The sequence below is a fragment of the Girardinichthys multiradiatus genome, chromosome 20 (assembly GCF_021462225.1).
Source record: "Girardinichthys multiradiatus isolate DD_20200921_A chromosome 20, DD_fGirMul_XY1, whole genome shotgun sequence".
In the NCBI taxonomy this organism is placed as follows: Eukaryota; Metazoa; Chordata; class Actinopteri; order Cyprinodontiformes; family Goodeidae; genus Girardinichthys; species Girardinichthys multiradiatus.
In genome coordinates, this window is record NC_061812.1 from 35,565,684 (window position 1) to 35,637,772 (window position 72,089).

The following is a 72,089-nucleotide window of genomic DNA, read 5'->3' on the forward strand; positions in this document are numbered from 1 at the left end:
TATTAATGGCTCAAGACATGGGTAAACATCAGCTGCGCTTGTGGGAGAGTCAGCTCCAATAAGGAACCTTAGTGCTCTGTCTGCCTTGCCGTGAACTGACCAAACAAAACCAAAATTACTGTGTTCCACGGAGTACCTTTTGCTGATAAACTGAGCACACTGCACAATGTGTTCACAAGGCGCATTGCCGGTTTAGAAGAACACAGTTTTTCACTTCATCCCTGAGACATCCCAAACAGCTCCAAATGACTTTCAAACCCAAACGTCAAAAATTCAATGAACGTCCTGCCATGTAATGATGACAAGAATTAATAAAAGAGCAGAGAAAAATAAATATGTTGTTCTGATTGATTGATTTTTCCCCCGGCAATAAAATATTTAATTCACACAGTAATTCTTATGACTCCAAAGTTATACTCAGCTAAAGAACATTACTTCCATGGTGTAGCTGATTTTCAAGGTTCTGTCCCCTTTTGGGGTGAAGTTTGACACATCTGAAGTGATTCATGCAAAAGGAGTCCCAAACAAGTACTGAGTGCATATACAGGTGCACTCAGTAAACTGGAGTACTATTGAAGAGTTCATTTTAATTACACAGACTGGTGTTTTTAGGCCTCTATTCCTATTAATTATAAAGATTTTTAGTTTTCAGGTGATACAAAATGACATTTCAGATTAGGATATTACAACAGACTACAAACAACTTTTAAAATACAGAAATTATCGCTTATTAAAAAGAATGTTTAAAACCTGCTTAAAGGTTGTTAATTTCAAAAGGCACTTTTCACCTGAGCCTCATCGGTATGCATATTCTAATTTACTAAATATGACTGTACTGTACAGTGTGTAAACATATGTTGGGTTTTCATTAGCTGTTAGATGTATCAAATCTGCAACATTAACAGAAGCAAGTGCTTGAAAACTGTCACTGTTAATGCAATGAATCTACTTGAGTTTACGTTTGAAAAAGATTACTGTAATAAATGAACTTTTCCATGATACAAACCAAAATACTAAATCCACCTTGTTCTCAACAGAGAAACACAACTCACAAATGATGTGTTTCTCCTTTAAGAGTCAAATTCAGACAATAAAGAGAGGTAATTTCTCCAGCTATCATTACCCCCTCCCCTCCTGCCATGTTTGCCTCAAGAATGTCCTTCAATTTGTTCAGACTTTTTTTTGGTCTAATTTAATGCAAATAGCCTCAGCCGAAATGCCAGAGTCAGGAAGTGATGACGATGGGGGTCTGAAATCATTACAGAAGCCTTGTTTATATCAGACAGTGATTAGATTAATACTCATTAGAGAATATTTGTGTCTGCACCCTTACTGTGGCCCAGAGGCAACCAGGCAACAGGATCTATGGCAATTAAAAATAGAAAGCTGTCATCCTCCATCACCCCTTCATTAAAAAAAATCCACACAGACACTTTCTCTCCTCCATAATATACATAATATTACAAAAACCAAATAATCTGATCAAACAGCTTTTAGATTATAGATAAACTCTGTATCTAAAAATACAGTCCTATAAACTAGGTGTCTCACTTTTTCCTGAACAGAAGTCTTACTTCACAATTTAAAAAGCATAACAAATCCTACTGTGTAGTCTAAAAGAGTGCAGCCTCACATTGCCATTTCATCAATCTTCTTCCTGTTCTTCTTTCTGGATTTTCAACAGATACTGAGGTGTCATTCCACAGATGAATAAAAAACACAACATCTTATGTTAATTGTTTGTCTTGGCCTCTATACCTGTCCACAGTGCACCCCCTGTTGTAACCCTTGGCCCCAAATCTTCTGCCACTCTGAAAAGGACAAAAACCTGAAAATAAAGTTTATGTGTAATTTAATCAGTCTGGTGTTGTCCTACACCAATACAGAACTCAGAGTTTGTAGTAGCCATTGAGAATTTTGTAGTAAAGAATATGTCCCAACAATATCTAAATGGTACATGGACATCTAGGCTAAAACAGGTGTATATATGGTCTGAAAGATAATTTTTTAGTGATAAATCAGGTTTTCAGATGTTTATTAAAATACTAAATGCAGACCTGTTGCAGCAGACGATGACATGCATTAAATAAACATTTAGATGAGTTGGGCTCTAAGGACGTACTGATTACTAAGACATCTTTACTAGATGAGTTACACAGTCATACACTTTATGATGCATGAATAAAATCCAACTCCAAGTCTGTTCATGTGTACTAGTCATGGTTTTATTGCTGTTGTTATAACATTAATTACTTTTACAATACAAATTAAACTCCATTCCTTATTTGCTTTAGTGACATTTTGTCAGCACTACATCATCTCTGTATTACAAGCAAATCAGTCACAGTGGTGCTGCTGCTGAATGAGAGAGTAGCAGCACTGGTTGGAAATTGTGATTTATGCAGAATAACTGACATTTTCCTTTTATGAAAACAAAGTGAACTTTTGTGTCTGTAATCACAGACTTGTCATTGCACAGCATGTACAGGTCCTTCTCAAAATATTAGCATATTGTGATAAAGTTCATTATTTTCCATAATGTCATGATGAAAATTTAACATTCATATATTTTAGATTCATTGCACACTAACTGAAATATTTCAGGTCTTTTATTGTCTTAATACGGATGATTGTGGCATACAGCTCATAAAAACGCAAAATTCCTATCTCACAAAATTAGCATAATTCATCCGACCAATAAAAGAAAAGTGTTTTTAATACAAAAAACGTCAACCTTCAAATAATCATGTACAGTTATGCACTCAATACTTGGTCGGGAATCCTTTGGCAGAAATGACTGCTTCAATGCGGCGTGGCATGGAGGCAATCAGCCTGTGGTACTGCTGAGGTCTTATGGAGGCCCAGGATGCTTCGATAGCGGCCTTTAGCTCATCCAGAGTGTTGGGTCTTGATTCTCTCAACGTTCTCTTCACAATATCCCACAGATTCTCTATGGGGTTCAGGTCAGGAGAGTTGACAGGCCAATTGAGCACAGTGATACCATGGTCAGTAAACCATTTACCAGTGGTTTTGGCACTGTGAGCAGGTGCCAGGTCGTGCTGAAAAATGAAATCTTTATCTCCATAAAGCTTTTCAGCAGATGGAAGCATGAAGTGCTCCAAAATCTCCTGATAGCTAGCTGCATTGACCCTGCCCTTGATAAAACACAGTGGACCAACACCAGCAGCTGACACGGCACCCCAGACCATCACTGACTGTGGGTACTTGACACTGGACTTCTGGCATTTTGGCATTTCCTTCTCCCCAGTCTTCCTCCAGACTCTGGCACCTTGATTTCTGAATGACATGCAGAATTTGCTTTCATCTGAAAAAAGTACTTTGGACCACTGAGCAACAGTCCAGTGCTGCTTCTCTGTAGCCCAGGTCAGGCGCTTCTGCCGCTGTTTCTGGTTCAAAAGTGGCTTGACCTGGGGAATGCGGCACCTGTAGCCCATTTCCTGCACACGCCTGTGCACAGTGGCTCTGGATGTTTCTACTCCAGACTCAGTCCACTGCTTCCGTAGGTCCCCCAAGGTCTGGAATCAGCCCTTATCCACAATCTTCCTCAGGGTCCGGTCACCTATTCTCGTTGTGCAGCGTTTTCTGCCACACTTTTTCCTTCCCACAGACTTCTCACTGAGGTGCCTTGATACAGCACTCTGGGAACAGCCTATTCGTTCAGAAATTTCTTTCTGTGTCTTACCCTCTTGCTTGAGGGTGTCATTAGTGGCCTTCTGGACAGCAGTCAGGTCGGCAGTCTTACCCATGATTGGGGTTTTGAGTGATGAACCAGGCTGGGAGTTTTAAAGGCCTCAGGAATCTTTTGCAGGTGTTTAGAGTTAACTCGTTGATTCAGATGATTAGGTTCATAGCTCGTTTAGAGACCCTTTTGAAGATATGCTAATTTTGTGAGATAGGAATTTTGGGTTTTCATGAGCTGTATGCCAAAATCATCCGTATTAAGACAATAAAAGACCTGAAATATTTCAGTTAGTGTGCAATGAATCTAAAATATATGAATGTTAAATTTTCATCATGACATTATGGAAAATAATTAACTTTATCACAATATGCTAATATTTTGAGAAGGACCTGTACATTTGTGTCAATTCTGTCCTGCAGTACAGTACAAACATGCAAATATGCCATCATATTTACCAATTTTCTCTCTATTAAGTTTGCCTATATCTGAAATAAATACACATACTGAGTTGTCCATGCAAACATCCATATAATTTCCACAGTATCATAAATGAAAAAATAGATCCAATTAAATTATAGATCCCAATAAATTATTCTTATTATTATGTTGAATCAAATGAATTTATGTTTAGACTTAACATTAACTTGTGACTAAATGAGGTATTTGTGTACCCTATAATATTAAAATCAGTGTACTCACTGTACAGTGAATACAAATGTGTCTGGATTTATTGTTCCTGGTACTGAACAATTCAGACTGGGAATCCATCAAGTACCCAGTCTAATATGTCATTAAATACAATACAAGCTGAATGCCTGAAAACCGGCCATTATTTTGGCCATGCAGATTGTTGGCTTGATATACATAAAATCACCAGCCCTACTACAACAGCTGGTATCACGGGATAAAAACAGTCAAGATCTCCAATACCAATAATTTAAAAACTCCTTGATTTGGAACCATGATTTAATACTTAGGTAGGACATCTTATGTAGTAAAGCATCAACTTTGCACCAGTTTGTCTTTGCAGGGATTTTCTTCACCTTTCTTATAAACGTAAAACCATATCTCTATATATTTAAGAACAAATTACATGTTAAATCTATATTTAATATGGTTATAAACACTTTCTAGTCAGTTTCATAGTCCTATGGACTTTAACACATTGACCAAAGAAATCTGCTACACTGGGTAAACAAACCCATGTTTATTGCTTTAGCTCCATCAAGAAATGTTTCTATTGCTACTGTTTGAACTGTGTGTTTGTGTGTTTTTGTTAGACAGCAAGGTCAGCTTAAGTGTCACAGAACACAAAAACAGACACTGGGTCATTTTTCAGTGCAGCAAAATGCAAAGTAATTATAAATATACCCAATAATCTCAAATGCAGTTTTGTTACACCTTCATAAGAAAACTGTGAAGCAGTTTCATAATGGTGTCATTAGGAGAAGTAATCAGAGGGAAGAGAGCAGGGCATGAGTTAAAGTGAGGCAAATAGGTTCAGAGGATTTTATGTGTGCCATGAAATGTGGCACCTTGTCACTTTTTCTAATTCTTAAAAGTTTATTTGATGGAGAGGGTTTTGTGAGTATAACTATGGCTAGTTACATCTTTATTCTAAGGGACACTCTTCAGAGTCAGTGAAAGTTGATGGTTCAGTAGATGTGTAAACATTAAAGAGAAATGATAATGATAAGAAAATATTTCCGAATTGCAAATGTAAAATCATTTAATATTTTATGTTTCGAGAAAAAAAAATCTGCTTTGATGCTAAATGTAGATCTCCTAATGTAAGTTAGATCAGTGGAAATGGTCACCTGTTAGCTGGTACTAACCCAGCAACAGCATCTAATACTATGACACAACCTACTGGTAAATCGACCTCAGCAGACTCATTGCTTCCCCTACTTCTTTTGGAGTAATAGTTTACTAATTTCCAATTTTCAGTTATGTATAACATTGCGCTTTGGTGGCCTATCAGGCAGTGCAGATATCTTTACCATGAAAGCTGTCTGAAAGGGTCATGCCCTCAAGTAGTCCGTAATTCAATTTAAGTATAAGGCTAGAAAGAGAAAGAACAAAATGCTGTCCTTAAAGGTTTCAGAAGAAAATGGAAGACAAACTTTCATTAAATTGCAGTCATACAGCCCGACAGGAACACAATCATAACAGTGATTATAGTGATTCACATAAATGATCATGTTGGATGGAGCTGTTGGATGAAGCTTTATGATAGACAGCAGAGAAGAAAGGGGAAGATTGTTTGGGAATAATTGTATTTTCAGTTTATTTTTTGTTTCTATTGTTTTTTTTTCTCCTTAGATATCTGCCTACAGCGGTGTGTTTGTATATTGATTATGAAACAATGACACATTAAAAAAAATCCTGATCTTAAACAACTCATCCCTTGAACATATACAGCACCATCATAAACCAAAACCAGCTCATCTGTTTATTAGCTGTAGGTTTCTTTACGATAAAAGGGGATTGGTTTAAAATGCCCATATTTCAAGGTTTAGCACTAAAGGGCAGAGTTTTACCTTCTCAGACAAAGAGGTATACATCTGAGCAGACTTCATGCCAGACCTAAAGCTCCCACCTTCATTTGATTTTGAGAAGGGCATACTCTGACCATTGAATGCTTATTTCTGGGGCGATGTGAATCAGTTGGTCTCTGCCTATGTCCCTCTCTTCATATCACTGTCCTCTATCTGCCTAATTATTATCTTTGGTTATTGTGAAGTTGTTTGGGGTGACAAGTTTTTTTTCTGTATAGCGAAGTGCTGTCATTAGCTCCTATAGGATCAATACTCTCTTAACACAAACTCCACGGTCACTTAAGAGTTTGAGCTTTGGAGAGAGGTGTTTATATAAAGAGATAGCCAAACAGATACTGCACATCTTCTCAAAAATGTAATAACAGAAGATGATTGATGTGAGGAGAGATAAATTCAAACAATTTTCAGACCAAATGGGGATGGGGATGAAGAAATTTGCTTCTCCTTCATTCTTTGTTAGCTTAAGGCAGTGATTCCTTCTTTCAAAGAGTGAATTAGGTTGAAAGTCAAAGAGGCTCAGGTTGTTGTCAATACTCATTAGAGTTAGCTGCTGGCTTTGGGTGAAGATCTGTCCTGCTCTGCCGACAGGCTCAGTACAATTTGGACATATGGGTCCACATCACTTCTTTCTGCTGCTCAAAAAGTTAAGAAGATTACAAGTTTGTTGCAGTTTCTTATATTACAGTGTTTGGAAATTTCTGCAGAATTATCATTGGTTGGTGAAAAATATATCCTAAAGCTAGGGGTAGTCAGCGGCAAACTGTTGGGCTTTCTTTACTCAATCAACCTAGCATGAGCTGAGTTTTCCGTCTCCATGAATGTTTGCCACCAGGACCAGCTTCATCTTCAAATTTTCTGTATTGTGTTCAACCGTTCTGGCATGTGCTAAAAGTCTTGCTCACGGCTTGAATTGAAAGTAGACATGTCTCAAGTTGTTATAGAAAAGAGTTTTGTTTTGAATAGATTCTTACATTCCGGTGCTTCCTCAAACTTCATAACTGATACTCAAAATAGCTAACTTTTCTAATTCTTCCTGCTGTCACAATTTCTACATCAGGTGTTGTTGTTAAGGCGACCTGGAAGCACTTAGATATGGTGCGCTCAGTGATTGGAAAATAGATAGGATTCCGGTCAACAGCCATTTTCCCAGTGCATTTCTACTCCTCAGACTTACAGAAACCAGACACTGGTACAGATCTTGGTACATACTCTAAGGTTCGTCCTTCAGGCACAACTAGACCTTCATGCTACTTCAGCAGAAATAATTTGATTTGAAGTGGTGATAAACTGACAAATAGTATTGTTTTTATCATTGCTCTTGTTGTGTATTTCCCCCTCTCTCCTTCCTATTCCTTTTCTTGTCTGATTTTTTGCCTCTGAATTGCTGCCAGGTCCTGTTTGTTGTGGTAATTAGGAACCAGAGCAGGCTTTCACGACTCCATTATGAAAACAGCACACGGTCCAGTGGTTTATTGATAAAGCATTACACTCTGCTGCAATACTATATGGAAATGTACATGAAGCCTGCAGCCTTTTCAGGTGGACATAGCACAGTTCAGATGAAATATGATAATGTTGTAATAGCTCTATCACATACTCCATATAAAACAAGACATGTCGGAATACAACACGCCCAGTGTATTAGTGAAATTTAATGTTAAAAAAGGAAGAAAAATGGAAAAAGGACCAAGTGACAACAACATTAGCTGCACCGTGTTCTGTCAAATAGAGAAAAAGGACCAGAGGAAAAAATATAGCCAATCTAATCTGCAGCAGACAGAGACAGTTGAGGAGGTAATTGTGCTCATCAATATGCAAGGACAGCTATTTAAATGTGTTGTTGAAGCTCCAATCAGGTTTCTCAGGGTGCTGTGATATTTAAAAGTGACACAGGTGACCCTCCACATTTGCAAGGTGTCATCATGCATCAATCTTAAAGGTATATATCAAACCTGCCTGTAAGGGTTTGCAGACTGGGATTTATATTTCCAATTAAATCTGCAAATTATATGATTATCCTCTGCACCTTGCCAAGGCCATTTTGGAAAAGAATTGTGCTGGTCATTTTGTTTTTCCACAAAGATAATAGTGCCAGTGGGAAACATGCTTACACAGTGAGAATAATAATGACTGTGGCCTTGTTATACACCTACGTAAGTTCATAGAGACAAAAATATACATAAGCCATCAGACCCCTGCAGAAACACGCTGGAAATCTTCCATGATTAGCAAAGCATTGTGTATTCTTTCAGTTCTAACTGTACAGAAACTTTGTGGCAAATTTCTCAAAGTATTTGCGGGTTCTAAATGTGCGGGACTCAAAGATTCAAACACTGCTCCAAAAATAGCTCTAATGAATAAAAACATCTCTGTGTTGACATAGTTTTCTTACATTTAAATCAGCGATATGCATGCATTTTGGGGAAAGTCCTCTTGCATTTATGTATGTTTAAGTAATTGAAAGGCTGGACAAATACCTTTAAATTCTAAAAGACCAGGGCCCATATTTACATAAATTCTGAGTCGTCTCAGAGAGCTCCTATCTTAGCCTAAAAATTCCTGGCAAAGAACCAGGCTTAAGAGTGATTTAGTTCCCTGCTGAGAGCGACTCTAAGCAAGGAGACAACATAAATTCCTATCTTAGTGAGGAGGTGTGGTTGACCCGTTGTTAGGTGTGACGCTGTCTTCTAAGAGATGTGATTGGTTGTGGCAAATAAACGAAACAAAAATAAAACAAATGCATTCCTAGTAATTAATAGAGAGAAATTGACCGATGATAGAATTTAGACTGAAATCTGTAAGTCATGATGATGAAACTTAGAAAGATTAAAGTAATTGTCACACAGCATCAAAATGTTTGAACGTAACTTATTTACATGCTCGACATAATTTTGATTATTAGTATGTTTACTAACCATGCTGATCGTTTTCATACTGCATCTATTTCATACTAATTAATTTCATATTGATATTAAATTCAGCATTTTACTGTGATTGCCTTCTTGCAAAATAAGGTTTAGTTTGGTAAAATGACCAAAACAAAACAGAGAAAAAAAGGTGGAGAAAACCGTACTGAACAGAGGGGAAGATCCTGCTGGTGGAGGAGAAGAGAGGAGTGTTGAAAAGTAGATTTGGTCCTGGGATCAGAGCACAAACAAACAGGCATTCCTAAGCAGATCAATGCGTTGTTACCACTGCTTTCAGTACGAGCATTGAATGTGAGCAGCTCTGGTACCTGCTGCAGTCAGAAGCTAGAGAGAAGATGGCAGCACACCAGAGAACGTCTCCACAGACGGGGAGCGTTGTAGATGACCATTTAGGCTTAGGCTACCGACATCATATCAATAAAGCAAATACGTATTCACCTCATTTACATCTTCCTTCTATGTTATAATGCATAGATTATTGTACTGTATTGTGTGTAGAGTTTGTATTTATAAATATATCTATCTGTATATCTATATATATAGATAGATATATTTGTATATTATTTAGAGATTTTCCAATTTTTTCCTAATGTAAAGCATTTTACAGCCTGAACATATTACAATAATTATGTACAATAGTGTTTGTAATTTTGTTCACTTTTTATTCATGGTTATTTATTATTGTTTTCAATATTTATTTATCCTTTCTAATATTACCTTACTAGAGGTGCACCTTTAATCTGCCCTGCCACTGAAACTATTTAATTTTGCCCTAGGGGGATGATAAAATTGATCTTATCTCCATATTAATATATTAATAATTCTATGATTGTTATGGAAGTTTATGTGCTCATTTACTCGACTGTTTAGGGGGTGGATCCCTGCATGTTCGAGCCAGTAGCTTCCAAGTACAATTCACTGATGTTCATTGTACAGAGATTATCTCTCCTTTCTCTCTGACTTTCCACCAACTTCTCCAGTTAAGTCACTCTTAGGCTCACTGAAAGTCCTCCTCACTACTCCTAACATTTCCTCACGTTAGGAGCTCTCTGAAGGTCTAAGATGCTTTGTGAATAACTTTTATCTTACTGAGGGAAAATTCTAAGAAACATTTGAGAATTTGAGAAATTCTCAGATTTTTCTTAAAAATACAATCTGCTGAAAACTGGTAGAATATTAGGGTAACTTAAAAAATTGGGAATACAGAGTCCTGCTGATTTTATTGTTAAGGATGCAACAGAAGATGAATTTGTCCTCTCATCTGGTGAAGTCTGTCTGATATGTTTGTTCATAACTTTTCTAAATAAATAAATGGTCCAAATTGTGTTTAAAATCACGTGGTCAATTTTTAAAATACAGAATGAGAAACGGATTGTTTTAAAAAGTTCCAAAAGATGCTTCAGATCCAGAGGGTAATAGTAGAGGTGAATGGTGGCACTACACAGATTATAAAATAATTATAAGTTAATACAGTATATTTGTATAAAGTACATGTAATAGCGTATTATCTAATTGATTATCTAATACATTTTTAATTTTAGTCTGTGCTTTTTATGTCGGAATGAATCAGTCAAAATAATACATCATTCAAATGTACTTTACAATCTGCAGCATCACTTATCCTGTTTTGAGGGATACCTTGTAGGTCAGGACCTGTTAATTAGAATGATAAAAAGAAATGTAAAAATGATTCTCTCTTCGATCACTTCAGCACCTGTTGTGTTTGTGGCTGAAGAACTGTCCAGATGCAAAAATAGGTTAAAAGTGCTCTCATTGTTTGCATCTGCATGTATTTACTACAATCTGCTTTGTAAATTCAACGCAGAAATAAAGAAAATAGAGGATGAAAAAATGCAGCAAAAAAAGGAGGACATTACACTGCTTTGTTAAATTCCCCATCTTAATGTAAGTCCTGGTTAGCCATGACTGCACAGCTGAAGTAGCTGTTAAAAGAATACCACAATTAAGTTCTTGATTGTTGACACACAGCCAAACATACAGTCTGTTTGTCTACTGGTCGATGCTTGTTTAAACACATTCACATGCATGTGAACGCACTCCCACTACACATAGATGCAAACCAGAACAATAGGAGGGAACTGATGTGAGTTTTTACATCAACATTCACACAATTTCTTAAAATACAAGAATGTATTAGCAAAAATAAGTCAAACACTCTTTACTATGCTAAAACAACCCATCTAAACTACCAAGCAAAATCAAAGAATAAGGAAGACTATTGGGCTATGTACAATATAAACAAGGGAATCAAAGATGGTTGAAAACCATGACCAAAAGGGTGATGCAACAGAACCATGCAATGTTATTTATGTTTTAGAACAAAGGATAGTTTTTAAGAATCTGGAAATTAACTTAATTTAGTCTTGGAACAAACTTTGACAATAATTGGCTTACCTTCAAACAGCCATTCATTTAATAAATAACATTTTAAAGAATGATATGCTGAATAAAACCAACCTTCTGGATGAATAATTCGCAATGGCGTTTAATTAGCTGCTTTTTTTATTAAAATAATATTGAAGCAAATATTTGGAAATATTAAAATAATAATTATGGAAATATTATTTTGAATAAGAACCAAACCTTTTGGATAAATGGGTCTTAATGGTGTTTAATTAGTTATCACATTTAGTAAAATAATATTTAGGGTAATATTATATCCTAGATTGGAAACTAACAACATTTCTGGGTAAATGATCTTCAGCTGACTCATAAAGTGTTCTTAGCCGTTAGTGGTTGGAGCTAACAAAAGAAGCTTATAGCTGGTTACCAGAATCAAACACATACCTTTTAAAATACCACTAATAAAAGGCTTGAAATGCATAAGCGTGGACAGCGCGTTATGGTTCATCTTCTGTGTTTAAAACCCACCCTTTAAATAAGGTTGCCTTAACTTTAAAAACACAACACAAACAAAAACCAAACGTCATGAAAAGAACATTATTTAGATTATTTAACTCTAAACTGATCTTCTCTACGCAAACACTACCTCTTACGTGAACCGTGCTCAGGAGAAGTTGTCCTGGGCGTTGAGGAAAAACATCCACTTGTGGGTAAACAAAGGGTTAACCTTTAGCTAACCTTCGTAGATGTGGGGAAGGGCTTTTAGCTGGCCTGGCCGAACCGTACAATAAAGGCACGTCCGGCTCCTTAAGTTGCCACAGGGTAGCAGGGTAGCTCTCGGTACTTGGACGTATACGCAAAAAGGCGTGTGATGCGGTCCTGGCCTTCTTTTCCAGGCCATGGGGGAAATTCGCTTCGATTAGGGCTGCTTCTGGAGGCCTCAGAAGAAAGTCACACTTGTCTCATTCCCCCCTTATATGAATAAATGCTGGATACTCAACCAGCAAATCATTACTTAACTTCGGCGCATGTGATTGTAGTTACTTTTGGATCCAAGAGTCATGTCTGTTTGCCAGCAATAAGACGTTTTCCTTCTGTTCCTGGTTGTGCTGGAAGTATGTTAATGCGATTTATTTTGAAAGATCCTGAAAACTTCATACTGGCTTTTAATGTTGTAACCCATGGCTGGGGTCCCAACATATACTAATTAAAATGCAGAGGTAATATTGACTGAGTTGTCACTGCTCTCACTTCCTTTGTTACTTCTTGACACCAAAAGAACAAAAATAAAAACAAAACATGGCCTTAATTTTTGAAATCCTGTTAAACAATGTCCCTGTACGTTCTTTCTGAATTCATTGTTCCTTTGGAAAAAAAAAAAAAACATCAGATCTTAACAACTGGAATGACAGTCGAAAAATATGAATAGCAACCAATCTGCCAAATAAAAAAGCCCTGTTCTAATGGAATACAAATTAGGAATTGTATTTACTAGACACTGACCACAGTTTAAGACATCTCCTATTGTTTAATTTAAATTTAACACAAACCAGAGTTTGCTTTAGATTATGGATTCAACTGAACATGTCATGGAATCAAATATAATAAATCAATATGGATGAAAAAGGATGGTGCTCTTGATTAAATTATTCTTGGGGATGTAGGTTTAGCAGCAATCACTGCCAACAAATGATCTCTGTACTTTACAATGAGGTGTCTGCATTTGCCACCAGGTTGTTTAGACAACTCTTTCTGAGCAAACTGCTCAGGGTGCTTCAGATTTTTAGGGTAACATCATAGATGTTCCGGGCCATATTAAGTGTTCCCCCACCCCAGATGAATTTGTTCACTCGCATACTAAAATCATGGAAGTACTCATTAGATATTTGCTTTTTGAATCATATTTCAGGGGAAATGAAGTAATATGAAGTAATGTAATAAATAGCAGCCAGGTTGTGACATGATAAAACACATAACTCCTGCACAGAAAGCCAGCCAATTTTACTTATATACTTAACTGAGTTTTTTTGCAGCACCTCTCCAAAAAGCAACAAACTGTAACTTAAAGTGGCATCTTGTTATTTATAAAAACAGAATACAAAAAAAATTGCAATTTCTCTAAAGTCTCTAAGTCACAAACATGATAATGCATTGCGCTTGTGTATATTGCATTTGTCCATCAGGTGTATGCATGCATTATCATTTCAGAAATGAGTCCCCAGCCCCTGGGACTGTTTGTTCTGTTTTATTTGGCTCTTGTTCTGCCTGATAGGAAGGAGCTGAACAGGGAGCATGAGGTCTAAGGTGTCCCCAAAGATGTTTAAAGCCCGCTGATGGGGATGTCTCAGGTTGATGTCACTCAAGTGTGATAGCAGAAACCTGACAATCCACTGAGCTGTTTTTAACCACCTGCTTTAAGCTCCCTCCTTTCTGCTGCACTGCAACAGGAGTACCATCCTGTGGATCCATAAGTTAAGATCCTCTCTGTGGTACAACAGTGGAAATTAATGAGCAGACTTTGTGGGAGTCTGGTGCTTTTTGGGCCTTCTTGCATAAGGTATTAATGCTTCAGATGAGTTTCTCATCTATATAGACTCCTAGGAATTTGAAACTGGAGACTCTCTTAATCTCTCCTCCTAGCAAGTGCATTGCTCAGTATAGGTGCATTTTCTTGTTTTTCCAGAGGCCTATGATTCTTTCATTCCTTGATTTGCATTTAATTTTTTATAATTTACCATTGCATCAAACAGTGACTGTCCTCAACCTTTCCATATAGGCTGCCTCATTATCAGTGATTTTCCAGATTTGTAATAATTGTGAGTTGTGCCAATTCAATCATTATGCTTAAAATATCTTTGAAATCTATAGAGAAAAGAACAGTGTATTACTGGATGCTATGCAGAGCCTGTTGGACTTGGAAAGGCTGTAGAAATTTGGTCAAACAGTCCTAAGGGTGATATGGCTAAGTTATTCATCCACAACAAAGAGTTCTTGCTTCATCTAGCTGGGTTGGCACTAGTAATAAAAAACTACAATGAAACTCACTAATATGCATTTGATAATTAAAGACACTAGTTTTGATTAATGTTTCTTGACAAAATCACTGTCACTGAGACAGCTGTTCTGCATAATGCATATTTCACACTTTATATCTGCCTTGCGTATCCTTAGGGTGTGAAGGCAATCAACGTTAAATAAATGGCAATAATGTAATTTGATCTCAAGCAGATCCTTCAACAACGTTTTTGCGTGCAGTAATTTTCTGAACATTGTAAAATGATGTGAAATGCCACACAAATGTAGCATTGCGCTGATAATTATGTTACTTGATCTTTAGCCATGCTATGCAGGTGGTCTGTCTGCAATGATGAAGTTCCACTCACCTCTGCATTCTGAAAGCTTGAGGTGGTTGCCACAGCAGTGGAATTTACCTTGTTTTCCAATTAATAATAATAATTATGTGACTGCTTGGACTTCACATTCAAGAATTGTGTTCGCTGAAGCTGCAGCCCAAGAAAGTTATTAAGTTCAAAGACAATAAAAAAAAACAAGAATAGTTATATCATGGCATTGCATAACTTTCTTTGTCATTATGCAGCTTCATTCTAATATACATGAAAATAGTCCTAAGGTTAGTTAATCATAAATGCTATACAGTGGTGGTCAATACTGTACACGGCCCTGTTAAAACTACAGGCTGTTGAAAGTGGAAGTATTAGTTTAAGGGTATAAATAAACCAATGTAGATTTTCCAAGTTGATGACAGGACTTAATGTTTTACTAAATGTGCTTCATTTCTTCATATCTGTGTAAGAATTATGATTATTGATTAATTAATATTTATCAAGAATTATATTTTAAAATCATAATTTGAAAGAAATTAATTTCTTAACCAAAAATCATTACTTACGAATAGAAATCAGAAATGTCCTCTGGTGTTGTGATTATGGGCTCAAAGCTCTTTAATAATTACAATTAGCTATTCATCATTAATAATTGATAAATTATTACCAAAACCAGTAAATGTCACTGTTTATTCAACCGCTTCACCAAAGGTGGGGGGAACTTCGACCTTGTTTTGACAGATAAATCACTCTTGCACAAAATAAACACAAATGCTTCTCTTAATTATATATATGAAGATTTATTGAAGCCGAATAATCCTGATATACCATTATTCTGGTCCAAAAACCTTCACCTAACTAACAAGCACTATTCTACACAAAGGGGATAAAAATGACTACCTAACAATAATAATAAAAGAAAAATATATGTGCATTTAGTGTCTATGAAGATCAAACCAGCAGTTTTATGGACAAAATGTGCAATTTGGGTTAAATGGAAAGAAAAGCCCACCTGGTGTGCTGATGTCTCCATTGCAGCGATCAGCTGTTAAAACGGTGGGGCCACGCCCCTTTAGCCTCTAGCATCTGATTGCCCCAAATCTCGAACAAAGAGTCATAAAACTCTGAGGCGGGAACTTAGTGAAAAAACTCCAGAAATAAAACTGGAACAAAGGAGTGGTCTGGCGAGGCCCAGACTGCAGTTGCTTTGAATGAAAAACGTTTAAGAGTCCAACTTCTAACTCCTGGCTGATTTGGGATCAGCCGGACAAAACATGAACACACACAATTCAAACATTCTGGCCAGACCTTTAAATGCACCTATCCGGTTTAATATGAAAAGAATGAAATTACTTTGATGTTGATTTCTTCTCTTCTCTGGTTGACGACGGGTCAGGTCTGAAGAAAAATGAGGGGGGATCACGCGCCCGTGATCACCTCAAGGAAAAACGGTAAACTTCTCATGTATCCAGGAGGGGAAAATATGAAGAACCGTTAGTCGACTGAATCAACAAGGGGGAAACTCATCTCCTTGGAAATAAAACCTCTGTGGGTTTTCACCTGCGCCGGGTGTCGGCGTGGTCTTCGATCAGTATATGAATCTTCTGACCTTCTTGTATCAGACAGATTTCCAGCTTTCAAGCTCTTCCGGAAATGGCCTTGTGGAGCAAAAGTTCGCCTGCGAGCTTTTGTCTTTCCAGATATGCGCCTCCGTTGCGTCGTCCCGTGAGACACGCGGAAAATGGCAACAAAACTTTTTTTTTTGGCTGATTTATATTCCTGATGATGTCAGAACTGCGATGTCTGTTGAGCTGCACATGTCAAACTGTGCGACCAAAATAGATGACTCCAACATCTGCATCCATATAAAAAGTGTTTTTAGATATTCCAGCATATGTGGCAATATATGTTACACTGAAAAAGCAGCTTAACAAAAAGTATTTCTTCACAACAGTCAATCTGTTCAGATGCATGCTCTTTACATTTGTCCTTGTTATGCTACAACCTGAGTTTAGCAAAATAAATGATTTTTCTGCTGCATATTGAGAAAATCCAGCTTGCTTGTAACAATTTGAGAGCACTTCTTTTTTCTGTTGGTAAAAAAAGCTAATTTGTTGAGCTTTATTTGATCAACCTCTCAAAACCTAACAGGGGAGTTCATCTTTATGCAGTCTAGTCACGTCAGTAGGACCATAGAAAAACATCACTTTGGACAGAATCCAAAGAGTGCAAGTTTAAGTCTCTAAAGAGGCAATGAAGTGGAAAGCCTCATTCTAAACTTTTTCTGCAGAACCTCTCAACACATCTCTTGTTTATGAAACAGAGGTGATTTGTCAAGTGGAAGATTTTGAATATACAAGTGACTAAATCACAAACTTGTCGAGAAAAACATCTTGCCATCCTTCATGATGATAATCTCTTCTGTGCTAATGCACATCTCAGCATCCTCAGCAACACATGTCATAGTGTTGTTTATGACAAGTATGGATTGCACTATAGCAGCCTGCTAATCCTCACCCTAAAGGAACACAAGCATATCTCCCATCTAATCAGATTTATTTGATGCCTTCATGGGATTCATTTTTACCATTACCATTAGGTTTTCTAAATGAAACATGTCATGAAAATTCTCTCCAAAGCTTAGTAGAGTTCTATATATTGCCTATTAACCCAAATGAAAAATGCATGAGATGGAGGCTGGAGGTAGAGGAGGAGAGAGGTGGAGGAAAGTGGCATGTTGTTATGACTAAACACGGCACCTGTCAGTTACAACTGGTAATGGAGTACAAAAAAAAAGCTTTCTTGCTTTTGAATATGTGTGACATCAGTGTTAGGAAATCCAGATTTTTGAATAAAATAGGGTTGTAGCCCAGATAACCTGTCACTTAAAGACGTCAGAATGGTTGCAAGAAAAGCAGCTGAAGACATCAAGTATTTGTTACATACAGTGCTGTATCTTCTAGCCTACTTCATGTAGTTATAACATTTCTGGCAGTAATCAGGCTTGGGTGTGGCCCGAACTCAGCTGTCCTTCAAAAAAGTGGTTAATCACTGTTAATTTAGAATTTAAGAAAGGAGGCCAGTCCTTTTTCACGCAAGGTCCGGTTGGTTTGAATAGGTTTACCCCAGTTATGAAGAAATTATCGTTTAAGACCTGCAATTTGTATTTACTATGGGTAAGTGTGGTAAAAGAGTGACTGAAGAAATATGAAAATGAGCAAAAACTTTTATAGCACTGTATGCCATATTTTCAGATTAGTTAGTTATAAATTTAATATAGACATGGTTATTTAAAAAATAGACTCTATATAGAGGAAGATCAAACAACTGCTCTGTTTGTTATAAAGCATCACAAAGACACGCAGTGCCATGTTGTAAATGCAACTGAGCATGTCATTAACCTGTCAGTACCGTGGTGATTTTATCTTCCAAGTTTTTGAGGTGGCCATATTGACTCCACAGCAGTAGCATCCATGTAATACTTGCACAACAGGATGTAGTCATGAAAACATGCTTTGCAAAATAGCTCAAGCTCAGATTAGATACTAACTTTTGTGAACATAATTTTTCATGTCCGATTTCTAATTTCATTTAAATCTGGACTTTGACGTGGCCATTCCAGCTCATTAATAAACTATTTTAGCTTTGGCTGCTAACAGGTTAACCTTCGACCCAGTTTAAAGTCCCAGTTTAAAAGCTATTGCAGCCTGCAATGGGGTTTTTATTGCCCAGCAATACTGCAATACATCACATACATTTTACCCAGCTTCCTTGTCCCTGGTGAAGAAAAGCATCCCCACCATGTCTCCCCATGGGGTGTGTTCAGGGTGGTGTTAATGTAAGTATTACAGGGGTTGGACAATGAAACTGAAACACCTGTCATTTTAGTGTGGGAGGTTTCATAGCTAAATTGGACCAGCCTGGTAGCCAGTCTTCATTGATTGCACATTGCACCAGTAAGAGCAGAGTATGAAGGTTCAATTAGCAGGGTAAGAGCACAATTTTGCTCAAAATATTGAAATGCACACAACATTATAGGTGACATACCAGAGTTCAAAAGAGGAAAAATTGTTGATGCACGTCTTGCTGGCGCATCTGTGACCAAGACTGCAAGTCTTTGTGAAGTATCAAGAGCCACGGTATCCAGGGTAATGTCAGCATACCACCAAGAAGAACGAACCAAATCCAACAGAATTAACTGTGGACGCAAGAGGAAGCTGTCTGAAAGGGATGTTTGGGTGCTAACCCGGATTGTATCCAAAAAACATAAAACCACGGCTGCCCAAATCACTGCAGAATTAAATGTGCACCTCAACTGTCCTGTTTCCACCAGAACTGTCCGTCGGGAGCTCCACAGGGTCAATATACACGGCCGGGCTGCTATAGCCAAACCTTTGGTCACTCATGCCAATGCCAAACGTTGGTTTCAATGGTGCAAGGAGCGCAAATCTTGGGCTGTGGACAATGTGAAATATGTATTGTTCTCTGATGAGTCCACCTTTACTGTTTTCCCCACATCCGGGAGAGTTACGGTGTGGAGAAGCTCCAAAGAAGCGTACCACCCAGACTGTTGCATGCCCAGAGTGAAGCATGGGGGTGGATCAGTGATGGTTTGGGCTGCCATATCATGGCATTCCCTTGGCCCAATACTTGTGCTAGATGGGAGCATCACTGCCAAGGACTACCGAACCATTCTTGAGGACCATGTGCATCCAATGGTTCAAACATTGTCTCCTGAAGGCGGTACCGTGTATCAGGATGGCAATGCACCAATACACACAGCAAGACTGGTGAAAGATTGGTTTGATGAACATGAAAGTGAAGTTGAACATCTCCCATGGCCTGCACAGTCACCAGATCTAAATATTGAGCCACTTTGGGGTGTTTTGGAGGAGCGAGTCAGGAAACGTTTTCCTCCACCAGTATTACGTAGTGACCTGGCCACTATCCTGCAAGAAGAATGGCTTAAAATCCCTCTGACCACTGTGCAGGACTTGTGTATGTCATTTCCAAGACGAATCGACGCTGTATTGGCCGCAAAAGGAGGCCCTATACCATACTACTAAATTATTGTGGTCTAAAACCAGGTGTTTCAGTTTCATTGTCCAACCCCTGTATGCCACACACAGAATATTGCACATGGGCAAAAAAGTTGAATTTTGGCCTTATCTGACCAGAGCTCTTTTTAGAGGCATCAGAGGAGTGGGGCCTGAGTATATGATATGAAACCTTTTCCGAGGCACTGTATTTGTAATGTGTGTGACAAAGAGGCATTTATTAACTCATTAATGCATTTCTTCTCCAAAGTAAATACATTGAAGTGAATGATTCAGTTAATGAATTTCTCATCATTCACAGGAAAATAATATAATTTTAAAAGCCTGAAAAAAATTAATCACAGGTGCCAGTTTGGCATGTACGATTACCATGAAATGTTATATCTTAAGCTTTAGCTTTCTATTGCTCTAAAATGATTTCAATGCTAAGAACAGATAAATCACTTCACACCATTCAAACTCGCACCTTTCAATAACTTCAATGCAGCATCTTCTGAAAGTGTTCGGGAAGAAATATGGAGTTGTGGACCTTGTAATTAGAGCTAACCCTGGTAAGTTTTGCTCCGCCATGCTATGAGTGAAAGGCAGTTTTAGCCTTGAATAAAGCTTTCAACCTAAAGCAGGGATTAGACTTCATGGAGTCTGGGTAGATGTAAGATAGAAATGTCACAACAGGGCATCTCTATCTTATGTTTCAGATAGTACATCTGTGCAATGTGCTGTTTGTGCATCAATACTCTTCGTTTGTTTTGAATTTGTAAAATTGGAAAGTAAGGTAGTAATATCTAAGGTCATTTTAGCTCAAGCTAAAGTCATTTTTTTTTCTTTATCTAAATCTCCCCCATCGATAATAATGCTGCCCGACCTTAAGGCTGTGCGGCGGGACTAAGATTGAGAAAACGATAAAGCTCAAGGGAAAAAGGGAGGTTTGGAAAAAGTAATGTAGGGGGCATGTGGTGCACTAGAGATTTGATAGATTCAATTTTATAGCTAAGCAGAATTTGAAAAATCATCACATGTAAGATAGAGATCACAGCAACTCTGCATGCTGCTCATTTTTCTCTTGATGCGATCAAGTTGCAGAGAAAAAAAGAATGGAGAAATGAGACAATCCCTCCACTTGCTGAATGCCTAAAGAACACAGACAAAAAAAGTAATGCAAGCGCATTTGCTGCAATACATTTTACACATTTGGCTGTGGTTAAAAAAAAAGGATTAGTATCTGCAGATGAACTAACTGACTGGATTAGTGCTTAGAAAAAATAGGGCAAGGCTTTCATGCCTCAGATCCCATCACAGTGCGTTGGTACCAAAATTATTTTCTATGATTAAGCAGTCAACAAGCATACTAGTTGTTTTCCCCAACACCCTGCCAGGAAAAAATAGACCAGCGGAGCTACAGTCCTTTCTGCCAAAGCATGTTAGGAAAAAGGCAGCAGGAGCTCATATGTATCTAAGGCCAGCTACTATCACAGCCCGAACAACACAATTCTGTGCTCAATCTGATCCCAGCGGATAACTTTTGTGTGTGTCTCAGCATGTGTGATCGTGTGTGAAACATGATTGTACACCCAAGTGCAAATATCAATTCAGCAGAAAGAAACAGATGAGAATGCTTCCTTTGCTTGTTTTCCTTCATCTCCATCTCAGCCTTTTGGTTCAACTCCTGGTCTCCCGCTCCACGTAACCATGGAGACATGGTGAGTAATTAAATATCCTCCCTCCCCTGGCTTTTTCTCATAGTACAACCAATTAGCACTTGCTGGATCTGTATGGATCTGATGTTTGTTCTCGAAACAATGCAACACATGTTTGCTTTTTAGCATGTGTGAATTTTCAGATGAACGTGACAATGTGTGCAAATCTGGGAATAGTAAACAGACAAAGTAGTGAACTGTATGCATATTGCATGTATCTGTCCATGCATCTGATGTTGTGATTAAATTACTGCATGAGTATGTCTTTCATTAAAAGAGTAGGTTAATTTGTTTGAGTGTTTGCTTGTAGCATTTTATGTGTAGCATTTAGCATATTTAGACAGTGGGCTAACATTTCCTGTTATCTATCTGGAAGGAGCTGTGTATTATACTCTCTTAATACCACTGTCACACTATTGCACATCTGCATTTCATTTCAATACTATAGAAAGACTTATTGTCACACAATGACACAGCGGTAAATGGAGGGGAAGAAATAAAATGAAAACATATTTGAAATGTGAAATGTTTCAAAAACTAGATATGTTGGTGAAAACGCTTATCCCTTCCGTGTGAGTACACACAAACCAAACAATATATATTTCATATCTCCTGATGCCAAAGCAGCACTCCTGGCTTTATCTCAGAGATGCACCACAAATCCAAGTTACGCAGACATTCATGCTGCCAGCATATATGCAGTTGATGCCTAGTATCCTCGGAACAAACGTTAAGTAGGAGGGGTTGAAGGGCTGAATTGACAATTGAAGAAAAAAGCAGTGTTGAAGTTGCTCTAAGCTACACCATGCTATGGCTGCGTAATCCAGTAGGTTGTTTACAATCACTTCTTAAAGCTTAATGTAAAACAAGATTTTCTGTCCAACACCTAAAAAAATGGTAATTTCACATACACACCAAAATGTCAGCAAATGACTCAGAACATACCAATCTGCCTAGTCAGCTCATCTTTCCGTAATTGTGGCTTATACATGTTCTGCAGCACATCGTCATGTGTCATGACATTTTTTATGTTCTCTTAAGCATTTCAGGTCTGTCTCCATGTAAATCCTTATTGTATTCTGATTTACTGCATCTGTATGTCTTGTCTTCGCTATTTTGACCACAGGAAGCCATTTTGCAGCTGTGGTGACCTCTTGGGCTGTAGTATCCTCTGCCCCTTCCATGATGAACTTCGATGTGTGTTCAGATAGTTCCTGTCCCAGTTTTTGTATTTTCAAAACCAGAACCCTAACTATTTGACAGCTGTCAAAATTGGATTGCAAGGTCAAAACTACACAAAACACTGGAAAGAGGTGCAGAGTTGCAATATAAGGCTTTTAAAACCAAATTTCCAGTTGTTTCATAATCTTGGAGAAAAACGTGTTTTTGGTGAGTGAGAAGGAATCAAACCAGTCACGTTTCCTGCATAGATGATCTTTGTTCTCAAATTCTTCACTGTTAACTAAGCACTCTGACATATTCTTGTTTTTGTCAATAAACAGCACAAATATTGGGACTGCTCCAGACAGTGACAATGTGGTAACAAATGCCACATCCCCATCAACATATTTTATTGTTTTCCTTTTTAGAAGATGAGTCTCGAAAGGCACTGTAGTATAGTAGTGTGGTATAGACATGTTTATTTCTGTACAACTAAGTTCTGGTAAGAACTTCCGGTTGACTCAAGTGGATGTGGTATAAAAGAAGCCGCCCACACCTCTGAGACGCATGACTCCTGTGCGTTTCCACTGAGTGGCTCGCGTCCTGTTGGACTTGGCTGCAGACGGGTGACAGATCGCAAAGTGTGGTATATGCGTCATTGATCTCCTTGTGGTGAATGCCACAATGCTGCTTCTCCTTCTCTTCTTCCTCCTGTGCGTGCGTGTGCGCAGCTGTGTGGATCGGCAGGTCTCTCCTGATAACTGGATCACTGCTGTTTTGTCTCCGGACTGCTGTGAACTGTTGCGCCGACGAATTTCAGCACGCTCGGCTGTTTCCTACGTCTGGATCCCGGTGGCTTGAATTGTTTGGGGTGTGGCATCGGAGCGCCCAGCTCACATTACGCTGTGGCGTGGCTATTGGGCCACATTTGGTCCCAATCCTCTTTTAACTTAGTTTGGGGGAAGTTACTGAGTTTATTTTGCTTTATTTGTTAATTACTTCGTTTTTTTTATTATACTGGGGTGTTCATGATATTTATTAATTGTTGTTTCTTTTGCAGCTGTGGCCCGGTGGTCGTGCTGGTGACGGTGTCTTCCTCCTCAATAGAAAGGCCAACTGTGATTTATTTATGCTGCTGTACTTCAAACTAGCTAAATTCTTAGGTTTATTGTCTTTTAAGTATGGTGATTGGCCTGATTTGGCCTTTGAGACCTTGCCTTGACTATCTTTTCTCTTTAAATAACTTAACCCTGAAGCTTTCCAAATCATCATTAACCCTATTTTGTGGTGAGTATTCCATCCCATATTTTCTCCAAACCACTAAAAAAACAGTACACAGCAGTCAATCAGGAACTTATTCGAAGAGAAGGTTTCTCAGGGTAAAATGTTTCAGTGTGTGCTAATCACTCTAAGGGTCTCATGCATCATTTGCAGCACCTCAGATGCTATTGTTGGTGTGTCAAATTAACACTCTTGTGTGGTATTAAAGTTAAACCCTACCTGTGCTAAGCCTATCCTGTGAAAACCTTATAATATATGACATTTCATGAGGAACGTAGTTTTTATATTAAAAAAATGCAGATGCTCAGCATATGTCTTGCGTGTGTTAAGACGAGAGGCAGCAAGTGTTTCGGGGGAGACTCAGCAGGTATGACATGCTCATGCCCAGGGGTGATGCTCACACTGATGGGTGCACATGCATAATACTACACAGAAACAGATGGATCAGAACATGACAACGTCTGGCGGGTGTAGAAATGAAAGGTCTGTCTGCAGTTTAATGTATATTCTATTAAAAAAAGTTTCCCTCCGTCTGCTGAAAGAAAATAATGATGTTTTCTTGCCAGCATGCTTTTCAGTAGATGATGATGGTAAATTTGCATTTATACTTTACAGCAAAATGTATCACACTTATCGAGCTGCTGTTAAAATCCAAGTGTACAGTTAGGATCTATGTAAAATATGTGTGTGTATTTTAATAAATATATATCTGCATACTGTATGTATCTCAATGTGCCACCACATGCACTTCTATACAGTACCTTGCAAATGTATTAACGCAAAAATGTATTAACAATTTATCATGCAACAGCTACAATGTCTTATGTAGCAACCTGAAACTTTAGTGTATTTTATTGGGATTTTATGTGATAGACCAAAAAAGCAGTTTGGAATTAAGAAGTGGAGGAGAAACGATGAATGGTTTGCAAAGACGTTTTCACAAATAAACGTCTTAAACATATGGCATGTAATTGTATTCAGCCCCCCTCATTCAATACTTTGTGTTGCCACTTTCTAGAGGTATGTCTGTACCAGCTTTGCACATCTAAAGTCTTAAATGTTTACCCTTTCTGCTTCACAAAACAGCTCAAGCTCTGTCACATTAGATGGGGAGTGTGTGTGGACATATGTTTTCAAGTGTCAGCACAGATTTTCACTTGGATTTAGGTCTGTACTTTGAAGACTCTAACACACGAACATGCTTTGATCTAAACCAGCCTATTGTGGCTCTGGCGTTATGTTTAGGGGTGTTGTTCTGCTGGAAGCTGAATCTGCGCCCCATTCTCAAGTTTCTTACAGCCTTTATTTAACTCCATCCATCTTTCCAGCAACCCTGACTAAATTCCCTGCCCGCTGAAGAACAGCATTCCCACATGTAGCATGGTGCTGTCACCACAAAGTTTCACAGTGAGGATTATTTGTTCAGGGTTGTGTTGGCTTCCTTCCACCTGTTTGCATCAACTCTTGCGTGACTTGTGGATAACAGAGGGGCAGTATATGGCTTTATTTTGTTAATTAATGTTTTCTAACAAATCTCCAATGTTTTCTACAAAACAATTGTACTTATACTAAATTTAAATTGCCCTTAAGTGGACTTTATTTACAAATTAGACGTCTTCCGATGGAAATTGTTTGCCCTGGATTTTATTTAGGAGTATTTGAGTCAAGAGATCACATGTTTAGTACTCCATTGTACTTTTTACCTGTCAAACCTTTTTCTTTAACTTAACAATTATGCTTATCCCACAGAAGACGAATATAATACTGTAGTGTTTGTGGTTGTACTGTGACATAATGTAAAAAATTCAAAGGGTATGAATACTTTTGCAAGGCACTATATATTTTTCAACACATATACAGTCTTAATATTTCTAGATACATTTTGATTATATTTTAGTTTGTGTTATGAAGTAAATCAACATTTCTTTTAAAAGAAAGGTTTGAAAGAAATCTAGCAAACAATTATTATATGTGTGGGTATATCTATTGAAAGTGTCGCTTTCATAGTTCTGACTGTGCAGAGGTAAAACCTGAAGAATTTTCAGTGTGTAAAAAACCCCCACAGAGTTTTCATCTCAAAATGTTTGGCTTCACCAGTGCTTCCTGGAGCCAAACAGGCTTAAAGAATTGCAAAGAGCTTAAAGACTATTTTCCTGCAAATGAAATATTTTTGTGTTCGTTCACTCACTAGAGCATTTATGACACAGATTAAGTTTGTTTTTCTTTTTGTCAGTAAAGCAACAGTAAATTTGACAACTAACATTTGAAAACTTTTCTTATGTTATCAAGTGATATCTTACATCATTTTGCTGATTACATTTTCTATAGTGTTTTCGATGGAATTATACATTACTCAGTCTTAACATTACTGAAAAGCATGGATGCACCAGTCACAGATGTCTCATCTTTAGTATTGTAAACTTCAACCTGCCAGTACAGATTTAGACTAAATTCATTTTACACCTCAGAACTATGATTAACACCACCACCACAACCCGGTGGTGGACACCGGCAGTAAGGGATGCTGTCAAGCTGAAGAAGGAGTCCTATCGGCTGTGGTTGGCTTGTGGGACTCCTGAGGCAGCTGACGGGTACCGTGGGGCCAAGCGTGCCGCGGCCCGGGCGGTGGCAGAGGCAAAAACTCGGACCTGGGAGGAGTTCGGTGAGGCCATGGAGAAGGACTACCGGTTGGCCCCGAAGCGATTCTGGCAAACCGTCCGGCGCCTCAGGAGGGGGAAGCAGTGCTTCACCAACACTGTTTACAGTGGGGGTGGGGAGCTGCTGACCTCAACTGGGGACATTATCGGCCGGTAGAAGGAATACTTCGAGGATCTCCTCAATCCTGCCATCACATCACGCATTCCCTGGTGGAAACAGAGGCTGGGGACTCGGGGTTGGACTCTTTCATCACCCAGGCTGAAGTCACCGAGGTGGTTAAAAAGCTCCGCGGTGGCAGGGCTTTCGGGTTGGATGAGATCTGCCCCGAGTACCTCAAGTCTTTGGATGTTGTGGGACTGTCATGGTTGACATGCCTCTTCAACATTGCGTGGCGGACAGGGACAATGCCTTTGGATTGGCAGACTGGGGTGGTGGTCCCCCTACATAAGAAGGGTGACCGGAGGGTGTGTTCCAACTACAGGGAGATCACACTCCTCAGCCTCCCTGGTAAGGCCTACGCCAGGGTATTGGAGAGGAGAGTCCGGCCGATAGTCAAACCCCGGCTTCAGGAGGAGCAGTGTGGTTTTCGTCCTGGCCGTGGAACACTGGACCAGCTCTATACCCTCTACAGGGTACTCGAGGGTTCATGGGAGTTTGCCCAACCGGTCCACATGTGTTTTGTGGACTTGGAGAAAGTATTTGACTGTGTCCCTCGTGATGCCCTGTGGGGGGTGCTCCGGGAGTATGGAATCGGGGGCCCTTTACTAGGGGCCATCCAATCTCTGTACAAGCGGAGCAGGAGTTTGGTTCGCATTGCCGGCACTAAGTCGGACCTGTTCCCGGTGCATGTTGGACTCCGGCAGGGCTGCCCTTTGTCACCGGTCCTGTTCATAACTTTTATGGACAGGATTTCTAGGCGCAGCCAAGGGCCGGAGGGGGTCTGGTTTGGGGACCAGAGGATTTCGTCTCTTCTTTTTGCAGATGACGTGGTCCTGCTTGCCCCCTCTAGCCAAGACCTACAGCACACACTGGGCCGGTTCGCAGCCAAGTGTGAAGCGGCAGGGATGAAAATCAGCTCCTCCAAGTCCGAGGCCATGGTTCTCGACCGGAAAAGGGTGGCTTGTCCTCTTCAGGTTGAAGGGGAGTTCCTGCCTTAAGTGGAGGAGTTGAAGTATCTCGGGGTCTTGTTCACGAGTGAGGGAAGAATGGAGCAGGAGATCGACAGATGGATCGGTGCGGCTGCCACAGTAATGGGGGCGCTGTGCCGGTCCGTTGTGGTGAAGAGAGAGCTGAGCCGAAAAGCGAAGCTCTTGATTTACCGGTCGGTCTACGTTCCTACCCTAACCTATGGCCATGAACTTTGGGTCATGACCGAAAGAACGAGATCCCGGATACAAGCGGCGGAAATGAGCTTCCTCCATTGGGTGGCCGGGCACTGCCTTAGAGATGGGGTGAGGAGCTCGGCCATCCGGGAGGGGCTCGGAGTAGAGCCGCTGCTCCTCCACATCGAGAGGAGTCAGTTGAGGTGGCTCGGGCATCTATACCAGATGCCTCCTGGACGCCTTTCTCGGGAGGTGTTCCAGGCACGTCCCACCGGGAGGAGGCCCAGGGGACGGCCCAGGACACGCTGGAGGGACTATGTCTCTCGGCTGGCCTGCTCCCCCCGGAGGAGCTGGAGGAGGTGTCTGGGGAGAGGGACGTCTGGGCGTCTCTGCTGAATCTGCTGCCCCCGCGACCCAGTCCCGGATAAAGCAGAAGACGACGAGTATGAGTACGAGTACAATGATTAACATCATTTAACATATTATATTCTAGCTTTTTTGCCATGGCAGGAAGTTATTTATCTGTATTAGGAGCAAATATGTCCCACTGTGTGAGATTTTTGGCAATGTTGGCAATTTAAAAAAAGACAATTATTTGGTATTGATGATCTAAACTGTCATTATATTCTTATTTTAGTGATCAGCATGGTTAGCATTACTAGCTGTTAACATCTGTCTGTTTGTATATTCTCTAGAGAATGTAAAACCGTACCTTACCTCTGGGATTTCGAAATAGCTTCCACCATTTTCAATTCCAGCACATTCCATGACAGATAGAAGTTGAAAGCTCCAAAGAATAAAAGACCTTCATTTTATCTACCAAAGTTCACTCTGAGTCAATTGGCCATTCCGTCAATTGGACAAAACACTTTCAAGGGGATATGAACTGACGTACTGCAGCAGACTACTCAAAAAGACCAAAACTGCAGATACAGAAAATGAAGGAAATGTGTTGTACCCTTCTACATTTGGCTCTCTGTTGTAGTAGTCTGAATTAACATTCATAACTGGAGAAAGTACCTTCATATATCTTCTTGTAGCTTATTTTCAGAATCCTAACTGATACTGAAAATAGAATCAGAATCAGAATCAGCTTTATTGCCAAGTTCGTACATACAAACAAGGAATTTGCCTCCGGTAAACTTTGCTCTTTTGTTCTGTTTTTGCATTACAGAATATACAAATTTACAATTTAAAATTGACATTGTACAATATACAATGTACAATGCAATATTCTGCATTACAGAATATACAAATTTACAATTTACAATGTACAATATACACATATCTAATAAAAAAGGTGCATTTGCAACATCTGTATGCTGTTGTTCTGTACTCTATTAAATGTTCATCAGAGAAACAGCCTGGGGGAAGAAACTGTCTCTGTGGTGGCTGGTTTTAGTAAACAGTGCTCTGTAGCGACGGCCTGAAGGTAAAACTCTAAACAGTTTATGTGCAGGGTGTGTGGGGTCGGCAGAGATTTTGGCAGCTCTTTTCTTGACCCTAGACCTGTATAAGTCCTGGATGGAGGGAAGGTCAGCTCTGATTATTCTCTCTGCAGTCCTGATTATTCTTTGCAGTCTGGACCTGTTTTGTGGATGAGCCAAACCACACTGAGATGGATGAAGACAGGACAGACTGAATGATGGCAGTGTAGAAGATGACCAGCAGCTCCCGTGGAAGGTTGAACTTCTTGAGTTGCCTCGGGAAGTACAGTCTCTGCTGGGCCTTCTTTTGAACAGTGTTTATGTGTGAAGACCATCTCAGGTCCTCAGAGATGGTGGTTCCTAAGAACCTGAAGTGGTCCACGGCCGATACAGTGTTGTTGAGGATGGTGAGGGGGGTGTATGGGGGGGGATGTTCTCCGAAGGTCCACCACCATCTCCACAGTCTTGAGTGGGTTCAGTTCAAGGTAGTTCTGACCGCACTAGTGTATCAGCCGATCCACCTCCTGTCTGTATGCAGACTCATCACCTTCCTGGATCAGTCCAATGACAGTGGTGTCGTCTGCAAACTTAAGGAGTTTCACGGACGAGTCCGATGAGGTGCAGTCATTTGTGTACAGGGAGAAGAGGAGTGGGGATAGAACACACCCCTGGGGGGCACCAGTACTTATTGATCTGGATCGGGAGAAGATGCTCCCCAGTCTCACCTGCTGCTGTCGGTCTGTCAGGAAGCTGTTGATCCACTGACAGGTGGAGGCTGTGACGTTGAGCTGTGTGAGCTTCTGGTGGAGGATGTCTGGTATGATAGTGTTGAAGGCCGAGCTAAAGTCTACAAACAGGATCCTGGCATACGTCCCTGGACGGTCGAGGTGTTGCAGGATGAAGTGTAGACCTAAGTTAACAGCATCATCTGCCGACCTGTTTGCTCGGCAAGCAAACTGTAGGGGGTCCAGCAGGGGGCCTGTGATGTCTTTCAGGTGCTTCAACACCAGCCGCTCAAAGGATTTCATGATCACAGACGTCAGGGCTACAGGCCTGTAGTCATTTAATCCTATGATGGTGGGTTTCTTGGGAACCGGGATGATGGTAGATCGTTTGAGGCAGGAGGGGACCTTACATTTCTCCAGTGACTTGTTGAAGATCCTTGTGAAGATCGGAGCGAGTTGATGTGCGCAGGCTTTCAGGCATGATGGGGAGACGTCATCAGGTCCTCCAGCTTTCTTTGTTTTCATGCGCTGAAAGAGCCTGTTTACCTCTTCCTCGGAGATCTTTAGTGCAGGCAGAGGATCTGATGGTGGGGGGTTGGTTGCTTTATGGGAGGAATTTGTTCCTGAATGGGATGTAGAGGGGATGGTTTGAGGTGTGAATGGCTTCTTGTCATGTCTGCAGTAGAAGCCATTCAGACGGTTGGCCAGGAGACAACTCTGTTCGGGATGGGTGGAGGGGCTCTTGTAGGCAATCAGGTTTCTCAGACCAGTCCATACAGCTGAAGTGTCACCAGTAGAAAGGCTGTTCTTAAGCTTCTCACTGTAGCTTCTCTTAGCTGCTTTGATCTCTTTTGTTAGTTTGTTCCTGGCCTGCCTGTACCGCGCCCAATCTCCACTGCTGTGAGCTTCTTCCTTTTCCCTGTGCAGATTCCTGAGGTGTGGAGTAAACCATGGCTTATTGTTCCCAAAGGTGCAGAAGGTCTTGGTCTGCACACACATGTCCTCACAGAAACTGATGTATGATGTCACCACATCAGTTAGTTGGTTGAGGTCAGTGGCTGAGGTTTCAAAAACAGTCCAGTCTGTGCATTCAAAGCAGGCCTGTAGCATCTGCTTTGATTGGGATGAGGTGGATTAGATAATGATCCGAAAAACCCAAAGCAGCCCTGGTTTTTTAGATACATTATGTTGCCAAAAGTATTAGTTCACCCATTCAACTAATTGAATTCAGGTGTTCTAATTACTTAAATGGTCTCAGGTGTATAAAATTAAGCACCTAGGCATGCAGACTACTTTCACAAACACGTATGAAAGAATGGGTCACTCTTACGAGCTCAGTGAATTCAAACATGGTACCACAGTAGTATACTACCTGTATAATAAGCCCAGTTGGGAAATGTCCTTACTACTAAATGTTTCATAGTCAACTCATAGGTATATTATGGCAAGATGGAAACAATTTGGGCTGCACGGATGGCAGGGGTTAGTAGTGTTGCCTTGCAGCAAGAAGGTTCTGGGTTTGAAACCTGTCCTGCGTGTGAAGGTTCTCTGTAGGTAATCAGCTTCCTCCAATGGTCCAGATGGATGGATAGATGGATGGATGGAAACAAATTGGAACAACAGCAAAGAATTGTTGGGCCGTGTAAAATCACATCCGGTTTAGTGAATGCTGAGGCGTATAGTGCACAGTAGTAGCCAACTTTCTGCAGAGTATATAGCGGCAGACATCCAACTTCATGTAGACTAGAAGGGCATCAGATGCAGTAGGGGTAAAGCACACCATCACTGGACTCCAGAATAGTGGATATGTGTTTTCTTGAGTGATGATTCATTCCTAAGGCCGGCAATCCAATGGAAGAGTCTAGGTTTGGCAGTTATCAAGTAAACCGCAGTTCCCTGACTACACTGTGTCAAATGTAGTTTTTGGTGTAGGGCAGTTTTTCATGTGCTGAGCTTGGCCTGTAGTTCAAGTAAAATAAACTCTTAATGCTTCTGCATATAAGGACAGTTTGAGTCATTTCATTCTGACAACTTTGTGCAAACAGTTTGGGTATGGCCCCTTTCTGTTCCAACATGACATAAAGCCAGGTCTATAGTGTGGGTTTAGTGTGGAATAACTTGAATGGTCTACACAGAGTCCTTACCTCAACCCAGCAGAATGTCTTTGGAAGGAGAGCACAGACTCAAAAATGCATTTCCAGAAGAATGGTCCACCCCTAAATCTAGTGGAAAGCTTTCACATAGGAGTTGAAGTTGTTATAGCTGTAAAGGGTGGATCAAGATCATTTTAAACCCTATGAGTTAAGACTGTAAAGTAACTCAAGTTCATATGTGTGAAGAGGAAAAAGGGAATACTTTTGATGATATAGCATATATAAGGCCTTGAGTATTGCATATCTCACCACACTTTTGGTGCATGGTCTGTCTACAGTAACATTTTTGTATGTTTTCTCTTTTGTATGTGTTTTCTGTTTAAGGCTTGATACTTTAGTATTAGTTTATGACATCCGATCTTTCTGTAATTCCTAAATTATCTACTGCTTTATTTAGTTTGAGCCGCTGTATGGTTTGAAATATCCGACACACATAGCATTCAGCCGCTCCTCATGAATGCTCCATGCAGTCAGGATTTAAAAGGCCCTGACTAGGGTTTTTAAAGTCATGCCAGGTATTTAAGGTTCAAAGATATCTAGCTGGCTACAGATGGTGCATTTATGGAAATTTTGGTTCATACACAGGGATTAAAGGGATAACGTCTAGTGATTTTCTACAATTTTATTTTTGTGTATATAATCCACAGAAAGTCCAATCTGAACATGTTTTAGTCTGCCTTTCAGTAAAATTCTCACTTCCTCAGCTTGTCTGCAGAGACAAACATTACTCAAAACGCAGTAAATAGTATATTTGTCATTAGGCTATTTTCAGCTGATGATGTGATACACTAATGAGGAGTTTTGGCACAAGGATAATCTGTTTGGAATTCACTTAAAATATACTACACTGTCTGTGTCAATTATAATGAAAGGAACGGAATGTCAGGCACTGCCACGATCTGGTTTAACAATGTGCTTTTAGCTTTGCTCGAAGAGGTATTCAAGCTGCAGGCTATGATCTCAATGTCAGTGTCAATGTCAGTGAGAAGTGAGCAACCAAAATGTTTTAAGTTCATTCTCTCACACCTTACATTATTAAAAAAACATGTTTTTTATCCTGATCAAACTATACTCATATGTCCATTAGTAAATGCACACTTATATAAAATTTTCTATATATAATATTAATTTTGTAAAAACTATTTTCTATAGTGATATACTGTATAGTGTTAGTCTATTAGTGTGATTATTTTCCACAACCCAACTACATGTTCTGAGTTCCTGCACCTAATAAATGTAAACTGAGTCTCTGCAATACGACTCAAACTTATACAGTGCTTTAAAAAAGTACTTACACTCTTTGAATTTGACACATTTGATCACTTTACAACCACAGACTTCAGTTTATTTTGTTGTGATTTCAGAGAATATAATTGTGAAGTAAAAGGAAAAGGACACATGGTTTTCCATATTTTTTTCTGAAATCTGAAAAGTGGATCATTATTAAGTATTTAGTTTTCATTACTCTGATATCCTAACGTCAAATCAATTGTAACCAGTTGTCATCAGAAGTCAATTTAGTAAACAGAGTCCTCCTATTTGCAGAAATTATTCAAAGAAGCAAAAATGAAACCAATTGTAACTTTGGAGGAGCTGCAGAAATCTTCAAGTCAGTTGGGACAAACAGGGCACCTTTTAGCTGTTTAAAGGTCCTTCTCAAAATATTAGCATATTGTGATAAAGTTCATTATTTTCCATAATGTCATGATGAAAATTTAACATTCATATATTTTAGATTCATTGCACACTAACTGAAATATTTCAGGTCTTTTATTGTCTTAATACGGATGATTTTGGCATACAGCTCATGAAAACCCAAAATTCCTATCTCACAAAATTAGCATATTTCATCCGACCAATAAAATAAAAGTGTTTTTAATACAAAAAACGTCAACCTTCAAATAATCATGTACAGGTCCTTCTCAAAATATTAGCATATTGTGATAAAGCTCATTATTTTCCATAATGTAATGATGAAAATTTAACATTCATATATTTTAGATTCATTGCACACTAACTGAAATATTTCAGGTTTTGTATTGTTTTAAAACGGATGATTTTGGCATACAGCTCATGAAAACCCAAAATTCCTATCTCACAAAATTAGCATATTTCATCCGACCAATAAAATAAAAGTGTTTTTAATACAAAAAACGTCAACCTTCAAATAATCATGTACAGTTATGCACTCAATACTTGGTCGGGAATCCTTTGGCAGAAATGACTGCTTCAATGCGGCGTGGCATGGAGGCAATCAGCCTGTGGCACTGCTGAGGTCTTATGGAGGCCCAGGATGCTTCGATAGCGGCCTTTAGCTCATCCAGAGTGTTGGGTCTTGAGTCTCTCAACGTTCTGTTCACAATATCCCACAGATTCTCTATGGGGTTCAGGTCAAGAGAGTTGGCAGGCCAATTGAGCACAGTGATACCATGGTCAGTAAACCATTTACCAGTGGTTTTGGCACTGTGAGCAGGTGCCAGGTCGTGCTGAAAAATGAAATCTTCATCTCCATAAAGCTTTTCAGCAGATGGAAGCATGAAGTGCTTCAAAATCTCCTGATAGCTAGCTGCATTGACCCTGCCCTTGATAAAACACAGTGGACCAACACCAGCAGCTGACACGGCACCCCAGACCATCACTGACTGTGGGTACTTGACACTGGACTTCTGGCATTTTGGCATTTCCTTCTTCCCAGTCTTCCTCCAGACTCTGGCACCTTGATTTCCGAATGACATGCAGAATTTGCTTTCATCTGAAAAAAGTACTTTGGACCACTGAGCAACAGTCCAGTGCTGCTTCTCTGTAGCCCAGGTCAGGCGCTTCTGCCACTGTTTCTGGTTCAAAAGTGGCTTGACCTGGGGAATGCGGCACCTGTAGCCCATTTCCTGCACACGCCTGTGCACGGTGGCTCTGGATGTTTCTACTCCAGACTCAGTCCACTGCTTCCGCAGGTCCCCCAAGGTCTGGAATCGGCCCTTCTCCACAATCTTCCTCAGGGTCCGGTCACCTCTTCTCGTTGTGCAGCGTTTTCTGCCACACTTTTTCCTTCCCACAGACTTCCCACTGAGGTGCCTTGATACAGCACTCTGGGAACAGCCTATTCGTTCAGAAATTTCTTTCTGTGTCTTACCCTCTTGCTTGAGGGTGTCAATAGTGACCTTCTGGACAGCAGTCAGGTCGGCAGTCTTACCCATGATTGGGGTTTTGAGTAATGAACCAGGCTGGGAGTTTTAAAGGCCTCAGAAATCTTTTGCAGGTGTTTAGAGTTAACTCGTTGATTCAGATGATTAGGTTCATAGCTCGTTTAGAGACCCTTTTAATGATATGCTAATTTTGTGAGATAGGAATTTTGGGTTTTCATGAGCTGTATACCAAAATCATCCGTTTTAAGACAATAAAAGACCTGAAATATTTCAGTTAGTGTGCAATGAATCTAAAATATATGAATGTTAAATTTTTATCATTACATTATGGAAAATAATGAGCTTTATCACAATATGCTAATATTTTGAGAAGCACCTGTACAGTTATGCACTCAATACTTGGTCGGGAATCCTTTGGCAGAAATGACTGCTTCAATGCGGCGTGGCATGGAGGCAATCAGCCTGTGGCACTGCTGAGGTCTTATGGAGGCCCAGGATGCTTCGATAGCGGCCTTTAGCTCATCCAGAGTGTTGGGTCTTGAGTCTCTCAACGTTCTCTTCACAATATCCCACAGATTCTCTATGGGGTTCAGGTCAGGAGAGTTGGCAGGCCAATTGAGCACAGTGATACCATGGTCAGTAAACCATTTACCAGTGGTTTTGGCACTGTGAGCAGGTGCCAGGTCGTGCTGAAAAATGAAATCTTCATCTCCATAAAGCTTTTCAGCAGATGGAAGCATGAAGTGCTCCAAAATCTCCTGATAGCTAGCTGCATTGACCCTGCCCTTGATACAACACAGTGGACCAACACCAGCAGCTGACACGGCACCCCAGACCATCACTGACTGTGGGTACTTGACACTGGACTTCTGGCATTTTGGCATTTCCTTCACCCCAGTCTTCCTCCAGACTCTGGCACCTTGATTTCTGAATGACATGCAGAATTTGCTTTCATCCGAAAAAAGTACTTTGGACCACTGAGCAACAGTCCAGTGCTGCTTCTCTGTAGCCCAGGTCTGGGGAATGCGGCACCTGTAGCCCATTTCCTGCACACGCCTGTGCACGGTAGCTCTGGATGTTTCTACTCCAGACTCAGTCCACTGCTTCCGCAGGTCCCCCAAGGTCTGGAATCGGCCCTTCTCCACAATCTTCCTCAGGGTTCGGTCACCTCTTCTCGTTGTGCAGCGTTTTCTGCCACACTTTTTCCTTCCCACAGACTTCCCACTGAGGTGCCTTGATACAGCACTCTGGGAACAGCGTATTCATTCAGAAATGTCTTTCTGTGTCTTACCCTCTTGCTTGAGGGTGTCAATAGTGGCCTTCTGGACAGCAGTCAGGTCGGCAGTCTTACCCATGATTGGGGTTTTGAGTAATGAACCAGGCTGGGAGTTTTAAAGGTCTCAGGAATCTTTTGCAGGTGTTTAGAGTTAACTTGTCGTTTAGAGACCCTTTTAATGATATGCTAATTTTGTGAGATAGGAATTTTGGGTTTTCATGAGCTGTATGCCAAAATCATCCGTATTAAGACAATAAAAGACCTGAAATATTTCAGTTAGTGTGCAATGTATCTAAAATATATGAATGTTAAATTTTCATCATGACATTATGGAAAATAATGAACTTTATCACAATATGCTAATATTTTGAGAAGGACCAGTACTCCACAAATCTGAAGGTCTGTTTGCAGTTTCCCACAAGCCGGACACAGTAAACATGTGGAAGAAGGTGATTTGGTCAAATGAGACCAAAATAAAAAATGTTGTCTCGCATGTGAAATTTGTGTGACAGAGAACTAAAACTCCACATTTCTCCAAACATTGGTGGTGGTGGTCTGTCTTGTTTGTCATTACAGATGGCTTAGAAATGAACCTGTCCTCACTCTTACACAACATGTGTAACATCAATATTGGTAACACTCTTGTATGTGCTATTGAGATGGCACTTTTGTGTTTTGGAACAAATGTAAAATCTTTTTTGTAACTGAGCCTAATTTTTTGGTTCATTAACCTAACCAAGTAGCTCCAAGCAAAGTAAAATAGAAGCAAAATAATGGTGACTGAATGATAATAAGAAATTGAAAATACTGCTTTCAAAATCCATTTTTAAACATCAAAGAATATCGGAGACACCGTGAGCTCTTTTCATTGGAAAGGCAAAAATGAGTAAATAAAACATAGCCAGACAGAGAACTGTTGCCCACACCAATCAAGCAAATGTAAGGTTTCTCTTTTTGTGTGACCTGTGTTGCGACCCATGTGGTGGGAATTTTAAATAGACAGTTGACCAGCCCAACACTGCAACCTTCTACACTAGATTGGAGTGTTAAACTGCAGACTGACAAGCTGAAAGCAGGGGGCAGCAAAAGTAAGAATGAACTGTGGCACGTTCACATTGCCATCATCCTGATGGGTTTGTTCATGAATGCATAAAGACATGAATGCTTTGGAGAAGAAGCATTACGCAGATGACTCTTCATATCTCACCACATGCCTGAGGCAACTTACACAGGGAGAGACTTCAAAGTCTTCAGATAAGGAGATAATCACCTCATGCTGAACCTAAGGGACATTGACAATTTTAATAACAGAAAGGCATCCTGTGTATTGAAAGCTTGTTTGGCCCTAGTTTAAGCTTACTTTGGTCAACAAGTGAATGATTATGATGTAAATAGATAAATATCAATCAACATTTTTTTTGGAAAAGGATCTGTATGTTTTCTTGTCTCCTTGGAGCTCTTTGAAGTTTTCCTTTTCACCATAAGTTGTCCTTGTTTGTGTGTTTTTAATAAAAGGTGGGAGGAGATGCTGTGCTGCGTTTTTCCGCTGCATGGGAAGAAAGATTGCAAGATGGGATGGCATGGTGAAGGGGAGGGGTAAGGGGCTTTAGTCTGTTTATATGAGTGCATGGCTGGAGCTATATGTGTGTGTATGTGTGTGTGTGTGTGTCGGTGTCTGCTTGGGTGGTTGCTGCTGGGGGAGGGGCAGGTTGGTTGCTGTGGGACCTGCCTCTCAGAGTAATTGAAAAATGTGACCTGGAAAATGTTTGCCCAGCGGAGCATGAAAGTTACCTCCACAGCGATGGTGGAATGCTCAGCTGCAGCTCACCTGGCCCCTGACAGGGAGAGCTCTGTATTGGGTGCGAGCGAAAGTTAAAAGCCACTTTATCCTTCCCCCAAAAGCAGGTGCATGCATTATTTAGGAGTGCTAAAGAATCAGAGATTGGCTAAGATAAAAAGGCCAAAGATTCAAATGAAATCTCCACTTAATATATGTGAAAAACTGATTTTATAAAGGGCAGACAGTGTGCCAAAATAAATGTTTCACAAAAAAACATTTTTTGCATTGGTAGATATGTGACATTGTCCTGTCTTCATAGTTAATGTTCGTATAAAGAGTAACACTGCAAGGAATGGTCTTTAGTGCCCGACAGTTATTGATGTAGTGATAATATGCATTTAAAATCTCCACTATCAATTATTGGCAAAAAACACAGACTACTGTTAATTTTGTCAAGTTAAAACCACAAATTTCAACATATTTTTGTGGGATTTATGTCAAGTGAATGGAAAATTAGACATGGGTTGACAAATAAAGACTGAAAAGTATCTTATGAATTTGTTTATCTGCATTTATTCTAACATCAGACGTTTGTTGGGACCCACAGCCATGGAAACAACATTAAAACTCCGGTACAAACTTTTCTGGAATTCTCAAAATACATTGCATTTAACCGACTTCCAGCAACTGAGGAAGGGGGGTGGGGGGGGATCTCTTCCACCCGGACTCTGTGCGAGGCTGGCCGGCTGGAAGTGCGCTAATGTCTCTTTGCTGGCAAAAAGACATAAACTATTCAACTGGATCCAAGGGTGTCATACAATCATCGATCATATGCACAAGTTTAGTACTGAGGAATTACTGTTGAAAGAATCCGGTATTCATTCATAGAAAGGGGTAATTAAGGTATAAGCCTGGCTTGACTTTCTCTCTGAGGCCTGCAGAAGCAAACTGTGTTCCAGAGAAGTCCCCAGTAGAGACACTGTCTCTACAAAGAGTGGAGCAGTTTTTACCCGTCTGAAAGAACGACAACAGGAGCTGCATCCCGTGGTAACGTGCAGTGTGGTCAGCGGACACAACGGGCCGCCCAGCCACTGCTACGGAGGTTAGCTGGAAGCTAACCCTTTGTTCACAAAGCTTTCTTCAAACTTCGTCGTCGCCCGGACAACTCCTCAGCATGGTTCAGAGGTTAGGTTTGGGCAGAGTAATGGCGAGATATTTAGGATGAAATGATCTAAACGTTTTTCATTTTATGAAGTTTGGTTTGTTTGTGTTGAACACAGCTATCTTGGTGCTAGCAGGCTATTGCAGCACACGTGCTCAGCTTTGTGTTCTGTGTTTGTGTGTTTTGAAAGTTAAGACAAACTTTATTTAAAGGGTGATTTTAAACACAGAAGATCGGCCATAACGCGTCGTCCGCGCTTATGCATTTTAACCCTTTTATTGACGGTATTTTTAAAGGTGTGTGTTTGATTCTGGTGCTAAGCTATCAGCTTCTTTGTTAGCTTTAACTGCTAACACGTGCTTGCCTGCTAAAGAATATTTACAAGGTTGTTAGTTTTCAAGCTAGTAAATAATAGTTCCCTAAACATTATTTTACTAAATCTGATAATTAAGTAAACACAATTAAGCCCCATTTCTCCAGAAAGATTTGTCTCTTTTCCAAAATACTTCCTTAAATGTTTTACCATTTCCTTAATATTTCTTTAAATATTTTAATAAATAAAGGCAGCTAATGAGACACCGTTGAGAATAAGTTAAGTCATCCAGAAGGTTGGTTTTATTCAGCACATCATTCTTGGAAACATTATTTTATTAAAATAATATTTTATCTGATCTTCCATTGTGAATGGTTGTCTAAAGGTATGCTGATTATTGTCTAAGTTGGTTCTAAGACTAACTTAACTTCACTTCCAGATTCTTCAAGATAATCCTTGGTACTCAAACAAAAACATTGCATGGCAATGCTGCATCACTCTTTCGGTCATGGTTTTCAATCATCTTTTTAATCAACTTGTTTATATTGTACATAGCCCATTAGTCTTCCTTATTCTTTCATTCTGCTTGGTAGTTTAGTTGGATTGTTTTAGCATAGTAAAGAGTTTGTTGATTGAAATATGTTTGACTTTGAGTTGACTTATTTTTGTTAATAAATTCTTGTATTTTAAGAAATTGTGTGAATTCATTCCATGTGTGTGCAGAGTTTATGCTGTTCAATAATGTCAGAGCTTGGCTCATCCCTTTCTATTTTGTCCTAATACCATCGCCTTACTAGGCTTGTATTCACAGGATAACCCTTAACAGACCGAAATATTATTTGATAAAATATTAAAATATTAATATTAAATATTAAATAATATTCTCAGATTCATAATCACAACAAGTTGATTTCAAGGAGTCGATCTCAGTGGTAAAAGTTGTTAGTGAAAACACAGCTGTTCTGTAAGGATGTCAGAAGTTTGTTAGAGAACCTTAGAGATCAAACAGCATCATTAAGACCAAAGAAAATAGCAGACAAGTCAAGCATTAAAATTGTGGAGAGGTTTAAGCAGAATTAGATTATTAAACAATTCCCAAGTGCTGTCCCAAACAGGTCAAAGTGCCCTGTTTTATCAATCACCCAAAGGGTGAGCATTAATCAGGTAAGCTGCCATGAGATTCACTGTAACTCTGGATGAGCTGCAGGGATTTACAGCTCAGGTGGGAGAATCTGTCAACAGGACAACTATTAGTCATGCACTCTAAAAATCTGACCTTTGTGGAATAGTAGCAAGAAGAAAGCCAAAGCATACAATCTCCTGTTTGCTGTTTTCCATAAGCCATGTGGGGGACACAACACATATTCAGAGGAAGGTATTCTGATCAGATGAGACCAAAATTAGACTTTGTGGCCTCTAAGTACAACTGCTGCAGAAAAGTAACACTACACATCACCCAAAAAACAACATTCCCACCATTAACACATGGAGGCAGCCTCATGCTGTGGGGGATGCTTTTCCTCACTAGGGTCAAGGAAGATGATCAGAGTTGATGGGAAGATGGATGGAAATAAATACAGCAAAATCCTGGAACAAAATCCGTTAGAAAAGACTTCAGACTGGGCTGGGTTCACCAGCCAGAGCTACAACTGAATGGTTTAGATTAAATCCTATATATGTGTTAGAATTCCTAAATCCAATAAAGAATCTGTGACAAAATCTGGGAATTGCTGTTCACAGATGCTCTCTATCCAATCTGACTGAGCTTGGGCTAATTTGCAAAGACGAACAGGCAAGAATTTCAGTCTCTAGACTTCAAAAGCATTTCGGGACACACTGCCAAAAACACAATCCAGTGAAATGTGGTTTTACTAAGCATAGACTCTGAGGTCTAAATACAAATGCACACCACACTTTCAGGTATTTATCTGTAAACCATGTTAAAAAACACATAATTTCTCCCCCACTTCACAATTATGCACTACTTTGTGTAGATGTGTTATTGGGACAAAAAGTCCCAATAAAATCCCCCAAAGTTTTTTGATGCAGCAAGAAAAAAAGTTAAAAACTTTGAAATTGATTAACCAATAGGACTATAGAGCTACTGTAGGGTGGGCATATCATGCAATAGAAGAATAGTGTTCATGTAGTGGCTGACAGCTAAGTGAAGGTTTACATTAGAAATCTAATATGCGTTTTAAGTGGCATGGGAAACTGAAGTGGTGCAATGAAATGGTGGAGGTACAAGGATATTGTCAGTAAGAGGTCTGAAGTGTCTTACTATTATAGATTGCCCCAATCACAAAACAACCTGAGGGGATACATACTAAATGGGGGAGCCTGCAATGCAGATATAATCAGTGTCAATAACAGAGGCATGTGAATAGCCTTAAAAGACCCCATAAATCCAAGCCTGCTTTACATCATGCTTTTTTTAAAGTTTTTTTTTTAAAGTTTTATTACAAGGATATAGATCAAAAATGCGACTGCTTATCTGATACTACTTATCTATGTAGAAAGATATACATATTCATGATTGCCTCTTGACAGGCAATCATAGTTTAACCATTTTGTTCATATGTAGATATAATGTGATCAACCAGTTACTCGTGATACGTCACTTAGGAGCTAGTCTAATAGGAAATCTTTTTAAGTGTTTTAGTATTTTGCACAAATGACATATACTTTCTTCAGGCAGCTCTTCAACATAACATATGTGGGGTAAAATTAGCCATTCACATCTGCATATCTGAAAGGACAGACAACTGTTTCTAATCTTACGACAGAATTTTAGATTTAAATTGTATTAAAAAAAAGCTTTTAACCTAAGACTGATTCACAGCAACAATTACTTCCTTATAATCGTTGCTGATGTGTTTTCTTTATGGCACCAGGAAAACAACCCACAGTACATTTCAGGAGTTTATGTGGATCTCCCAGCAGACTATAACTGAATCAGCAGCAGCTTCAAGCTGAACAATACAAAAGAGAGCTGGATCTCGCTTATCAATTTTCAACTTCTTTTTTACTCTGAAGAAGACACAGGTGATGTTAAAACATTAGTCTATTTCAAGGTTGCCCATTAAAAGCTAAAAATGTAATGCCAGCACTTGTTTCTATCATCCTTTTGGTAGTTTATTTAATACTAAATGCCAGTAAATAAATACTGGCACAGTCATTTGATGTGTTATTTATTCTGATGTTGTGTTGATCAGAGGATTTCCTGGTTTTATTGGCTTATATACAGGTCCTCCTCAAATTAGCATATTGTGATAAAGTTCATTATTTTCCATAATGTCATGATGAAAATTTAACATTCATATATTTTAGATTCATTGCACACTAACTGAAATATTTCAGGTCTTTTATTGTCATAATACGGATGATTTTGGCATACAGCTCATGAAAACCCAAAATTCCTATCTCACAAAATTAGCATATCATTAAAAGGGTCTCTAAACGAGCTATGGACCTAATCATTTGAATCAACGAGTTAACTCTAAACACCTGCAAAAGATTCCTGAGGCCTTTAAAACTCCCAGCCTGGTTCATCACTCAAAACCCCAATCATGGGTAAGACTGCCGACCTGACTGCTGTCCAGAAGGCCACTATTGACACCCTCAAGCAAGAGGGTAAGACACAGAAAGATATTTCTGAACGAATAGGCTGTTCCCAGAGTGCTGTATCAAGGCACCTCAGTGGGAAGTCTGTGGGAAGGAAAAAGTGTGGCAGAAAACGCTGCACAACGAGAAGAGGTGACCGGACCCTGAGGAAGATTGTGGAGAAGGGCCGATTCCAGACCTTGGGGGACCTGCGGAAACAGTGGACTGAGTCTGGAGTAGAAACATCCAGAGCCACCGTGCACAGGCGTGTGCAGGAAATGGGCTACAGGTGCCGCATTCCCCAGTCCTGGGCTACAGAGAAGCAGCACTGGACTGTTGCTCAGTGGTCCAAAGTACTTTTTTCGGATGAAAGCAAATTCTGCATGTCATTCAGAAATCAAGGTGCCAGAGTCTGGAGGAAGACTGGGGAGAAGGAAATGCCAAAATGCCAGAAGTCCAGTGTCAAGTACCCACAGTCAGTGATGGTCTGGGGTGCCGTGTCAGCTGCTGGTGTTGGTCCACTGTGTTTTATCAAGGGCAGGGTCAATGCAGCTAGCTATCAGGAGATTTTGGAGCACTTCATGCTTCCATCTGCTGAAAAGCTTTATGGAGATGAAGATTTCATTTTTCAGCACTACCTGGCACCTGCTCACAGTGCCAAAACCACTGGTAAATGGTTTACTGACCATGGTATCACTGTGCTCAATTGGCCTGCCAACTCTCCTGACCTGAACCCCATAGAGAATCTGTGGGATATTGTGAAGAGAACGTTGAGAGACTCAAGACCCAACACTCTGGATGAGCTAAAGGCCGCTATCGAAGCATCCTGGGCCTCCATAAGACCTCAGCAGTGCCACAGGCTGATTGCCTCCATGCCACGCCGCATTGAAGCAGTCATTTCTGCAAAAGGATTTCTGACCAAGTATTGAGTGCATAACTGTACATGATTATTTGAAGGTTGACGTTTTTTGTATTAAAAACACTTTTCTTTTATTGGTCGGATGAAATATGCTAATTTTGTGAGATAGGAATTTTGGGTTTTCATGAGCTGTATGCCAAAATCATCCATATTAAGACAATAAAAGACCTGAAATATTTCAGTTAGTGTGCAATGAATCTAAAATATATGAATGTTAAATTTTCATCATTACATTATAGAAAATAATGAACTTTATCACAATATGCTAATTGTTTGAGAAGGACCTGTACATCAGGCACCCACTCCCTTTCAAACATTGTTTCTAGGTTTCACTCTGGAAGAAAACCTCAAGAAACAGATCTTATCTGCTTTTTTTTTTTCAGTCAGTCATTTTCTACCCTTTACCCATAGTGTGTCACGGGGAAGCTGGTGCCTATCGCCAGTAGTCTATGGGCGAGAGGCAGGGTACACCCTAGACAGGTCACCAGTCCATTGCAGGGCAACACACGTTGTGTTTTTTTTTCTTTGTTGTAAAATTCAATGCTAATGCATGTTCGAAATGAATAAATAAATATGTAAACCTTCACTCTAATATTAAAATGACGTATAATTGAACTAGTTGTTGTGGGAGGGAATAAGAATTTCTTGATGACATTAAGTATGATGAAGTTTGATAACACTTACAAACCTGGAGAAAACATGCAAACTCCACAAATACAGATGTGGGATTTGTGATTGAATGGTGCTAACCACTGGTTCGTTTTCCTACCTCTTTGGATCACAGAGAAGATTTAATCCAAAATTTATTTGACCAATTGCTTACATAGTTAAACATGTAATTAGATGGATATTTTTGCTTCAGTACATTTAAATTTTTTAAATTTTTTTTAGTTAACATTGTATCCCAGCACTGACACAAATTTGGAAATGAGATTTTCTTTTCTGTCCAATGAAACACTACTTTAATTTGCCAGATACTATTGCTGGAAGCGTAACTATATACCCAACTTTGGATTATTGTACAAGCACTGAGTCAATCTAACTGTGCTTGTTGGCCTGAGACAGTATTATTGTAAATGCTTCAGGGCCAGTGCAGCGAACAAGCTAATTATGGATCGGCTCTGTGTAAAAGGGACTTGTCCTTCCGTCTTTAATGAGGACATTTGCATCTTCCATTAAACTGATGTATGAGTGCATACATCACATTATTGAATGTAACAAATGAGCTGGAGGAGTAAAACTTGTGAAATTCTAGCTACAGCTGGAAAGATCAACCGGTCAGCCTTTGGTCTTCTCCAGTATTTAATTTTTTTGATCGTTAAGTTAAAAATCACTCAAGTTTTGCTAATGTTTATATTTACCTGCTATTTAAAACGGTAGCAAGTCATGTGAAAGTTTCAGTTTTGTTAGAGAAATATAGCATGTGCATTGCCTCCTCACGCTTCTGTACACTCCGTCACCACCAGCGCCGCTATCATCATCGGCTTCTTCAACCCCGACACCAGATAAAGAAAAGCCATATCAGGTAATGTATAAATGAGAGTACAAACAAGCTAGTAAATAGTGTGAATCTAATTAAAAGATAATGTCAGCTATTTTGTCTCAAATGTTTCTGCTGCTGTGGGGCCTATCTTCCCGGCCCAGGGCTCACTATCTGTTGAGTGCTGTTACTCTCTACATGCATGCTGTATCTTTAGTTACGCTGCTATCTCTACTTCCTCACATTGGACTATATCTTACTGACTCGGTGGTATTTCTGCTGGCCGTCACGCTTGATTGTGTACACCCTATTTCTCTCACTTGAAGATCAAATATTCTGTTTAGTTTCTTGCAGCCCATAGGCTTCTGAATATATATGAGAGTGGAACTCAGAAAACAGACATAGGATTGCATACTGTACATTTGATGGGCTTTGGTTTAATGCTTTCCCATGTGTAGGCAAAATAGTGACATTTTGTGATTTTTCTTCCTTCTGGTAACAGTAACAGAAATAGAGTGCTTTGAAACTCAGCATACACAAAACAGCCATGTGTTTTGCACCTCGCTGAATATGCCTTTCTTTCTCTTTGAGGATGGCTGAATGCCAAGCAAACATGTGTAGGTGGAAGGACAATATTTCTGACAAGAAGATTGACCATCCCTATCTCCAGAGCAGCAACTGCCCATTCAAAATGAACATTGCCCCGCAAACTGGCCGCTGGAGGGGAACTTGAAAGAACAGGAGAGAGAGCGCCTCTGACGACGGTTTAGCATCGACCACTGACAACTGACTTCAAAGAGCCAGTTATGAACATGACAGGCAGCCGACGCAACAGCCTTTGAATCCAGTTCACATTTTATCAAGAATTTATGCTTTATTTTTGAGATATTTCTCTTTTTTTCTTTCTGCTGCATTACCAAGAATTTGATTTAACTACATACTTCACCGCTGATATGTAACTCTCACAGGTTTCTTCTCACTGTTGATGTTTGTGGGACTTGTATTTTTATGAGTGCGTGATGTTATTACATATGACAGCCGCTGATATTAGCGCCTTTCATTCCTGAAAGGTTCTAAAGAAATGCTGCCAAGAAAGCACCCTAAAGGCACTAGTTGTTTATTTGCCTAAATATGTATTAATCTAATCAATTTGCCTCAACTCAAAACCTTGTGGTGAATTGTAATGGAGCTGATGTAAGAGTAAATTAGAGTAAAACAAATTCTTCGAGACAGATTTTTAGAGAGTCTAATAGGGGCTTAATTTGCTATTTATGCATTCAGCAGTCTACCTGTGGTTTTCTGATGTGATGCTCATTTGCTTTTTTAATGCTGGCATCAAGAAGATGCAAAGAAAGTGACTGTTGCACTAAACTGTTCCTCGCCATTTGCTGTAATGACTGAAATAGTAACCTCTGACCGTCTCTCAATGAACCTCTGGGAAGTTCTTTCAAGACTCTTTGGAAAACTATTTCAGGTGACCACCTCATAAAGCTCATGGAGAGAATACCAAGAGAGCAAAGCAGTAATCAGAGCAAAGGGTGGCTATTTTGTAAAAATCTGAAATCTAAAAATGTTAAGAGTATTTCACACTTTTTGTTTACTATATAATTCCACTTGGGTTCATTCATAGTTTTGTTACCTTTGGTGAGAATATACAATTTCAATAGTCATGAAAATAAAGAGACCCATTAAGTGAGAAAAGCGTTCTAAAACGTTTGATCGGTATATAGATATATCTATATCTTAATAAATATATATATATATATATATATTTCAACCCACTGAATCATCAACCATGAAAACATGGTCACACCATCTCTTGTTCCTATGGTGGGGGAAGGGAGGTGTTGATAAAACTGAGCATAAGGCCATGTGTGACTGCCTTTGTGTACCCTAGCATGTTTATTTGGTTATACTGCGGTGTCCCAACCCTGGAAAAGGACTTATTAAAATGAAATTAGACAGTGCCTTGACCCATAGAAAATGGTACGAGCTGCAATTTGTCTAGCAGTTGAGCTGTGAATAAAATCTGATTGGCAATAATTTGACTATGCTATTGATACCAGCGTCCCATCCGTAACATCTTTTCATTCTCTCATCCAGCCCACCCCCAACCCCTGCCTCACATGCCTTATCATGGATGTGTTAATAGAAGTGGGAAAAGTACTGGCTTGGTGATCTGAGGTTAGTGAGTGCAGCAGTGTCATTTCGCAGCATGGTTTGTTGTGAGGTATGAATGGGTTATGAGCAGTAAGAATGGATGATGCTGATGCTGACCGTCAAAACTGTTTACTTATAAAAGGCAGAATGCCTTGGGAGTGTGTCTTTGTGTGCACAAGCTAACAAGACTGCAGAGGGCTGTTTAAGCAGATGTCTTATACTCTTGTTTTATGTCACATCAGTGCATGTGTTTAGGAGTGCATTTGCAAGTGCGCGCAAAACCGTCATGTCTGCTCATCATTATGAGGGCTGGCTCATTTGTTTTATAAAGGCCATTTGCTTTGGTCATCTTTAAATAGAAAACAATTACAAGCAGTTCTTTCCAATTTATCTCATTTGTCCAGTTTAATAAATGACTTTTTCCTCAACACACACAGAAAAAAAAAACTGAGCCTCTGTGATAGAAGGAATGATAGAGGTGGGTAATGGAGGCAGAGTGTTAAAGACCGTGGTGCAGTGGCAGCCTTGGACAGGTTGATGTAGTTCCAGCAATGAGCAGCTCATAAAAAGTGCTATCCGTGGGCCTTAGGAAGATATTCTGTCTCTCTGCTGCCAACAGCGCAGCCTAAAATCACCTGCTCCATCAAAGTCAGGTCCCCCTCTATAACATAAAACGCACAAGGAAAACAGCAGGGGAAACAATAAGATGGTGTGTGCTTTATTATTTGTGGGTAGACATTAGCTTTATTTAGCTGCAGGATTGGGTGGCTCAGCACAAAGCAGGTGGTTATGAAATTGCACTTTTTTGGAGGAATATATTCAAATGCTTGTCACTTTGTTTTATGAAACAGCTTTTGCTCCACATTCTTGTTTTTTTGGTCCTACAAACTCAATTTCTTAAATTTTGAACTTAAATCAGTAAATATGTATTTACACATTTTTTTTTTCTTCTGAGTTCATATGTACAGAGTTATGAAAAAATATTTGCCTGATTACAGAGGGCTTATCTTTTTGCTTTTGTGTCACACTTAGATGTTTCAGATTATCAAACAACTTTTAATAAATTTAAATTAAATGCAAAACACTGTTTTCAAATAATGATTTCATTGATTCATTGAAACTATTATCCAAAACAATTTGGCCCTATGTGAAAAGTAATTGTCTCCCTTTTTTTTTATCATGAATTACCTGTAATTTAAAACATATTTTGGCTCAGTTTCATTAGCTACGCTCAGACTTGATTACTGCACATACAATCTAAAAATCACTTAAATAGAACCTGTCTGATATCATGAAGTAGACTGTTGTGCAACGATAGGTTTTGTTTGACTACGAATAACTATTAATAAGTGTCAAAGGCAATTATTAACAAAGTTAGTAATTTGAATCAAAATGGCCAAACCAGGGCAGCACCTGATTATCAGGAATGAATAGCCAAGCAGTTCTTAGTCTCTGTCAGGTATTTTTGTATGAAAATCTGGCTGGTTGGATGTGGTACTACAGAATAATAGATTGAGTGAATTTGTGCCCTGGCTTTCTCCAGCAAGTCCTACACACAGATAAAATAAACACAAACAACTTCACTCCAAAATGCAAGTATCTATCAACAAAATAATTCAACTTACAGTCAAAATACTTTAGTCAACAAACTATTTAACTAGGCTAGTAACATTCACATAATCTACTAAGTAAAATGAAAAAAATTAGAAATCCAATAAACTACAGAAAAAAGTAAAAAGGAACAAATAAGAATAAAACTGAAAGCAACCATTAAAACAAATATTAATGTTTGTTTCAGCACTGGCGGCGTGCTGTTGCCGCTGCATGAACAAAAGTGTAGTAAACACAGCGGAACTACTGGGGGTTACTGTTGCATTAGCAGAGCTTTAGCAGCTGAGATAATGGAGACACAAGCACCCTTATAAGGACTATGCAGACGTTATTTTTGCTGGTTATTGAGTGGAAATGAAGAGAAAACACTGATGAAAGGAATAAGATCATGGTGCAGGAGTAAAGTGGCTCTTTACCAGTCGTCAACATTGCAAATAAATATATAGCCTCAGGCTCAGTTGCTGGTTAGCCCTCAAGCATTTAAACCCCATGAACAATGCAAAACAAATTGAAATAAACTATATTTAAAATCTTTTATCCTAAACCATTTTTCTCTGTCAAGACACAACCTCTGACATGAACCGTTCTGAGGAACAGGAGGAAGTCCAATTCAATTCAATTCAATTCAATTCAGTTCAGTTTCCTTATATAGCGCCAATTCACAACACACGTCATCTCAAGGCACTTCACAAAGGGTTTGGAATGGTATAGAGTTGTTGGGGAGGTTAGATTAAACTACTGAGTGTCAGAGTTTGGCCATTTTAGAATGGGCTATGTGTAGGGGTACTAAGTAAAATAATTCACTGATAAAGTGTGTCCATGTAGAGCCCACTGGTGGCCATTGTTATACTAAAAACCACAAGGATTGAGGGTACCTCTCTCTGTCAGACTGATTATAACCATTGGAAAAGAGAAGGGGTCGCACAGGTTTCAGAAATGGAGGGTGTGTTTGCAACTCAACCATAACTGAGCTGGTTTAGGCTAAACCTGACTCCCCCTTACTCCATCCAACAGGGAGGGAGGAAGACAGAGGGAAAAATAATTGGAGAGTGTTGTTTCCTGTTGCATTATGTGAAAGGTGGGTAACTTTAAAATGGGCTAAGTCAATTCAATCGAATCATATAGATTTCAAGTCAGGCACATGCATTCCAGTTAATAACTAACCAATGAACAGAACAGTCAGATTCAGTTATTTATTCAAATTGGATAAAAAGTTTTTTCTGTCTAAGGACACCAGCAGATTGCATCGAGTCAGTGACTTGTAGCAGTCACTCCTCCTGGGTGACCATGTAGAGACAGTGGACAGTCAATGGCGTTGACTTTGCAGCCATCCCACATACTGAGCATGCATGTAGTGACAGTGGAGAGGAAAACCTCCCTTTTAACAGGAAGAAACCTCCAGCAGAACCAGAACCAGGCTCAGTGTGAGCAGCCATCTGCCATGACCGACTGGGGTTTGAGAGAAAAGAGCAGAGACTCAAAGAGAACAAAGAAGCACTGATCCAGGAGTCCTTTCTATGGGAAGGAAAAGTAAATGTTAATGGATGTAGCTCCTTTAGTCGTTTCATCAAGAAAGAAAGAACAGATAAACTCTGAGCCAGTTTTCAAGGTTAGAGTCTGAAAGAGAGTACATAGAGTTAGTCACAGTAAAAGCTCAGTCAATTGCCATGTCTAGGAGAGAGAAAGGGTTAAACACTGAAAGACAGGGCCATGTGGATCAGCCGTAGAGGGTGAGCATTATGTTGTTGCCAGCAGAAGCTTGGACGATGCCCCTCTCCAGAAAGGTGTCACAGGTAGACAGAGAGTCAGGCCAGGTGTAGCTTCTAGGAAGAGAAAAGAGGGAGAACATAAAGTTAAAAACTGAAATAACAGCAAATAATGCAGAATTAGAGAGTAGTGTGAGAATGATATGCTCACACATTTGATTAGCAACTATTTTCTCAAGACTTTTAAATAAGAATGGAAGATTGGATATAGGTCTGTTTTTTCTCAATCAAGTGAAGGTTTCTTAAGTAAAGGTTTAATTACAGCTACCTTAAAAGCTTGTGGTACATATCCATTTACTAAGGATAGATTAATCATATCTAAAATGGGGCTGGTAATCAGAGGGAAGACTTCCTTAAATAATTTGGTTGGGATTGGGTCTAACATACAAGTTGAAGGTTTAGATGAAGCTAATATTTTTGATAACTCAGGACGTTCCACAGGATCAACACAGTCCAAACACAAATCAAGTTCTACAGTTACTTCCAATGTTGTCTCACTTGCTGAGGATGAAGTAATCATCTTCAGGAGTATGTCAAAGATTTTATTTTTAATAGAATCAATTTTAGTTAAGAAGAATCCCATAAAGTCATGACTGCTGAAAGCTAAGGGAATGGATGGCTCAACAGAGCTATGACTGTGTAAGTTTAGCAACTGTACTAAAGAGACACATAGGGTTATTCTTGTTCTCTTCTATTAATGATGAGAAATAAGCTGTTCTGTCTTGGCGAAGTGTCTTTTTATACAACAATAGGCTGTTTTTCCAGATTAAGTAGGAATCTTCTAGGTGTGTAGAGCGCCATTTTCTCTCCAATTTTCTAACATTGTGCTTTAAAGTATGCATCTCTGAATTAAACCAGGGAGCCAGCCTCCTATGAATAATTACCTTCTTTTTCAAGGGGGCTGCATTGTCTAATGCACCACGCAATGATGAAGTAACATTATGAAAAAGAGAATTGATTTGTGAAGGGGAAGAAACAAAATTATTGCCCTCCACTGTATTTTTCTGTGATAATGAGGAAATTAAAAGTGGAACAGATTCTTTAAAGGTTGTTACAGCATTGTCTGATAATGATCTACTATAATGAAATTTTCTTTCAGGTGTGGAGCACTCGGTTAAATTAAACTCAAAGGTTATCAAAAAATGGTCAGACAGGACAGGGTTATGAGAAAATATTGTTATGTCTTTACACTCAATGCCATATGTCAGCACAAGGTCCAGAGAATGAAGACAAAGGTAGGTAGGTTTGTTAATGTTTTGAGCAAAGCCAATTGAGTCTAAGATAGCATTAAACGCTACATTTAGGCTATCACTTTCAGTGTCAACATGAATGTTAAAATCCCCCACTATAATAACCTTAGGGCCTGGTGGACAGTACAAAACAACAAACACAAGTGGTTTTAGTGCTTTGCAATTTGGATGAGAAAAACTAAGGATTAAAAATTCAAAATAGTTGTAGTTATTAATTGGTCTGGGACTAATCAATAATCAATAATCATCAATAAATCAGACTTATGTTCACTAAGCCACATTTAATTGTTTTGTTTTTTCTTTTTAGTCTGAGTTGTGTTTATTTTTATGTGATTTCCTCCTTTTAGATTATTTTTTAATCTATTCAATTTTGGCCGTGGGCGAGACACTGTCTTAATAGGGTAATGGGTGGGTAGCAGTACAGAAGCTGCAGAGAGGAGTGTTAAACTACGACCCTGCTTCCTGGTCTGAACCCTGGGTTGTCACAGTTTTGGAGAACTAATAAATTCTGCCAGATTCCTAGACAGAATAGCTGCTCCATCCAAAGTGGGATGGATGCCGTCTCTCCGGATCAGACCAGGTTTTCCCCAAAATGTTCACCAATTATTATTGTAGCCCACATCGTTTTCTGGACACCACCTAGACAGCCAGCGGTTGAATGACAGCATGCGGCTAAACATGTTGTCACTGGTCAGATCGGGGAGGGGACCAGAGAAAATTACGGAGTCTGACATTGTTTTGGCAAACTTACACACAGAAGTAACACTAACTTTGGTGACCTTCCATTGACGTCACCGGGTGTCATTGCCGCCAGAGTGAATAACATTCTTACTGTATTTATGCTTATCTTTAGCCAGCAGTTTCAGGTAGGATTTGATGTCGCCCGTTCTGGCCCCTGGCAGACATTTGACTATGATCGCTGGTGTCTCTAGTGCCACGTTTCTGACTATGGAGCTGCCAATTACCAGAGTTGGCTTCTCAGCGGGTGTGTCGCTGAGCGGGGAAAATCTGTTAGAAACGCAGATGGGTTGGTGGTGACCTGTGGGCTGGGATTTGTTTTCTACGTACTGTCAACCAGCCGACCAGAGGCCCCGGCAGCGCAGGCTCTGCCGAAGGACTGCTACAGGGAGCTACCCTCGGTGGCTCCACGCTGGCTAAGGGGCCTCGGCTATCTGCTGGTTTTTCAACAGCACAGAGCCGGACCTCCAATTCCGAAACCCTCCCATCCAAAGCTACAAAAATGCTACATTTATTACATGTAGCATTATCACTAAAGGAGGCAGAGGAATAACTGAACATCTGACACAAAGAGCAGGAGAGAGGAGGAGACTCAGAGAGAGAAACAGCAGAACGGGTAGTCACGGAGGAGTTAAAGCTAACGCTAAGCTAGCGACCCCTTACCACTACTAGAAAAACTGTGTAAGACACGGAGAGTCCCCAAACGTTAAATGCAGCAACAGAAAGTATGTGTTTTAACGTGCTTATGTATTAGAAACAAGCAAGAGATATCACAGTAGAGAGAAATCAGATCAAACGAGAGAGCCTTCACATACCAAACAATCCACTGAGTGCAACAGTGAAAACAGGAAGTGGCGAATACGCCTTACCACACTAGGAGCTGAACTATAGATCGATAGATCTATATAGTGCCCAATAGGGCAAGTGAGTTGAATGGCGAACACTCTCAGTCTAGCGGCTGAGATCAGCATCAACTCTGACTGGCGGACACGTCAGGCTTGCGAAGCTGCAGTTTCAATGACATCTTCTTCAGGCAGTGGGAAAAAACTGCTTTGTTGACATAATTAGGTACACATTCTCTCCTTGGGGAATCTATAATTCTCTCAGAAAGCCAGGTATAGATCTTATTTTTAAGTCGCAAAAAGCAACACATCATATCCTTATCTAAAGAAATTAAAGCACAAATGAGAAACGGCATCAATGAAATTAATCAGTCTGGAAACGTTTGCAAAGGCTTTTCTACAGCTTTGGGATTCTGGCAGATTCACAGTTAGAGGCATTATCAACAAATTGGAAACACATGGAGCAGTGGCGTACCTTCCCAATTTTCCGACTTACTAAGATTTCTTCTGGAGCTCCATGTCACTTCACATTCCTTGGTAAAAATTGGCATTCATGATTCAACAATAAGAAAGAAACTGTGCAAAGTACTATTTGCAATGACAGCATGATTAAACAAGGCAATTACAAACATAGTCTGATGAACCATTTTTTATTCAGAATTTCACTCATTCCATGTTATGAGCCATTAACTACTGGTGATTCTAAATCACCTTAACTATGCCACATCCTGCCCAGACCTCTAAATGCACCTATCCATTTTAAAATAAAAAAAGAATGAAATTACTTTGATGTTGAGTTATTATCTCCACTGGTTGAGGATGGGTGAGGTATGAAGAAAACCAAGGGGGGGGGGGGATAACACGTCCATGATCAACTAAAAAAAACAAACTTCTCATCTGCTCAAAACGGTGAAAATATGAAGAACCGTTTAGTCGACTGCACCAACAAGGGGTCTCCTTGGAAATAAAACCTCTGTGGGTTTCGACCTGCGCCGGAGTGTCGGTGGGGTCTTTGATCGGTTATGAATCTTCTGACCTTCTTGTATCAGACAGAATTCCAACTATCAAGCTCTTCCGGGAATGGCTGTGTGGAGAAAAAGTTCGCCTGCGAGCTTTTGTCTCTCCAGATATACGCCACCATTGCGTCATCCCATGAGACACGCTGGAAATAGCAACGAAGGTTTATTTTCCGCGGGTTACGTCAGAGCTGCGCATGTCAAACTGCGCTGCCTAGTCCGTCTGTCCGACCAAAACAGATGACCCCAACAAGCGGCAACATTTTGATGTTGTTTTTCTTCTTTGAATAACCACAGATGCCAGTTTGAATACTAATGACTGAGGTCTAAAGTGAGTTTAGGTGGCTCTCACTGTCTATTAGTGCAAAATGTTTTATTCACCTAAAAATCACTTACCTCTTCACTTTAAGCATGTTACATTGCTTAATTGTTATTTAAAGTAGGCTCTTATCAGACAAGCTCCTGTGATTACAATATTTTGATGTTGCCAGACGTTTGTACTAATTCCAGGATATCCTGCTTTACTTACTGTGGAACTTAAAAAAAAACATTATTGACACATTATTACCCTTAATACAATCTTGGGTTCTGACCCCTACTTTTAATTTTAAATGCTGTAATTGTTCTTTATTAGTTTCATTAATGATGAAAAAAAAAATCTTTCATTGCATTTCCTTATTATTTTACGTTATTTCTATTTGTGACCATGTATTCCTATATGTAAATCTGACAGGCAGAGTACATTATCTTGCAAGGCAATTTGCCCACTGTTCCAATTACATAAATCAAAATAGGCTTTTCTTAAATGCCTTGCATTGGATGAAAGAAGCTACTGATTTATTAAATCCAGGATCAGCTCACTGTTTTGTGTAGCTTAGATATTTGAGACCATAAACAAACAAGAGATTCTCTTTAGTCTACAGTTCTTCTGAGACACCAGCACAAGTAATTATTTTTAAAGAAGACACCAAAAAAAAAGCTTTCCTCTCTTTTAAACAATTGACAAAGTGCTTTAAATTTTTTATAAAAGAAGGGTGTGTCAGTTATTGTCAAGCCAAATTGAGGAATACCAATTAAAAAGGTGATTGAAGGTTAATCAGTTTTTTAAGTATGACTGGATACAAAACGAGCAAAACACCCAGCTGAAACAGACACATGAGCTAAGTTATGCATAAATAGATTCATTTATTTTGGCCTATGTGTTCCTTACATATGGCACATGTTCTTTCCTACAAATTATGTATTCAGTACATTAAAATTAAAAATAAAAGATAACAAATGCACTGGAAACTAGCACAGGGTCCAATGGACATCAATATAGTCAGTTTAGCTGAGCTGCATATAAATATGTAAATATCTACATTTTGCATTAATTAATAATAACACATACACAGTCTATTAACTCAGCTGTGCATGCTTATTTTAAAGCACCACACAGTGTTCTACACCAATATAGTTTTTGGCATCTTATGGAACTTCTTTTTTAAGTCAAGTTGTTTTATCTTTTTTGGGAATGCCTTTGGGTAAAGCAAGGGCGGGGGGCAAAGGAGATGCATGGGGTACACCATCAACAACAATAAAATCTCCATAAATAGTTTCCTTCCACTGCTGCATGCTGTTATGGTGACAAAGCGCGATAACCAGATTACAGTAAATGTGACGCACTGGCAAACCACAAATGCCTGAGATAAATGTTTAAATTTTGCATCAAAAAACAAAATATGTTCACTCCTCCAGATGATCTGAACACAGGGTATCTTTGGTTTGAATTCAGTGGGAGATAAACTGTGCTGAAATTTTTTTGATAAAATCTTGTGAAAATGGTTGAGAAATTTACCTGACCCATGTTTTTGGAGGGGCTGATCAGATTTACAGTCTAATGATGAGAATGCTTCAAACTGCAAGCTGCAAAACCATAAGCTGGAAAAGTGAGAGAATAATTACAGTGATTATTACGATAAACACAATCATCACCAATCCTGCTATCAGGTGTTGGTTGCCCTTAGGAACTACATTTTCCATCGGCAGATAATATCCTTGCTGGCCTATGTCCACAAATGGCCTGGTCTAAAGCTCTGAAAGCTCACTGCTGTATATTAACACATCATGATCCTAAATGTCTCCTTCCTACTTTAAACCATTTTCACTGACATAACTATTTAGTGGTGAACCTCCTGACTCATTTCAAGGTCGTGCTGTTCTCATCTGTCACATGACAATGGGGGCACTTTGTGTCTGCACTTGAGTCCTCCTCTGGAGACAGCGGACTTAAATTTCCCCTCAGAGCTAATAGAAATTTAACTCTCCCCATAACTCCGCAGAGTCCTCAAGGCTCGACATCAGCCAGGGCCCTGGAGGAAATAGCTTCAGATGTCATTTACTTTACTGTTCTCTTCTTATCTCTTTCATTTCTTCCCCCTTTCCTGCTCCCATATCTTTTCATGATGCCTGCTGTCATTGACAGTAGTGAGAGCAGCCATGTTGTGGAAATATTGATTTCTCCCCTCCCTTTTTACCAGCCTCCCCCACTATCCCTCTGTTCCCTTCGTTTTGCCCGTGCAGCATTAGAGGATTTGGGTTGAACCATGACCAACCTACTTTACTGGCAGCTCATCCTGCAACAGTTCATAGCTTTTTCTTTAGTTTGTTTGTTTGTGTGTGTGTGTGTGTGTGTGTGTGTGTTTGTGTGTGTGTTTGCTTGTCTTTTCTTATTGTTTTGCCCCTGAGACCCAAGTCTGACATGCTGGTCTGGCGTCACATTCTCTGAAAGCACTTTCCATTATGGAGTAGCTGTGAGTTGGAAATGTAGTGGCGTGGGGAGAGATTCTCTCCACCATCACTTCACTGTATTCTTCCCTACATCCATCAAAGCAGCCAGGCCCGTGTTCAGGCACTTGGCTCGCTGTCGACCTCAGGCACTGACAACTCATTCCCCCTGAAAACACACAAATAACTGTAAACTTTTGCTTTTAGTGGGGTCACTACAAAGTGAAATGACTCTCAAAGTGTGTTGACAACACGTTTCCTTTTTGGCAGAAAAGAAGACTTTCACTCTTTGTTCTAAGTAAAAGAGGAGGAATGGTTGGTTATTATATTGTTTAATTTTAATATAAACTGTGAAGTGGACATTTTTTAAACAATTCTGATTAGAATTGTATAAAAACCAAACTCTAAAAACACTACATTTTTGCTTTTAATTGTGTTTGGAAATTTTTTTTGTGTTGGCGAACTGATATTACAACTTAATTGATTTTTAAAAGCAATAATTATGGAATTAGAGAGGCTTTAAAATGTAAGAACACTTTACCAACTGGAAAACATGGTGGCAGCATCATGGTGAGGTTTGTTTTACTGTCAGAGCAACTGCTGCATTTTTAAAAGGTAGGATGGAATAATAAAGAATGAGAATTACCTTTATTTTGTTCAACTGCTCCTCAAGTCAACACGTAGATGGTTGAAACTTGGATGCAATTGAGTGCTTCAACAGAACCATTATCTCAAACACAAATCCAGACTCGTTTTGAAAATGATAAATCAAGCTAAGATTAAGCTGGTTTCAACCTCAATGAAAAAATAAATAATTCTATTGAACTTTAAACCACTTTAGCATTTCTAAGAAGAACAGTGGTTGAATATATATCCAAAATTATGCCAGGACCTTTTTGCTTACTACAAAATACATGTCCCTCACGTAGTAGTCCAAGAACTGGTTAGGATGTATTTACCTTATACTCTATATACTTCTGGCCCTATATGTGGATTTGTTTGTTTTTAAAAATAATGGCAGTTGTATGTTGAATTGTTGGTCTACAATGAAAAAAAATTGTTCACATAAATCAATAAAAGCCTAAATGAACATAATAATTCAGACATTTTGGGAATCAACATGATTGAATGAGTCATCTTCCCCTCATTCTCTTTCAGGTATGAACTAGCGGCAAGTCAAATCTAGCAGAAATAAAAACACTATTGCAAAGGCCAGATGAAGAAAAACATATTATCGAGCAAGAAGATGCTGTAGTATCGTCTTTTGCTGTTCATTTCATAAAAAAATAAAATCTAATTCTGTTTTGCTGTGACAGCATCTATGTTGATCCCTGTTTAAATGCTGTCATAGGTTTCTCACTGTCTTCTCACTGAAATGACTACAGTAACTGCCAGGACAGGATGCTGACTGACAAGATATTGCAAATCTCATGAGAATCCAGCAGTGTCATAAGAAAAATATATTAACTGTCAGTTGTATGGCCGCACCCTGTGGACACAAAATGACTTTTGTGCTTTTCTGCTACTATAGGTTCTCCACTTTATAAAAATCATTTTGCATCTTTTAAGCTTTTGTTTGAAAAGTATATGGGAAAAATAGCATGCAACTTAAGAGAGAAACATATCCTTTTAGATATGTTTTTGTTTCAAAATACATCTGTTTAGGATTATCACTAGTAGTTCATCAACTTGTATGGAAGTTGTTATTTATGAGGTTATGGATGAGTTGTTTTTTATTCATAATTCATCAAAATACTTAACTACAGGTAGTCTACAAGTAGGCTGGTAATTTAGGGAAATAAACTGTGAACCGTTCCCATTGTAAACAATCAAATCAAACATTTCATTTCATCTAGGTGACTGGATTGATCAAGATATTACTATTGCTTTGTGACAAAAATGTTGTTAACTGTAAACAATAATCTTGGCTCTGATTTGGCCATCCCTTTTGGCCAGGTCTCTTACAGCTGATGACTTTCACAGAAAACACAATTTGGTACATTCAAAGTAGTTTCAAAGTCAAGGTTTGGTTTATATTCGGTTTGTCTCATTCAAGAGAAACAAATTAAAGTAGTTTCTTTTATTCAGTAGTGAAAAAAATAATGTTTAAAATTTCAGAAAGTATAGTTAAATTCAAATTGTATTACTTTGTAAAAATTCAAAAGGTGGGCAGTGAAAACTGACTGGTGATTTGGTTTGATTTTTGTCAAATAAGGATAAGCAATGTTTTTGTTGTTTAGGAATTTTTGAATAAGACGGCGCTGAACTTTTAAAACTTATATATTTGAACCACTAGATGATCCAGTGTCCTAAAATGAAGTAAAAAAGTGCTACTCTTGTGAAATCCCCTCTCGTCAGGGGAACCACTCCGATACACCATAAGCTGAGCAGGATTTTGCACTGGTTGAATGCTGCAGGCAGCTGGATATGAACTTTAGGTGATTTTTACACATAACCATTGATGTTTACAGTCGGCTTGGCTGAATGAGAAACCTTGATGTTCCCAAATAGCAGACTTTAGCTGAAACGTTTTTGTTTCAGTGTTGTTTTTTTAAATGATGGAACATAGGTTTGAGCAGTTATGTCTGTATGTACACATTCTTCATGTGTTCAGGTATAGAACAATGCTGTACTCATTTGGTACACATCCCAACTTGAAAAGTACTAAAAAATGTCAATACTAAGTTATATACTCTTACTCCCCTAATGGGCATTTTGTTTTTCCAGAAAAAAGCATTGCTCTGAAAATAATGATTACTTTTGGTCAGTGGCTCTTACTCTTCTGGAGTAAGATTCAAGCTTTTTACCCATTTCTAACTCCTTTATTCTGTTAAGACGTATCTAACACCACATAAGGAAAGTGCTCACACTCAAAGCAAACACTTGTTTTCCTCACTGCTGTTTGCTGCCTTGCAGCAAAAAGGTCCTGGGTTCGAATTTGTTCCAAGATGGCCACCTCAGTACTATGCCTGCTCGTACTTTGTGGTTTTTTTGTGGATTTCCACTGTGCTTTGCTGCTGTTCTACAATTACCGCTGCACGGAGTCTCAGAGAAAGCGAGAGGCAGTGAAGTCTGCTTTTATATAAACGAAGGTTGGTGTACTGATGTCAGTGTTACAGAAGACATGCAGTCCTCACCTGGAGTCATCTTTTATAAACTGTAAACCCTTTTATTTACAGTGGGAACTGTGCTCGTTTGTACTGGCTGGTGTTTACATCCCAACACATCTGCACATCTGAGGCTGAAAAACAGCTTGCTGAGCTGATAACAGACGTAGAGAAAAAAACACCAAGAATCTCGTTGTTCTTGGGGATTTTAACAACACAAATGAACTACCAAGCTACAAATAACATCCGTTTTTGAAGTTTCAGACAATGACCTGGATGAACTCACTGACATGTAGCAAGTTTTGTGAAGACGGGTGTGTGCAGACCAAGACATTTTGCACATACAATAACAATAAACCTGAGGAAGCTGTGTCAGTCCAAATAAGTGGTCTACAGCAGTGGGGACCAGGCCCTGAATTAGCAGGCAAGAAAAAAACTGACCAAATAACTGACCCCCTTGGATTTGTACCTGTTTTATTACATTCTTACCTTTAAATGTTTTTTAATTATATTTTATGTGAAGGATCTGTACAAAACAGTCTAAATTGATAAAGTGAAATGAGAAAAAAAAAAGAAAAATAATTTTAAAGAAGTTTAGTTGTAAAGAATTTAAAAAAGAAAAAAACTAAAAATTAGCATGTGCATACTGTATGTATCCACCCCCTATTCTATAAAGCCCCTGGAAAAGTGACATAATTAGTCAAAGTCCACCTATGTGCAATCTAAGTGTCGCATGATCTGTCAGTATGAACACACCTTTTCTGAAAGGCCCTGGTGCAGTCAGAACTACCTAGAGCTTAACATGCTCAAGATAGTTTAGATGATGTTGGACGTCTGTGGAACTCCCCCACAATGACTACCCTTGCTATCCTCAACAAAACTGAATTGACTGTGGATTACTTCCAGTTCCTAAGAACCACTTTTTTGGGGTAGCCCTCACACATAGACAATGTTCGGAACAAGGCATAGCAGAGTCCTGCAACTCAAGAAGTACAACCTTCCAAATGAGCTGGTGGTCATCTTCACAGCCATTACTCAGTCTAACCTGTGCACATCTATCACTGTGTGGTTTTTCACATCCACAAATCAGGACAGGTTCAGACTTTAACAAGGTCTGCAGAGAGGATCATTGGAATTTATCTTCCCTCTATCTAGGACTTGTAAAGGTCTAGGGCCAGGAAATGGGCAGCTAACATCTTTGCAGACCCTGCACATACTGGACACAAACTATTAAGACTTTTACCCTCAGGTAGGCGCTACAGAGTACTATTTTCAAAAACCAGCCACTACAGAGACAGTTTACTCGAACAGACTGTCTCTCTGATCAACAAAATGAACACCTTACACCCCGAGTAGTTAGCCTTTCCACTGTAAAACAAAATAAGCATATTTTGCACTACCACAACCTGACTTTCTGTTTTCGTTTCTTTAGATATACAAAAAATGGCTGTACATACACATTCAGATACATACCGTTCAATTGTCCGTATATATTAATAATGTAAAACTCTTTATGCTGTGAGCACTTGAAACTGAAGTCACATTCCATGTTTGTGCACAATATAGGCCAATAAAGGTGATTCTGATTCTCAATCCTGGGCTGGTGTCTTTTTAAATTGAGTTTGTGTGATCTATGTGTGCATTCAGGGGTTCTTTCTGGGTTCAGGTGTTAATTTCATATTTACTGAGTAAAGGAATGGCTGATTTTCTTATAACTACCATTTTTTTACGTCAACATAAGCTGATCTACTGTAGAGATAAAAGTAGGCCAAACTTGTTTCACAGCCCCCGCTGGAGTTGTGCTGAGTTTGACCTCTCAGTGAACTGCTGTGGTGGGGGCAGCCTGTAAACAATTCAGTTTTGTGTTGGTCCCTGTTGTCCTAATGTGTGCACCATACAGCTCCAAGAAGTATGAGAGAAAGGTTATTTCAAAACTTGGTGGAGTTTTTTCAGATAAAGCTGATTGTATCTGTTGAAATTTGTTTCTCCTGAGAAAATTATTGTTTTTTGCCTGTAACTGGAATCTGGCAGTGTAACACCTCTCATTGCATCAAATGTTGCTCTGCCATCTGAGTTTTTTTGCAGTGCGTTACCTTTTAAGTTCTGGCCTATTCTGCTTTGCCACAATTTTTCCTGCAAGTTCTTAAACTTTTCAAAGACTTTTATCAATCTCAAAATACATTTTCTTAGACATCTAACAGCAAAGATGTTTCACCACTTCAGGTATGCACACTATTGCAGACATTTAAGCTTATATAACTACTAGAGACTTCCTTTAGATTAATCTGAACTAATTTTAACTTACATTTGAACTATTTGCATTTATGATATTTGGAAATTATAAATGGAATAATTACATCAAGATGCAGATTAGTAGGGTAGAAATTGAAAGTGCATGAAAATACAATTCTTGGCTTAATTATTGATGATAAAGATAACTGGAAACTTCACATCTGTGTGTGTGTGTGTGTGTGTGTGTATTGTGGTTACTTGCATGCCTGTTTAAATGAATAAATTAATCAAAATCCAACCATGTAAATATTCACTATGTAAATAAAATGGGTCAAAAAGTTATGAAAACCAAGAACTTATATATTCCCTTATAAACTGCCAATAAACCTTTAATCACATTGAAACAAGCTACCGCCATCTGTCTGACTCCAAACGCTACCATATTAAGTTGTCTATTGTGCATATAATATCATACACGTTTGCATGTCTTTATTATCATGATTACCTCTTTTATTCATTTGTAAATGAGAATTAATTTTTTTAACATATATTTATAATTAATAAACCAAAACAAACAAGCCCTCAAAAGTTGGTAATTTGGCTAAAACTTAAAAGTTTCTGCTGCAAAATTTTTAAGTGCAGTATCTGGAAGAGGGCAAGGTTGTAGGCTTATTAAAGTACAAGATGAACCCCTACCACCTGAGCCCCATGTACAAATACAGGAAAGAGGGAACCAATAAAAAGGATTGAAAACTTTAACCGATAAAATGATACAATGATATCACTGTTCAGTGTGGGTATTTATGTTTGAGAACAGAGGTTTATTTTAAGGAATTTGGAAATTAGGTTGAACTTTTTTAAAATTAATTAAGTCACAATGCAAAATCAGAAGGTAAGTTCAATTCAATTCAGTTTTATTTGTATAGCGCCAATTCACAACACATGTTGTCTCAAGGCACTTCACAACAGTCAGGTACATACATTCCAATTAATCCTAATCATTGAACAGTGCAGTCAGATTCCGTTATTTATTCAACTTGGATAAAAAGTTTTTCTGTCTAAGGAAACCCAGCAGATTGCATCCAGTCAGTGACTTGCAGCATTCACTCCTCCTAAACATTATTTTAATAAAGAAATATTTAAAAGAATGATTTGCCAAATTAGAAATAATTGGTTTTTAATGTTGTATGACGATCATTATCCGGGCTGCACGGTGGTGCAGTTGGTAGCACTGTTGCCTTGCAGCAAGAAGGTCCTGGGTTTGAGTCCCTGCTGCAGGTCTTTCTGCATGGAGTTTGCATGTTCTCCCTGTGCACTGTCTCACTGGGTACTCTGGCTTCCTCCCACAGTCCAGGTGTGTGAATGAGTGTGTGCATGGACTGCAATGGACTGGTGACCTGTCCAGGGTGTACCCCGCCTCCCGGACTTTGTCTTTATAAGTTTTATTCAAAGGCATTCCGCATTTGAAGACCCGGACACTGAGGTTAGTCAGTGAAACAGAGCCCCGAATGCCATGTACACACAGTATTTATACCAGAACATGACAGTGTTATCTCAACTTCAAAGAGTCTGTGTTTTACGACCCTAGACCCTTCTCGGGTTCAGAGGTGAGAAGGTTACCTAGGAACAACATCTGCTCTTCCAAAGGCATCACCCTAACAAATGTTCTTAACCATTAAACTTCTGATAATGGCTTTTACAGCTTCCTCCACTAAAAGATGTTCAGGGGAGTGAGGTAACCCAAAGGTCATACACTTTGGAACACTTACTACAAAAATTTCCATCACACTCCCCCCTTATGATTATAACACAATCATACAAAAATTCTAGCAAACCAACACCCAGAAAATCTACTAACATTTTTGCTTTCCCTTACACTATAATTCCGCACCCAAGGAAAAATGACCTCCACCAACCGGTTATGTTGCCTATCTGGAAAGAAAGTAGTATCAATAAGAACAGATACAAAAAATGGTTGATTATTAATAACACGTGGAATCAAACAACAAACATTGCAACTGTCATTTCTTATCTTCCTCACAGTTTGATGCATCAGTTGCCACCAAACATTATCAGCATGATCATAGTAGTCAGGAAAGTGATGAATCTCTCCTCGAATCCGCTGATGAGTATTATTAGTCATAATTCCTCAGATTAGCCTTACATTATCTTTGCTGTACCATTTCCCAAATGAACACAAGAGTCATAAAAAGACTTGCAATACCAATCATTAGCATCAGAACAGACCATCTTCCATTTACCTGCATCGTGACCTTGAAGTGGTATGTCCTTTCTTCTGGTAGTGAAAGCAAACAGTTTTTTTTTCAAAGAAAACAAATTATAAACACAACTTAAACAACCAAAAAAAACAAAAATCCTGCTGTCTCTCCGGAGTGGTTTCAAGCTGCCCTGTTACCAGTCCGGTACAGGTGGGCGGTCGTAGGAAGCTCTTCTAGAAATATATTTAGAAACAGCAACTCTAACCTGCTGGAAGTTAAGCTTCCATAGTCCAACTAAACAACAGTGGAAATGAACACATTCAAATTTGTAATAATACCATAATGATAGATATCAAGCAATAACCATGAAAGTTAGATAAAAGCATCCGAGATTTCCTCCTCAGAGTCAGTCTCGCTGTCAAAGTGGGAGAAAAGAATTTGGCTGACCCTCGCTGTCCAGGCAAAGGAGCCCCTAGTAGCCACCAAATATTAAGAACTTAAGGAGAATAAGCATCATGGCGCATATTTGACTGTCTCTCTGTTGCAGACGTCACCAGTCCATCATCCAGAGAAAGGTTATGTGCAATGTGTAGAGGTCTTCCCTGTATGTTTCCTATGTGTCTCTCACTGTGATGTGTGTGCAGTGAGGCAAATGACCTTATGATTTCTAACTTTCAAGCAATGCAATGGCCTTAAGTAGATTCTGAAATAACGTTGCACTGCCCAAGGGATTATTGTGCCCTTGTAAGAACAGTGTTCTTCAACCACCTCTTCAATCACTCGCCAGTGATCAGCTTACAGTTCTTTGTCTTGTGGTGGTCCGCTTTCCTCACACCTTTCAAGCCATGGATGATCCAGTTGGAAGATGACTTGTGTCCTGGAAGCCAGATGAAGCTGGAGGAGCTAGAGCTTTCCTGCAGCTTTCCTGGGTGTCTAGTAGGATCTGATATGGGCCATTCCAGCCCTGGACTTCCTATGTTTTCTCCTAAATTTTCTGACCAGAATCCAGTCGCCAGGAATAAAGAACTGGAGGGTGGAAGTGGCTGTTTCTGGTAATGCAGCCTTCACCGTCTGTGAAACTTGAGAAAACACAGTGGACAGGTTTTGACAGTAAAACAACATCTTACCTTCACACAAAGATGAGGAAGAAAATTATCTTGGCAATATCCCCATGTCCAAATTAGGAGACCTGCCACACAGCACTTCAAAAGGACTGAGATTTGCCTGTGTCCTTTGTCTCAATCTCATATAAGTGAGAACAGGGCCTTCACAACATTTGGCTAATTTTCAATTCAAAGTCCCATTCTCAAATCTAAGTGCTTAACTACATGAACTTCCTCAAAACATCCTACAAAATCAAAAGAATTGATCTTCAGACTTCACCTGATATACTAGCAGTGACCATCAGCTAAATATTCTGAATATCAAAAATGTGACATGATGTTTGAGGAAGGTCTGATTACAGGTAATTATTTCCATAGTTTCAGAATACCCAAAAAGAATTTCAAAAATGGTCTAATCTGTGGAGATGTAAAATTTCACAAAAGAATCAACAGCATACTTTCAGAGAGGTTTTCAGAATGTGGTCTTAGGGAGCTATGCACCATTTATATAAACAAAGTACAATGTCTCTCTCGCATTGTCACTAAGTCCTCACTGGAGGTATGAGCTACCCTTTTTTTCCATGAGTGCTAAAACTTTTGGAACCCCATGTTACTTTATTGTTTATTCTGACATTCCCCTCTTCTGGCGCAGGGTCCAACCCATGTGACAATCCAGCAAAAAGTTTAAACAAAAATGTTCTAGTGACCAAGATCACATTACATAGAACCAAAGAAATGAATTCTGACATAACTATGTGTCACTATGAATTTAATGAAAGCAACATAAAGAAAGTCCAGATGTTTTTAACTGCAATTCAGTTCCATTAACAACAAAACACAAACTTTAATTATTCAGTTCATCAATGTCTCACTTAGAAATTAGTCACATATCATCCTGATTTGTCTTGTATAAAGATGAGTATTAGATTAATGGACATCTCATGTAATTCAGATGCATAAATCCTACAAATTCGAATCTAATAAATAATACCCACCAAGTATATAGTCATGACTCAGATTCTTTATCAAAAATATATTCCTTACTCTTGCATATCTTGAACTGTCAGCTAGCTTAAGGGTACCAGGGAAACTTCCAATCTAATAAATCACCAATGATTCTGCATGCAAAACTAATCCTTCAAACTAGTTTAAACTATTTCATTAACCTTTTAATAGTAAAACACATAAATCTAAAAGTCATGCTACATCCTTAATTATTATACAAAAAAAAAACATGTTTTTAAGGCGACAATCACTACAAGCATTTTGATTCTATTGTCTCTTAAACAGTGTTAAAACTCAGGAAGGGAGGTGCTGAGCATTTCCATGACAGCAAAGGCGTGAACCAACCTGGTAGGTGGGCAGTGTCAGGCAGAACTAACCTATGATGGACAGCCTATGGGCGGACCCACAGTTTCTTCATTCCAACCCATCTTAGTGAACCTTAAACTGCAAAACTGTTAACATGCACCTACCTCAGAAACAAACTGCTTCTTAACTCTCCTGAAAACTCAAAGTTTTAATCAATCTGGGATTTAGAAACATTATTATAAACATGGATTATTGTTTCATGCAACATATAAACAAACATTCATTCCAACAAAACAAAGACAAAACATCAAAGACAGACAAATGGCCAAATTTGAAGTTTCAAGAATTAAAAGAAATTTTTAACAATCTCTTTTCAGAATATGTTTTCTCAGCCATATCTTTTAATGCTATAATTGATCAATTTTGATATGACAATCTTCAGGATCCTTTTTTTAAAAATGAGTACACATAGTCCAAAAAATCTCAAAGTATTTAGAAGCACAGCAACAGTTTTCTCTTAAATGAATCCAAATTCACTGATGCTGAAACCTTTTGCTAATTCTTTGTACTGTAACTCTGTAATAATAACTACAATCCTGAGAGTTATTGTTGTAGTTCTCTTTTTGTTTGGCTCAATTTGATCGCAGCTGTATTGCAGAATTTCAGGTTAAATACAAATAAGTATTTTAATTCAATTCAATTCAAATTCAAAGATACTTTATTGATCCCCGAGGGGTAATTAGAAAAGTCGGCGTCGACATTTTTATGGTATACCCAAACTAAACAAAATTGCAGTGTTTGACTTAATCAGAAATTAAGATAAGAAGCTTGTCTACAAACTGGACTTTTTACACATAGTGTTTCAAAAAGAACAAACCTCATTTTCTTTAATTTGGGCTATTTAAATTTTGAGAGTTGGGGAAAACGTATTACTAAAACCCTCTTTTATAATCCAAATGCTGATAAATGTTCCAATATTTTATCTCTTAGTAATCTGAAATCACCTTGTGTACCTTTGTACTCCTAGGTATTTTTTAATCTTTAAACCCTAAGAAATCAAACAAGGAGACTGGAGTTTGAGCCGACCATCCTCTTTAGTGTTGAGAGCCTTTATTTCTTTTCTTTTCCTAAAATGAAGGATTTTACTTTTCTTGATTCTGTTATAAAAATCCTAACCTTGGTTCCAAAACAAAACTCTTCAACCCCAATGTGTGTTCCCCAGAGTAGAAATTTTGAGTATTATTGCATTTCAAAGCCACCAAATGACTGGAACTCATCATTGGCTTAGATCTATTTTAATAGGTAATCGGTCTACCTTTAATTAAATATTATAATTTTATGGACCCAAAATCTATGGCTTACGGGCTTCAGGAGTCCAGGAACCACAAGTTGAGTACTACTGCATTGAACAATGGTGTTAACTTTCTGCACAGATTGAAGGATTGGCTAAATATATTATTTCTGCTTGGACAATAATCAGATTTAAAATCACTAGTTCACAGCTCCTAATTTACCTCAGATCATATTTGCTCCTATCCCAGTTCATAAGAAGCTTCAGACAACATTATGCTAAAAAGCCAAAAACAAAACAAAAACCAGATCTGCTTTAAAATAAAGAAAAAGCATGCTTAAAAACTTGGTACTGTGGTGGAAAATAACTCCACGGTTCTGAGGGCCTTTTCATGCAGTCTTTTAGGAAACATAAGATTGGTTTAATTTGTGTGTGGTACCACTGTCCAATCAGATTCTTTCTAAATAACCCCATTTTTCATTCTCATTTTAAAGGTTTGTTTTACCAAGGGAAATGTGTTTAACAAAACCAATTACTCTCAAAGTTTTAAAGGTTTTAGCTGGTGATATCTCAGAAAACAACAAGCGTTTTAAGACTCCTATGCAACACAGAACTGATTAGGTTTCTCTTTCCTTCTCCAAAGGGAGAAAAAAGGAAACTGCAGAACCAAGCCTTTCATAGTTTTTTGTCAGGACCTGATATAAGGCACAGTGTAAATCAACACGCTGCATGAATCAGAAGAGGGAAGAAAAACCTAATATAACCTCTTCCCAGCAGCTGCTGTGAAAAACAATGAATTTGTACCTTCCATAAGCGTCAGTTAGCACTTGCGGACAAAAACTGCACCAAACTGTAAATACTGTGTCAGAAACTGTATGAAGACCATCTGCAGTAGAACTAAGCCTGTTTTAATGAGGTCTCTACCCATTAGATTTATGGAATACAAATTCTGACAAGAGAAAATAATGCCTGAAGGAGAAACCCATCAGGTTTTACGCATGCGCTGGGTTTTAAAAATGCTCCTTCATGAGATCTGTCCTGAGAATAACATAGAAACACTTGGTTACTGCTGAGTTTTGGAGATGTTGTAACTTCCTCTGCTTTTTAATAACTTTTAATAACTAGAATGATTGACCCTGAATATTCCACGACGAAAGATAACTTGTTTCTCTAAAAGAATTAACTGGAAAGTATCAAATGAGCTAAGTTATCACCCTTTTAAAGATACTTTTCTAACCCTAAAATAATATTTTAACCCGCTATATCTGTCAACGTCAAGCAAGCGTCACATGAGCAGCGGTTAATAAGCGTTCTTCATTGCAGAAAATAGGAAAAGATTTATGCAAATGTGTGTGTGTTTGTACATTACCCCCATCAGTTTCTTAATCGCTCCAGAGTCAGACTGTCATGGCACACAGTTCTCCATCAGTCCAAAAAACAACCAGGCCCTTCCCAGGTCTGTTGGTGAGACATTCAATCATTCTTTGTCCACTATAACTTCTCCAGGAGGGAGAAAGAATAAACTTTGCTCCGGTTTCTCTTCTGCCCGCATAAGATGCTTTCAATATAAATCCAGTGTATCACTCTTCTGGCTCTTGCAAACATAATGGATCGTTGTCCATCTCAGTGGGTCCAGACTTCTTCTGAGTTTCGTTTTTTTTTTGTGGAAACTCACACTGCGATTTTCAACAAGCAGGCAGGCAGGAAGGCAGATCTCTCTTTCAGGCCGTGCTGGAGAAGCGTCTCTGGCGGAGTAGCCATGGAGAAGGGCAGGTTTCTAAAATCCAGACTCAAAAACGCAGATGTTGAACTCAAATCCCATATATGTGTGTATTTGTGTGTGAGAGAGGCAGAAGAAAAAGTTTAGTATAGGTTCAGATTTTGCACAAAGAAATATTATCAGTCATTCAGTCATCCTTCCTTCCATAACATGAACTATACTCCTTTCTAAAACAACTTTCTTTTCGACTCTCTAATGTCCCTTTTCACTTTTTTACCTTCTTTTCCAACTGATCGCAATATTTAAGACAAACAAAACTTCCTTCAGGAAAGTTTTAACTCTTTAACCCCTTAATTGATGCATTCTGTGATTTTTAATCTTTTTCTTATGTTTTTTAATTTTTTTCCATCAACTGTTTTACTTGAAACTATTGAAACTATTTAACTTATTTACACTCAAACTTCCACGCTGTGAAAAACCAAACTTATCTTCCAAATTAAAGCACATTTCACACAATCATCCCCACTTTTTCCTTTCATTATTTTATAAATCAGAGTATGAAGAAGGAGACACCCCTGATGCCTCAAGGTTCCGGAGCCATTTTTTTCTACCCGTTCAGCGGCACGTCTGCCGTCAGGCTTTTCTCCTTTATGAGGTGTAGAAAATTGCTAAAAACCACCCGCAAAACCCTGTGTTCTGCTTTATCCCATTGTTACCAATGAGAACCTCCCTGCCATTCCTTTGCAGGGTAACCGGGCCCTCAGCAGATGTCCTCCCTCTCGCAACTCTGGAACCTAATTAATTAGTTAGGAGATGATGGTTAATGTGTAATAAAAATAATAATATACATTATATCATACAGAGCAACTTCTCACCCAGATATATTTGAAGACAAATAGTTCGG